We start from the raw sequence: 72,089 nt of genomic DNA, 5'->3' as shown, positions 1-72,089 counted from the left end.
TGACAAATCAATGTTCCTAACTTCCTAACAGATATTATTCGCTACAGTTTAAATAAGAACAGTCCATTCGACAATCATGATATTTTTCAGCACCACCCTAAAGGATTGCAATTTTTCTGTTACATATGACAGAGAAAAATGAATTCTCTATGCATTTTCTTTTTACCAATTCAGTAAACTTCCCACTTTAAAATTATCTCCATTGGGATATTAAGATGAATATTCCTTTAAAAAGTAATAATTCACCAGTGTCAGAGAGCAACCATTCAAATTTGATTCTGTCAATAGAGCAAAACTCGTTCAATGCTTGATATCACTCCATATCACTTCGGAAATGAAGCTTTTGTAGAAATATATACTACTCAAAAGGCTTGATTTGTTCATATGCCTGACTACAGTTAATCTGTCAGGCCACGACAGATTAACTAGTCACATGAAAAACCCGGATGTTCTTTTATCTTTTTGAGAAGTATACATCATTTGCACACAAAAATAAGAATTCTATTTGACAAATTCAGTAAACTTTTGTAATGATAATGTTTTGGAATATCGTGCATCTGCAAACTGCATAGGCACGTACACATTGTGCAGAATATGTTTGATACCATAGATGGACCTTTCTGTACTGACATCGGCCTACGTTCTTTAAAGATAAAGAAAATAAATACATAAAAGTTTAAGATGTTTTACATTATTTTATAACACCAACTATAGAAAACTGGTATAAGCCTACACATTAATTTATAACCGCGCCAGACTCCATTGATCTTTGGTGCAAATTCTATATTCACCGCCAAAGAGAACCCGTTTGGATTCCACCATTGTGAATTAGACCTGCGTCCCTTCTACAAGACGCTGACGTGACGTCATAGAGCGTGAATATTTTTCAAGAGCGTCGTAAACACTTTTGAATCACCCATCCCTCAGTTGAGGTGAACGAGAGAAGTCTATCTCTAATTGACCACGTTGAACAGGGCACTTTGCTCCCAGGTCTCCAGAGCTTTACCAGCCTTGTTGCAGACACTATAATGACTCTGCCATACGTGTGTAAATGATCCTCTGTCTTTCTGTGCTTGTGGTAGATGCTACCGGTGGGGCAGGACATGCTTACCGTTTTTGCGGACTCTTGGTGTCATCATTGATTTTCAGTGAAACATTCATATAATTTTCACGACTATTTGCGTGGTATGCCCAATGGAATCTGTTTCGGTGAAATCGAGACTGGTTATTCTCTGGCGTTGACGTTTTATATTTATGGTTATTATAACTGTTAGTATAGATTCAAACACATCATAACCTTGGGGCCTGCAAATATGAATGTGATGTTTGGGGGCCATGAGTGAGTGAGTGAGTGAGTTGGGTTTAACGCCGCTTTTAACATTATTCCAGTTATATCACGGCGTGTCAGCTTAATGTGGGAGGAAAGCCCGAAGTGATGCAGGTCTCAGACGTTTACCACTTCGGTGAAACCCACGAGCACGGGTATGGTGCTGACAAACCTAGAAACATAATTGGGGCGAACCGGAATTCGAACCCACAATCATAGGTTTCTGGCGTGCCCAAGGGACGCAACTCTGCACAGTGAATCGCGGTGCCTTAGACGACTGGGCCACCCGTGCCCCCTTTGGGGCCATGAACCAAGTTTGCAAGGTCTGTCCAGAACCTAACATGTCATCGCACGCTTCGTCCTTTGCGGACACTGACTGCAGATGTTAAAGTAGATGTAAAATTGACAAGTGGGTTGGTGTGGATGACAGAAGGGAATAATGCCCCAGTTTGTTCAAGGGTTCGATAAGATAATGGTGATGCATCTTTAAATAATGGAATTAGACAATACTCTCAGTGAATATCTTTGAAGAAGGGTCACAGACCATAAACAAAAGTGATCAATCATATATAGAATTAAACACGTACTTCGAAGTAATATGTCAAGCGTGGTATCTGCACTGTTGTTTTATCTACGTTAACTAAACATGGCGTCAAACATCGATTATATGATCAGGTCTATATAATTTATTTTAACATGTATTTGTGTGAAGACCCCAGGGAACGAAGCACCGGCGTTCTCCTCGTGTGGCAGTCGCGCTTTCAACAACATCACAGTCGTTTCCGATTTTGACCTACACCAGGGAGACAGTAGGAAACATAAACTGTACAAGGAGCCACACAATATAATGACATGAAGTCACGCCAAGATTCGTGCGTCAAATATCGACAAAGCATATTGATTTGTACTCCAAATAATTAACATCAGAATCCCATATAGTAACATTGAAGGCTGTAATTAGTGGTTGATGAAGAGGTCATATTTCTTTGAAAGACATCATTTGCCTACAGAGAATAACTCGCAGAAAAGACAGATTGGTCCTCTTAAAAACCTATTGGAGATGTAAATGAAAGCAAATGGCAGTCTCGTTATCAAGCAAACGACCATTACTAATAATAGCGATGGATGTATAGCTTAATGCAAACTGTCAAATAGCAAATCAAACCCCAGTTTATCTAAATACCATTATGGATGTTCGTTTGGAGAGATTGTAGGGATGGTCTTGTATCCTGGAGATCTACTGTCCACGTGGATGCGTCCATCCTCCTGTCCAAGTAGCAGTACCTATAAAGGTAGTTAGCAGTAATGGCTCGAGGAACAGCAATTTGGCTCGTTCCCTCTCAGGTACAAATGTCTCAAAGGAATCAGGCCTTGCCCCGTCTTTTACCCTTTGGTTTTATTACCATTCCAAGTCGCCGTCCTCGGGGGATGTGCAGCACATTGCGACGACCACGACATCAATTAAACGCTATTTGCCTCGGAGTCCCAGGCACCGCGACATCCCCCGTAATTTGTAAGACAGGACAAACTGACGTGCCCTCGGGCCTGAACACCTGCAGCGGTATGGAATCTGAAGTGGGGATTATGGAGGCAGCACGACTAATCCTAAAACAGTCCTGACAGTAAATGTCAAACATGGCTCGAATGAAGTGAATGAATCGGCTTTAATCATATACTGCACGGCAACTATTGTTTGAAATAATGGTTTCTGCACGAGGAAACTGAATTCGCCGAAGCTGACGCTATTTTTGGTTGTTGTTTTGAAATATGATATTTATGCACGTTTTATCCATTTGTACCCATATGATTTGGGATTATGCTGAATACATGGGGGAGATTTGACGTAGTGGTGGTGCTTGGAGCTATCGTTTCTCTGAAAGCACTGGAGGCATGGCCTTAGGCACTGACGGCACCAAACCTACTGGAGACATTCTTGTCGACTTTTAGCACTGGAGTCACTGACATCACGGGAGCATTCGTCACCACTCGCCCCTTTCCGTAACCTGCAAGAGGACTCGTCCCCCTATCGATGAATGTTATGTGCGAAAATACGACAAACCAATCAGAATGCGCGTATGATTTCAATTTCTTCGTCAAAGAATCCCTCAGAAACAATTTTTGGTTTAACATATGTCTTGCATCTAAAAATATACCCAAGACACAGTTAAATGTGGTCAATCATACTGTATAATTCCGCATGTCCCGATGTGCTTTAAATTGCATCTGAAATATATATAATATATGGGGAAATATATGTGAACCATTACTCAACGAGTTGACAATTGTTTTAGGTATGCCCGTTTGCGCTAAGACGGAACCCGGTCGCAAAAATCGCCATGAGAGGGGCACGAGTCGCTATTCGGCTTGTCCCGGAATAACACGAATAGTTGGTCACGAATGATCACGGAAGGCGTTTGGCGTCACTGGAGTCACGGGACGATGGTTACAGTGGAAGGTAGGACATACAGGAGACACCTGGGATACTGGAAGAATTGGTCTTGGAGCTACTTGAGGCACTGAAGGCGCTTTTGGCACTGGACTAAACACATTTGGAGCCACTTAAGCCAGTGGAAGAATTGGACTTTGGAGCCACTTCATTCACTGGACTTACTGGATTTACTGGAGCCACTTGAAGCACTGAAGGCACTTGCAGGACTGGAGTAACGGAATGACATTGTTCTGGAGTATTTTGTTTAATGTCTTTAATATTATTTACTTTAAATAAGCTGTACATACTTTATCATTATGAGGAAAGCAATAATATAGTGAGTGAGTGAGTATGGTTTTACGCCGCTTTTAGCAATATTCCAGCAATTTCACGGCGGGGGACACCAGAAATGGGCTTCACACATTGTACCCATGTCGGGAATCGAACCCGGGTCTTCGGCGTGATGAGCGAACGCTTTAACCACTGGGCTATCAGACCGCACAAATATTATAAGAAGAGGATAGAAGTGATCATGGGTATACGAAATCACATACACAAGAGTACAAAACGGAACTATGGCCCATTATAAGGGGGAAATTGGGTGTAGTTTGTTATATGGGGTAAACACAGCTTTGAAGAGTGTATCAGTTACAGGGAGAATAACCAAAATGACACGGGACGTAGACGTATCTGTGGTGAAACTCACGAGAACAGGGGGGTGGGGATCACAACGGAGACGAATCAGCGGATCCTGAAACACGGCACCAAAATTTGAGGTGACTGAAACTGCCACCCGGCTCTAAGGGGTCACTGCTTCAAAACATAATTTATTTCTGAACAACCATGTTTTTACACATATTCATCAAGTATTGTTTAAGAATAAATCAACGTTTTCACCAAAGTCCTAACACCCACCAGCCCCTAAAATGGTCTGCATAGGGAAACACTACCAGTAGATGTAAAAAACAAAAACAACTTGCAATACAGAATATTGCAGAGTGTTTAAACTTCTCCTCTCTTTTTTTTTTTTATCAAAGAAGGCCTTTATGATATGAAATAGGCTTGGTTGTCGTACTGGGTAAAAAGACATCGTCTTCAACGGGAGTTATTACTCATATTGAAAGGCTGTGGGTAGATGCATTAAACATTTGTTAAGAAAATAAAAATGAAATAATGACGTTTGAAAAGAAAAACTTCAAAGGGCAGAACTTCAGTTGAATGTCATGTTTGTTATGTTTTTTCAGAAGCAAACTTTGGGTAACCTTTCAAACAACGTGACATTCTGTGTGAAGTTGTTTTTGTTACATTGAATATCACGCTAGAGATGATTTATGTGAACCTTTCTAAATGTCGAGGGAAACGAACAAACATTAGCAAACATTATCGTTTTGAAATGGAAATGATACAAATAAATAACCGCTCTCTAAACAACGGAAGTGGGATAATTACCAATAAACATGATCTTTTTATCATTCTGATCAATATTGCATATAGATTCATAAAGGCCCCGAAGAACTGAATTGTTACGCGCTTTTATTTTTCTGATCAGTATTATACATTTAGCTCTTTAGAGGTCTTGGAGGGTTTCTACGCACTTTCTAGATTTCAAGTTAAGTTAACTCCTGATGTGTCGAACTAATCAGTTCGTCATACAAGTACAGGGCGACTAAAAAGCGACAACCTTTACATGTTGAAATAAGTGCCTTGTATGAAACTGATACAGTGTCTGTATGTTACGGGAGCGGTGGGGTAGCCTAGTGGTTAAAGCGTTCGCTCGTCACGCCGAAGACCCGGGTTCGATTCCCGACATGGGTAAAATGTGTAGCCCATTTCTGGTGTCCCCCGCCGTTATATTGCTGGAATATTGCTAAAAGCGGCGTGAAACCATACTCACTAACTGTATGTAACGAAGTATGCCAAGGCTATACTGATCTACATCTTTCAACTTTACTTCCTATGTATCTGTTATTCCCATAATCAAAAGACATTTCTACTGACAGCAGATACAATGGTAGAATTCCGACTATATAATAAGTATGAGCTCGCGAAAAGGTGTGCGTATCCTGCTTCACCGGTGGAACCCGTCACAAACACATGCAAAGGCAAATCAAGTGTTCATCTGAACAAGCGTGCCCTCACTATGTTGGTTGGTTGGTTTGTTGTTTAACGCCGCACTCAGCAATATTCAAGCTATATGACGGCGGTCTGTAAATAATGGAGTCTGGACCAGACAATCCAGTGATTAATACCATGAGCATCGATCTACGCAATTGGGATCGATGACATGCATCAACCAAGTCAGCGAGCCTGACCACCCGATCCCGTTAGTCGCCTTTTACGACAAGCATAGTCACCTTTTACGTCAAGCATGGGTTGCTGAAGACCTTTTCTATCCCGGAATCTTCACGGGTCCCTCACCATGTTTACAATAAAACATTTGCTTTTTACTGTGGTCTTGCATACTGTAACCCCGATCAAACACGTTTTGAGCAAGAGCCGCAAAGGGTTGTTTGAGTGACCTCATTCCCATTTGAGGGACTTGCTTGTACTGGCAATAGGCCACACGACTGTCTTAAAATGCGGTCTTTGTGTGGACAATAGACACTTATATCAATACATACGCCTGCTCGGGAATAGAATTGATTTCATCTTCAGGTTGTGATTCGTTACAATTCCGGCGCCTTTATATTTTAGGGTGACTGTTTCTTCATGTAATGGGGGCACGGGTGGCCCAGTCGTCTAAGGTCGCCGCAATTCGCTGTGCAGAGATGCGTCCCTTGGGCACGCCAGAAACCTATGATTGTGGGTTCGAATCCCGGTTCTCCCCGATAATGTTTCTAGGTTTGTCAGCACCATACCTGTGCTCGTGGGTTTCACCGAAGTGGTAAACGTCTCAGACCTGCATCACTTGGGGCTTTCCTCTCACATTAAGCTGACACGCCGTGATATAACTGGAATACTGTTAAAGCGGCGTTAAACACAACTCACTCTCTCACTCTTCATGTAATATATTACACAGGGAAATCAAAATTTACCCCGTTCTTAAACTTATCTCATTTCTACTTATAAGGGACCTCTTATCATGGGCGTATTCTTTCAATAGGCAACACCACCAGATCCCAGCTATCTTTTCATAGGGATGCAAGTATCACATTTCATGTTTCAAACATGATGTTGTTCATGTTACATGTTCATGATGAATGATACATTATACATGTTAATGATAAATGATACAATATACATGTTCATGAAAAATGTTATTTTTTTATGATACATGTTCATGATACATTATACATGTTCATGATAAATGATACAATATACATGTTCATGATAAATGTTAATTGTTTATGATACGTGTTCATGATGAATGATACATTATACATGTTCATGATAAATGATACGTTATACATGTTCATGATAGATATTCCATGAAACACACTTAACATGCTAGAGAAAAGCGGGAGTAGAAATATATTGGTTGGAACGTTTAATTTATATCATTGTTTACACTTATGCTTACATATAGATGCATGTACGGGCAGGAGACCAGACACCCTTCTATATGTTTGTTTGTTTATTGTTTAACACCGCACTCAGCAGTGTTCGGTAAATAATCGAGTCGGGACAAGACAATCCAATGATTGACATCATTAAGCATCGATCTACGCAATAGGGATACGATGACACGCATCAACCAAGTCAGCGAGCCTGACCACCGGATCCCGTTAGTCGCCTAATACGACAAGCATGGGTTGGTGAAGACCTGTTCTAACCCGGATATTCACGGGTACATAGACTTATTGAGACACACATGCATATATGAATGTGCACAGGCATATGGGGAGATGTACCGGTATATGGGGATATGCACAGATACATGGGAAGATACACATGCATGTGAGAATATGCACAGGCACTTGTAAATTTGCACAGGCATTCGGGGAAACCTATTCCTTTATACTCAATTTATAGGTGTGGTGAGGTGAAGTGAGGTTAAGTGAAATGGGGTTTAACGTCGCGTCCAAGATTATTGCACTTATGACTTGCATGTACGTGTCTGTGTTTGTGTGGCTGCTTGTACTAGTCCGAACTGATGCCGATTTATAGTGCTAGCACACTGAGATACCATGCCGCAGTTTAACATGAATACCCCACTCAGACACAGTATACTGCCTCCGAGCCGACCAGTGCCTGTTTTACCCCTTGAATGCCGGGCGCCAGGCAGGGTAACAACAAGTACCACCCTTTAACGTCATTTGGTATGACGCGGACACGGGATTGAACCACCGACCTATCCACTCGACCACGGAAGTGTTCTACTCCATTTCTGTAGATATTTACGATATTTCCTAATGACAGGAGTCGTTAATGAAACGTCCACCTGTTAATTTAACGCTGCGCCCAGTTGTGTGTGAATCTGTCCATATGCATGTGTGTCTGTTCATATGCATGTGTGTGTTCATATGAATGTATGTCTCTTCATATGCCTGTGTGGCTGTCGGTATGCATGTGTCTGTTCATATCTCCATATGCCTAGTATGTCGGTTCATGTCCATGTGTGTTTGTACATACGTAGATGTCCGTACGCCTCTGTATCACTGCATATGCCTGTATTATTTGCAATGTGTCTGTACAGGTACACATGCATATGGGAAGACAAAGACATATCACAAAAAAAGACCTTGTTTTTACGCCGCACTCAGCAATATTCCACCTTTACGACGGCGGTCTGTAAATAACATCGAGTCTGAACCAGACTATCCAGTGATTGATATCATCAACATCGATCCAAGCAATTAGGGTGCGATGACATGCATCAACCAAGTCAGCGAGCCTGACCACCCGATCCCGTTACTCGCCTTTTACGACAATCATAGTCGCCTTTTACGGCAAGCATGGGTTGCTGAAGACCTATTCTACCCCGGATCTTCAAGGGTCTACTGGTATGTATGTACAGAAATATACATACGGTAAACGGTATAAGAAGAGACATGCAGCCACACACAATGATAGGTATAAAGTACAGACACATGATAAGAAACTCATATCTGGACATATAGACAGGGGTAGAAACTAATTGGTCAGACAGAAGTGAGTGAGTTGGGTTTAACGCCGCTTTGAACAGTATTCCAGTTAAATCACGGCATCTTTGCTATGAAGTGATGCAGGTCTCAGACGTGAACCACTTTGGTGAAACCCCCAAGCACGGGTAAACCAAAAACATAATCAAAGCGAACCGGGATTCGAACCCACAGTCTTAGTTTTCTGACGTACCCAAGGGAAACAACTCTGCGCAACGAATTGTGGCGCCTTAGACGATTGGATCTAAACAAAGCACACATGTGTATACCGATTATGCGGTTTAGCATCGGTAAACACCGGATTCTGACAACACTTTTATCAGTGCCAATCGCCAGCATAAGGTGCGGGTCATCTGATCTTCCTCCACACGTCACAAACAATGTCCTCGCGTCAATTACACATATCTCCGACACATCTTCCAGCTCGCTGTATCACCCCAGCATATCATTACCCACAGATAAGCCCCCGTGACCCTCATATCAGCATTGCCAGTGATACTGGACCTGATTCGAGCTAAATAGTTTCCAATCTAGGAAGGGTTGAGTGTGTTCCTGTCATGTACAGCAGTGCTTCTGCCGTGGGGAACCTCTGCATGCGATAAGGCATTGTCAACAACATGACCCGATTGTATTATGTTCCTAATAGAGCCCTGAAGTTGATGAATGAGAGTTGCAGAAAGAAACTGGCAATGTGAGGATACGTATTAAAATGATTAAATCAAGTTTCACTCAGTTTATTGATACAAATTAACAGTAAATCGTACAAAATAAAGCGACACAACCGTCCATGTTTAATAGAAATATATGCATAAAGCAGAAACGATTGTACGATTCCATCTAGTCTGTCTTACAGACCCTGATACAAATATATATCAAATACAGCCCATGCAAGTCTATCATGTTTGGCAAGTCTAGATCACTGCAGTATCTGAAAATGAAGAGAGTCACTGGGCTCCTTTTTATTATATTTTTATTAAGATAACTGAACAACTGTTTTTTTTAATGTATGATATGTTCATTTCAGAGACTAGATTTTAGTCTAGATTCCATCATGAGCATGTATAGTGATGATGCCAGGTGTTCGCGAAAAGGTGAGCGTATCATGCCCTCCCGGTGGCACCCGTCACAAACACATGCATAGGCAAGTCAATTGTTCATCTGAAAAAAATAGGGGAACATATTGGTATAGGTCAAAATAGGGAATTGCATCGGATATCACTTTTGTGGCTGATGCGTCAAATTTGGAAATGTCCTCTATATGTCATACAACCTTTTAAAGCTTTACTAAGGCTTTGAATGTTGTAAACTTGATCAAACAACTTCTGAGCAAGAGTTGTTTGACGCTCTTTGAAATCTTGGTAGATGCTCAAAAGTTAATAATTATAATTAACTTAATAGAAGGGGAAACGGGTGGTCCAGTCGCTGTGCTTAATTGCTTTCTTCAGGCATGCCAGAAACCTATGATTGCGGGTTCGAATCCCACTTTCACACGTGTCCTTGGGTTTCACCAATGTCGTAATTATAACCACCTATGACCTGCATCACGTCAGGCTTTCCTCCCACATCACGTGTTGTTTCGCGAACACCTGGTGTCATCACAGATTTTCAATGATCCATTCACATAATTTTCACCGCTATTTTGCCTTTTGCGCCCAATGAAATCTGTGTCGGTGGATGATCGAGACTGGTTACTCTTTGGCGTTGATTTTAATGCTGTTCAGAGCAGCGTTAAAAACTCACTAAATAGAAAAAAAATGTTCCTCAGTTAACAATATCGAAGGAATGAACGTGATATGACAACGCTTTTGAAACTAAACTGAATTAAAAACACAAGTGCTTAAAATTGTCAGTTTCCGATAACATGTACATTAAAACATGTACATACACGCAACTGAACGAAGTTTGAAGGAATGACAATGATCCAACTTGTAGTGTTAAACTGCATTGTTTTATTGGTCTTGCAGTAATAAACCAATTTTATTATCAATAAACACAACAACAGTTGAAACAAACATGCTACAATGTGTAAAGACCCGCCGTAATATTGCTTGCATATTGCTTAATGCGGCGTAAAACCATACTCACTCATGTATAAAAACATGCTAATAAAATCAGTAATACACAGGACCTAAATACAACTGACAGCGTACAGTGGAAATTACATACGAGGAGGTTACATATGAATTTATTTACGATGCGTCTACGTTGGGACTTATTTACTATGAGTATACGTTGGGACTAATTTACGATAAGTATTCTTTGGGACTTATTTACGATGCGTCTACGTTGGGACTTGTTTACGATGAATATACGTTGGGACTTATTCACGATGAGTATACGTTGGGACTTATTTACGATGGTTCTACGTTGGGACATATTTACGATGAGTATACGTTGGGCCTTATTTACGATAAGTATTCTTTGGGACTTATTTACGATGCGTCTACGCTGGGACTTATTTACGATGAATAAACGTTGGGACTTGTTTACGATGAATATACGTTGGGACTTATTCACGATGAGTATACGTTGGGACTTATTTACGATGGTTCTACGTTGGGACATATTTACGATGAGTATACGTTGGGCCTTATTTACGATAAGTATACTTTAGGACTTATTTACGATGCGTATACGTTGAGACTTATTTACGATGGTTCTACGCTGGGACTTATTTACGATGGGTATACATTGGGACTTATTTACGATGCGTCTACTTTGGGACTTATTTACGATGCGTATACGTTGAGACTTATTTACGATGGTTCTACGCTGGGACTTATTTACGATGGGTATACATTGGGACTTATTTACGATGGGACTACGTTAAGACTTATTCACGATGAGTATACGTTGGGGCTTATTCACGATGGGTATACGTTGAGATTTATTTGCGATGGGACTACGTTAAGACTTATGTACGATGGATATACGTTGGGACGTATATACGACAGTTATACAGAGGAACTTACTTTTTAACTAACCAACAATGTGTGCTCAGTGGAACATACTTGTACTTGACGATGGTGTGTCTTTAGAGGATTATTAAAAAGTTTTCTACACATGCTTTATATTCGCTATTGATGAATACTTAGGTATATATGCTATACACTCAAGACATTCTGAATCAGTAACACTTCGTTATATAGCTTGAATAAGCAATCTAGAACGGACGACCCACGAAAGCGCTTGTCGATTACGTAAGATAATGAGGTAGCCAGTCACGTGACCGTGTGACGTCATACCGGATAGTGGCATCAAAACATACAAATTAGCAATGGTGCCGCGCCGAATCTTCACCAATAATTCGACCCACAAGGTAAAAAAATGGATTGGGATTTGAATGGAGCAGCAATTGAATTTTTCAAATAATTCAACTACAGAATATTTTGTCAAAGTGTAAAAGTAGGGCCTCTGCTCCATTATTTTTTAAGGAATGGAGAGTTACTCGGACATTCCCCTCTGCATAATATTTTTTTATTCTGAGCAAAATAATAGAGGAATAATTAATGGAATGTTAGAATAAATCACTTACATGACACCTGACACTCGAAATGGTGTTTTCCACTGCCAGTCTTAAAACAAGTTTGAACAGGCTCGAATGTTGATGTGTCCTGCTAATATCTGTACTCCTGGACTGTCTACAATCTTGTTATGCTTTGAAACTATCATAGGCTTCTTTCCCCCACCCCGTCTCGGTGAACCTGACACTTTTGGGGATCTTATTCTTGCTTGTGCCGTCGATAGCCAGGGGAATGTCCGGTGCAGCATCCTTAAAAAGCTTGGGTTTAGCTTTCGTGTGGCCATAATCTGCCACAACCCGGGATCCCTTTCGTAATTCTTCTTCGAGATATACAAATTTGTTGGTTCCTCTTTTCGGGGAAACAATTAGCAAGTGACGTGTTAAAAAAAGGTACACATTCATGATTGATGGTGGATAAATATTAAACAAACAAGAAATGGTCATTCGATGGTGATGTATTTGATACGGGTATCACAATTGTGTTTGGGGCGTTAAGTTTGCAGTGTTTTCATTCTAGTAACGTTTTTTTGGTCAAGTTCAATTTTCAAGTTTGTATCAATCACTGGATTGCCTGGTTCAGACTCGATTATTTAAAGACCGTCGTCATGTCGCTGGAATATTGCTAAGTGCGGCGTGAAACAACAAACCAACAACCAACAACAACATGTACGTGGGTCGATCTACAGGGAGACGGGCCCAGATCATCGACTGAAGTGGACGGATTGCACGGCTTGTCGTGGCCCAAGCGACGACAACGTCGACGGTGAAGAATCGCCGTCGGACTTCCGGCCAATGTGTAAATGACAGGGCGGGTCTACATATTGGCCACTCGGTCCCGGTGTGCGTTCTGTCAAACGAGTGAGTGAGTATGGTTTTACGCCGCTTTTAGCAATATTCCAGCAATATCACGGCGGGGGACACCAGAAATGGGCTTCACACATTGTACCCATGTCGGGAATCGAACCCGGGTCTTCGGCGTGACGACCGAACGCTTTAACCACTAGGCTACCCGACCGCCCCGTCACACGATTGCCAATACTTGTACCATTTCGACTTATTTCAACCCATCAACAATAAACATGGCTGCTGTCGTCTAAAACTTCAACCCTGTGTTTTGTCTTCCGTCATCACCCTGAGCTACCACCCGAGGGCAAAACCTACGATCTTGGACAAAAACAACAAGTGGGGGCCCGAACTTGTAGCAAACATATTGTCTCGCCATACATTGATTCACAACAGGATGTCATCGCACCGTGTGATTGGCAGCGATGATTGCTAGTCACAGGACGGTTTCGCTATGATTTGGCCTAATAAAACATATTAGTGTGTCTTCACGTGATTGCTGTCAACACAACTCAGAAGATTGATCTCTTCAGGAGCACCTGACACGTGCTCGGTCAATATGGCTGACGGTCCCAGAAGAGTATCACGTGGAATTACGTTTGTTTTATGAATAAGACATGTGGGCGCCTCCGCCAACTGGAACGCCTGGGAAGATGGGATTGGTCAAGTGAGGTGGGCACGATTAGCACGTGCATCTGAAACATGACACGCCACGACACCTCGCACACATATTAACCGTCCCTGAGGGAGATGCGGCTTCAGAATGCTTTCGTGGAAATCACGTTTCACAAATATATTTTCGGACTGGCAAGCTAATACGACAAGAGCAGATGACGCTTGTAGAACCTCGTGATTCCTCGAATATAATGACATCGTTCCCTTTTAAGGCAACATTGTTGTTCTGGGACGATGCCTTTATTAATGGAACATGTCGGTGTAACGAATAGAACACGTTCAAAAATATTTGTACTGAGTTATTGCACGGAACTATTGGCAATCGACCGAATAGTTACATTGTAGATTGATTTTAACATACGACGTTGTTACATACACCAATAAAAGTATGAATTATTCAGACAGGTTTATTGGATCAATCTTACAACAGAAGAGATGTACCAAACGCTGCTTGAGTATGACGACAGCTCTAGCAAGAGAACGTGCTTCGATTTAGAATTATCCTTTCTGCACATGGTGAGGACCGCCTCCGTGGTCTAGTGGTGGAGCGTCCGCCCGGAGAGCGGAAGGTTCGGGGTTCGATCCCCGGCCGCGTCATACCAAAATATGTTAAAACATGGTATTTGTTGTTACCCTGTCTGGCACTCGGCATTAAGGGGCTAAAACAAGGACTGGTCGGCTCGAAGTGGGGTATTCATGTTAAACTGCGTCATGGTACCTCAGTGAGCTAGCACTATAAATCGGCATCAGTCCGGCTTAGTACAAGCAGCCACACACACACACACACACACACACACGTGCATGCACGTCGCTATATAAGTGCAATAATCTTGGACCCATTCCACCTCATCTCACCTGTACATGGTGACACAAGTAAATGAGTGAGATATGTTGCAGAACAAGCAGCTCATAGTGGTGCATAGTGTTATTTATCGGAATAGGAACTCATCGTCACACACAGGTTCAAGTGAGTTCGGCGTGAAACAACAAACAAAACAAATTCAAACAATTCATAGTTGTACAGAAATGCATAGAATACAGCTTTGCAAGTCATTTTTGTTGAACCAATTTACACCTGTTTAGGCAAACCCACGTTCCCCACGCAATTCATAGCGATTCAAAACAATTTATAGTGGTGGAAAGGAAAACAGTATGCAAGCAATCGCAGAAAATACTAGTCAATCAATTATACAGAGAAGAAGATGGCGTTTTTCTCCTAAACATATACAGAGCTCTCACTATTCCACAACCATGCATTAACACAGTGTGGCGCGATCGTTTTTCTCCCCACCTCAATCTCTCTGGACCTGACTTGCCAAAACTGTTAGAATATTCCCAACGTCGTAACCATTTAATATATGAATTAGCATTTTCTATTCACTGGTTGCCGATGCTATATATAAATTCTATTCAATCATGTATTCATCAGAAAAGAATTTGCCACCGCAAACTGAAGACTAAAACATAAAGCTTGATTATTTATTCATGGTTATTTACTTTAAGCGGAGTAATACGGACGGTGTGTCGGCGAGATAATGTGATGGAAATATAATGCTCAGTCAGCGCTTCTTTTTTTTAATCGAAATTTGAGTTTATAAAATGTGTTGTTTACTGGGAGTGTCATGACAGACATAGCTATTAAAAGCAGACGATAATCGGTGTTGTTTATAGTCCTGCTGAAGGTTCAGTAAACGCTCACGGAACACAGGGAGGTCGTCTCTCGCCTTGGCGGAAGGTTACCTCAACGCCAGATGGCAAATTAAACCCGCACGGTTTTATCGAGAAACTTATATAAACCATGATTTATGTGCGCGATGGGCTCATTACTTCGTCTCTCTAACAACCCGGAAGGTTGGAATGTTTCTCAAACCTGACACATTTCACACCTGTTTGTCCGTCCGCCCGTCCGTCCGTCTTTGTGTCTGTCTGCGTCCGTTTCTGTCTGTCTGTGTTGTCTCTGTTTGTCTGATTGTCTCTATATGTATGTGTCCGTTTCTGTCTGTCTTTTTCTCTCGCCTTAGTTGTTGTCTGTCTGTCTGTCGGTCTCCGTCTCTATGTGTCTGTGTCCGTCTGTCTGTCTGTCTCTGTCTGTGTCTTTCTCTCTCGCATCTGTTGTCTGTCTGTCGGTCGGTCTCCATCTCTATGTGTCTGTGTCCGTCTGTCTGTCTGTCTGTCTCTGTCTTTCTATCTCTCCTCAGACTTTGTGTCTCTGTCTCTCTAACCCTCCCTCGTTCAACCACCTGCGTTGCTGTTTTAACTCAACTCACTAACTCAGTCACACACACACACACTAACATGATCAACTGGGGCGGTGGGGTAGCCTAGTAGTTAAAGCGTTCGCTCGTCACGCCAAAAACCCGGGTTCGATTCCCAACATGGGTACAATGTGTGAAGCCCATTTCTCGTGTCCCCCGCCGTGATATTGCTGGAATATTGCTAAAAGCGGCGTAAAACCATACCCACTCACTCTAACATGACCACCGATCTCATACAAACACTCTCTCCCACAATGAATTAAGTCGTCTCGAAAACTCTCCCACGCACCTTGAACATAAACAGTCAATCCCTCCTGTTTGTGTATATGTCTGTTTATGGTTCCATTATGGTGCACGAGGAAGTCAGCAGCGTGGCATGCTTCCCACTACATCCACGCTCTCCTTTACTCCGTACAACGATGACAAAAGACACCCGCGTTTCACGTGTCACTTAATGCAACACCTACATACATTTCTATATCACCAAACACGATCTTTTAGTTTCAACACTATATCAATCGACTCCATGGCAACTTCAACCACAAAACACTATTGATTCCAACATACAAAAATCGCTAATTACATTACTCAACATTCTTCATGGTCTGGTGTATGTAAGTATTGGATCAATGCATAATTAAACAGGACTTTCTGGGTACCGCTCGGCAATTCAAGGTGAAGGGTTTATTGCGGAGAATTCAGTTTGAAGGACATGCGAGTACATCAATATTTACATGTAAATAGGCGTCGGGCGTGTTGGGAAAGAAATCAAGGACATGCATTGTCAGCAAGAAAATTGATGTCACGTCATTCTTCTAGAACATGGAGACTGTCAAGCTGGTAAAATGTAGTTTGTATTGATTTTGCGCCTTTATATTGTAGCAATAATAATCAGTTCGAGTGTGTTAACAGCTCTAGAGACGTCATTTATAGCGAGCACGCGTATCTCGTAACTGGAGTGAGTAAGGGTGTCTGTTGAGATTAAGTTGACAGTCTTCGGTTACCAGCTCGTGGGTTTCTCTAAAGTGATAAACCTGTACCCCCTGTAACTACCGGTATAATGCTGCTATCACGACATCCGGTTTGTATAACTACCCTTCCGTCTTGTGCCACTTGGACCGCCTCCGGGGTCTAGTGGTAGAGCGTCCGCCCGGAGAACGGAAGGTCCGGGGTTCGATCCCCGGCCGCGTCATACCAAAAGACGTTAAAAGATGGTACAATGTTGTAACCCTGTCTGGCGCACGGCATTAAGGGACTGAAACAAGGACTGGTCGGCTCGGAGTCAGTATACTGTGTCTGAGTGGGGTATTCATGTTAAACTGCGGCATGGTATCTCAGTGAGCTGGCACTATAAATCGGCATCAGTCCGGACTAGTACAAGCAGCCACACAAACACAGACACGTACATGCAAGTCATAAGTGCAATAATCTTGGACGCGACGTTAAACCCCATTTCACCTCTTGTGCCACTTGGTTTTAAAACAGATAATTCCATGCCTCTTTATACCTTAATGAGAACGAATATATGCACTTCCGGTGTAATGACATGACTTCCTGTTTTCCTCTATCTGAGAAATAACAAAGTTACATGTAGTTCCGCTTTAAAAACCATGTCCTTCATTCATTCATACATTCGTATGATTGATTATTTCTTGCGCCCTTCGCTAAGAATAATATGAATTGTGTCATTCGATTACATTAAATTTCGGCCCGTGAAGATCCGGGGTAGGATAGGTCTTCAGCAACCCATGCTTGCCGTAAAAGGCGACTATGCTTGTCGTAAGAGGCGACTAACGGGATCGGGTGGTCAGGCTCGCTGAATTGGTTGATGCATGTCATCGTATCCCAATTGCGTGGATCGATGTTCATGATATTAATCACTGGATTGTCTGGTTCAGACTCGATTATTTACAGACCGCCGTCATATAGCTGGAATTTTGCTTAGTGCAACTATTATGCTCACTGTAAGTAGGTCACCTTGACCTACTATCGCATAGGATAGTCATCACCTATCGTTCATAACTATTCAAATCAGATAACCACTACATGATAACGCAACATGGGCGGATACAGCTTTTTGGAAAAGGGGGGTGATCTATTGATTGTCTTTGGTGGTAATTTATACAGAAATAAAGATTTTTATCGAAATAAAAAGGGGGGGGGGGGGGGGGGGGGCGGGGTGCGCCCCTCTGTATCCGCCCATGCGCAATACAAATGGCAAGCATAACGCGCGAGTGTCCTACATTGACACATTGACCTTACACGAAGGTCACCACAACGTTCTTTTTGTGATCGAGGCCCGGCTCCAAGGTTGACTTGTACAAGTTACATGGATCTACATCAATTCCCCTTCGAGTTGGTGAACAGCGTTTCTCAGGATATGATCTGGAGGATGGCCTTGACCTTGACATGAATGATCAGTGGTCTAAATTCCCCCAGGGATATAAATGACTTGTATTTATTTGATATCCATGAAATGTTCAGTGCCCGTGTGGTTACTAAAACAAAGTATGGCGGTGGAGATCACATTCTGACATACAGTAGACTACGGTTATAACGAACTTAAAGGGACCACTAAATTTAGTTCGTAATAACCGTAGTTCGTTATAAGCACATACACGGCATATATACATCAAATGGACGGGGCCAAAACAGTTCGTTATATCCGTCAGTTCGTTATAAGCGTGTTCGTTATAAACGTAGTATACTGTTCAATGTGACCGATTTAAAACAACCTCAAAACGTGACAAAAGGCATATGTGCCCAAACAACATTCAACCTATCAACTTCTGGAGCCGAAATATTCTGTGCTTGATAAAACATTATCACATGCCAAACAATATGTTTTGTTGTGAATAATCAATAACTCAACATGTATCCTATTTAATTATTTATGGTAATGAAACACCAATAATTTAAATTGGTCACAATCCCAAATAATTTCACATTATAATTGCAATTGAACATGAGATCCTAGATCAATCCATCTTGTTTTCTAACCGTCGTGTAAATAAGGTTACGTTTTAAAAATCCATTTTAAATACAACCTTAAAATCGACATTTAATCAGTCTTCCATTTCTGCTACGAATTACCTCAGAAAGGTATAGGTGAGGTGAGGTGAGGTGAAATTGGGTTTAACGTCGCGTCCAGGATTATTGCGCTTATATAGCGGCGTGCATCCACGTGTGTGTGTGGCTGCTTGTACTAGTCCGGACTGATGCCGATTTATAGTGCTAGCACACTGAGCACTCTATCATGCCGCAGTTTAACATGGATACCCCACTCATACACAGTATACTGACTCCGAGCCGACCAGTCCTTGTTTTAGCCCCTTAATGCCGAGCGCCAGACGGGGTAACAACAAGTACCATCTTTTAACGTCTTTTGGTATGACGCGGCCGGGGATCGAACTCCGGACCTTCCGCTCTCCGGGCGGACGCTCTCCCACTTAACCACGGAGGCGGTTTTAAGAAAGGTATAAATAACAATTTGTAGTTTAGTGTCAATGTACAAATCTAAAAATGTTAGGCCAGGACACTAGCCGTACACGAAGCATGGTTAAATGATGACTCATTCACGATAAAAACACCAATAGGTTCTTTGCATTAAACCTACACTAATTTAAAAAATAACTCTTTTACGATTTCCTAAAATACATAGCAAGAGAAGCCTTTATCCACAAATAGAATATGACATTTTCCTACTGGCCATTGACAGAGCACTAAGACCATATGACAATGTGACTTGTGACGTTGGTCGTTTTTTGTTCGTCGCTCAGTGTAATCCCAGCGTTGAGTTCTCGACGCAATTCCCTCGCCTGCCTCCTCGACGTCAGCGGTAGAAGGCTAGATGAAATCTAAAGGGGGACGCTGTTATATAAACAGCTAATATATATAATACCAATAAGGTGAGGCGAGGTGAAATGGGATTGAATGTCATGTCAAAGATGAACGACTCATATAGCGACATGCATGCACGTGTGTGTGTGTGTGTGTGTGTGTGTGTGTGTGTGTGTGTGTTGTCAGTGTGGCTGCTTGTACTAGTCCGGACTGATGCCGATTTATAGTGCTAGCACACTGAGATACCATGCCGCAGTTTAACATGAATACCCCACTCAGACACAGTATACTGACTCCGAGCCGACCAGTCCTTGTTTTAGCTCCTTAATGCCGAGCGCCAGACAGGGTCACAACATTGTACCATTTTTTAACATCTTTTGGTATGGCGCGGCCGGGGATCGAACCCCGGACCTTCCGCTCTCCGGACGGACGCTCTACCACTAGACCACGGAGGCGGTCACTACTATATAAACATAGATAAACACACACATATATTAACATCACTGCAACACATGATTCATAAATTGATGTTTTTGTTTGTTCGTTTCAAATCGTTTGTTGTTTAACGCCTCACTCAATAATAGTCCAGCTATATGGCGGCGGTCTGTAAATAATCGGGTTGAATTACGAGATTGGTCTCAAAATATTCCAGATGCACTAACACGCAATTGATACCATGACGCGACTAGTTAAATCTATGTCGTATTCCTCATAACTGCATTTGAATACAGACATGACACAAATCGAATAGAATTTAAATAAAAATTAAATAAACTGGTATTTGTGTGTACGGTCGATATCGTTTGCAGATACAATCACGTAAGAGTGTTTCAGAAAGATGTACTTCATGCCAACCGCACTGAAGAAATTGTAATCTAGGAAAAACTCGTAGTAAAATATTTATGTATATTATTAGTTCCCACGGTGAACATTATATCCCATACACCACTGTAGGCACAGCAGTGGAATTCTGGCAAGCTTTGGCCCAGCAGCCAGACATGGATCTACAGCCTTCCCCACCTACACATCGGAAGGGCCTGCCACCTAAACGATGCGGAGCTGTACGTACGATTAAATCAATGCAGCCAAACAAAAGCCTTCTGTGATGTTGAAGATGCTGATTGGTTGGTGAATTACGTATGCACGCGTTGATCTGTCAGTTACAGGTCCACGTGTGAGTGTTCGCTCCAGACTGTGGGCTTCCCTCTGCAGTAGGAATCCCCGATATCGTCGTCTCCGCTAGCTCTGGTTACATGGTCTAGGTCGTAACTGCCTGGGCTATAGCTCAGGTTGTAAAACTGTACACGTCACTAGGACTAAATATATAGGCAGTGAGACCATAGCTGTATGAATGTTGTGTGCCGATTCATGAAAGGACATTTACTATCCATGCCGATAAGAGGAATCCCTGTTGTGAGCAAGTGTAATACAAGGAGGTAGTATTTGCGGGTACCCCGACTGTTAACATGGGAAACAACACGAGCAGGAAGGACCAACGCCGATCTCGGCCTGGGGGACAGGCTGGTGAGTAGACTACCCACATGAATGCACTTCATACTTGACAGAGATTCAAACAGACAAATCTCAATTACTCAATAAACAAGTCGTTATTTCGTTTGGAATAATTAAGGTGCATATGTCGAAATGTGATGGTAGGACATTATTATATATTTTAATTGTTTCTCGTACACATCAACGCTTTAGCTAATTAAATGTTAAAGAGTTTAAACGTTTTCAATTTAAACATTATTGCATGAGCACGTATTCTGGATTTAACTGTTTCATGTTAACGATATACCGTTTTAGCTAATTAATCTAAATCTAATTAAAACGGTAGGCTAATCGTTTTCAATTTGAACGCGCCGATAAGCTTTAGACACAGAGACCTACTTCTAGCTGTGTTCGTTATCGAACTGGGAGATCGCATAATCTCATTTGAACAGGGGAGAAAAGATAGTGTTGATGTGACAGATGGTCGTGCAAACATATTGACCTATGCGGATGTACCTTGCGTCTGGCAGTAGGTCATCACCCTGTACCATCAGGTGGAACTGTACCAGCTGCAGTAGCCTCCCAATGAGATGTCAGTTCCAGGCACGGAACACATGAAATATACTAGCATTTCCTGTTGCATATATCACTTCCTGGTTCTTCAGCCCTGCTGGAAGCGACACATGATGGATATGGATGAATGGTAGTGTGGCTCATAGACGTGTGGGGTTCTACAAACACTACACCAGCTGGCAGAGTTGGTGGTTGGACATATAGTATCAGGTGGTTGTTTTGTCCACATGATGTAATGGATCTGGGACCTTGTACAGGGAAGGGATGCTGATTTCCCGTTAGAACGATATCTGTTTTTCTACGGATAGCTATTATCAAATTGTTACATTGATATTCTTAGTTTTTGGTGTGCATGTCATGGACATGGATGGTAGCGATTGAAAGGGTTGTTTCCAGATAACAGGTCGTTCCTTCCGGTATTGACATAGATCAGTGTCATAAAGATTCTCACACTTGAAGCTCCCAACCATCATCAAACAGTTCTGTCTGTACTAGTTCCACTGGATCAATGACACATTAAAAAAATATCAGAAGTGGATTACGAAGCCGTATCTGACCCTCTATGGTTTTTTAAATAGCTGTTCAATAACCATTCGATCATAATCAGATTTAAGCATTCTCCAATTCATAGCGAGATTCAGCGATAATTAGAATTAAACATTCGCCGAGGAGAGAATCGGTCATAATCAACAAGAAACAAACGACAATTCATGGAGAGAATCGATCATAATCAACATTAGACGAACGATAATTCATGGAGAGATTCAATAATAATCAACATTAGAAGAACGATAATTCATGGAGAGATTAGATCATGATCAACATTTTAAAAAGCAAACTCTTGGAGCGATTCAACAATAATTGGAATTCAACATAAAACATTTCGAGAAAATCTACCATAATCTACATTAAATACAGAAGGTCAGCGCCAGAGAATACCCAGTCTCGATTATACGACGAAACAAATTCCATTGGGCGTAAGAGACAAAATAGTAGTGAAAAGTATATGAATGGATCACTGAGAATCGGTGATACACCAGGTGTTCGCGAAAATATAGGCATGTCCTTGCCTAACACACGCCAGTTGAGATAGATCATTAAAAAACATTCGCCATCGTGACAGTGAGAGATTCGACCTCGCATGTGCTTTAGAAACAGGACCTGTTCATGTCCCTTTGCCCCACATAGTAAGTACACCAAGGTACGACATTGTCATGTGACAGGGGGATATAGCCTGGAGGATGCTTGTCTTCAACACGGTAGTTAGGATGTCTTTCTCATCATTACACCTCCAGCTGTGAGTGTAGGATAAAGAACTCCGATGTACAATAAGTATCTTTGTACCAAGTCCCGTGAGTTGTAAACTGTGTATTGCCTCACCGTTTGGCCTATTTATACTGAGTTCCTCACACAGGCACACGCTGCCCTTTGCTTACACTCACACAGCTTCAGAAAAACGCGTTTAGAATCGGGAAACAGAAATAGCCTTGATAGTTTCACTCTCAATGTAAAATCAGGCCGCAGCGTAGATACCTAATCTTCGAATTACACTAATTGTGTGTGTTAAGATACATGTATCTGCAAAAACAGATTATTTGAGTACATGAAACTGCTAATTAACCTAGTAATGAGCTATCCTCAAAGTAGTAACAACATCGACCTATCAGTGTTTATTTTCCCAAAGTTCAAGGTTTCCTGAATTATTTACAAAGTAACGTGAATTTCTTATCGTTTTATGTGAGGATCCTGCTAGCCTTGCTCCAAGGCTGTACTGAAGGATAAGTCCATGCGTGTGCAGGGACAATTTGTTCTTATTATTTCTATAATCTAGAAATTATGATTTAAACTAATAATTAATGCCCTAGAGACGTGTGCAAGTCTTGAATCCTACCTACTCCCCCCTTTACATAAAACTGATGATATTACTGCCCTACACGTAGTCAGCCATACAAGTCTTACTGAGCAGATATCATGCTGTATTCATCATGGAGTGTATATGCACGTCCAGTGCTTTCATCGTCACCATTGTTATAAACATATTACCGGCGATGGAGTCTCTGATGGCACGGTCGGGATCTTAAAAGCAGCAGACATGTGTAAATAGTTAATTAAAACGTTTGGAAAATACGTGGATGACAAGCTGATTCCGACAATACAGTTTGTTACAATTGTCTATTATTATTTTTGTGTGTTTAAATGATCGCGTTATTATGATTATTATTATTATTACTTATATCTCAATCATCATCATTATCATCACAACTTCATCACAATTATTATTATTATTACAAGTGGTGGTAGTGGTTTGCGACAGCAGCAGCGGCAATAGTAGTAGTAATAGTAGTAACGTCATTATTATCATCAGTATTGTTAGAAGTGATAGTAGTAGTAGTAGTAGTAGTAGTAGTAGTAGTGGTAGTAGTAGTAGTAGTAGCAACAGCAGCAGCAGCAGCATTTTCATTCCCAAAAGATCCCCAGAGAAAAAGTAATCTCTAACACGGTGCCCCACATTGACAACGACCCAGACAGGTCCTGCAGACAAGAAACCCCATATATGATGTTCGTGAATATACATTTTGATAGTCAACATCTAAATTCCGGCCCGATAGTTCCCGGGGACCAGCTACATAACCGCCCCAAACCAAGAAGGTAATAAACAAATTGAACTCTCATTACCTTAATGACCAAACCGCTTCCAAATGATGAAGTTTCTAATGCTAATATAATCACTTTAATTGATATATGTCTGGCAAACAAACTATTTGATGTATATGTGTCCCCTATTCTCCTGATAATGCTAATGTAATTTGCCGTTGATATCCTGAGGGTATTACATTCCTGCCTTCAGCCAGCGTTTAGCAAACAGCCCGAAATGGCAAAGATACCTCCAAAGTCCACTGTTGACGGTTCCTCGCCTCTGTCCACATCTTCATCCTCCAAAACATACAGCGGAGTCATGTGTTGCTTGTTCAGCTGATTCCAAGTCCCTCTTTCGGGGGGCATGTGCTTTATTTTCCCCCAATCCCCATTTAAAATCAATCGGGGGGGAATCAGGGCTTGATCGAAAGGGGATACGTTGGTGGTTGTTGTTTGAAGGTAGCCGATGGTAGATGAACTATCAAAAGCCCATTTTACTAGAATTGTAATATACGGGTTTCCCAACCAAAATATGACAAGACATTGTGTATCCATCTGATTCTTTCTCATCGAGTGCTGAACTATTGAGTAAGTGGTTAAGTGAGTTGGTATTAACGCAGCTTTGCACAGCAATTCGGTCATATAATGCTGTGGTCAGTAAACATCTATCAAATCAGTTAGACCGTGAGCACTGGTCATAATCCGGGAGAACATGAGGTTCAGACCCATGATCAGCGGATCCCAGCACGGCTTAGGTACGCAACTCTTCACAATGGGCCACCTGTTTCCCCTATAGGTGTGCAAGCGTGAGCGTATCATGTTTTACGTTGTATCTGCAATTTAACAACTTTTTTCTTCACGAGACGTAGACAATTTTCAATATTATACAAAACATTGTCAGCGTGCTGTAAAGTCGTGACTGGTAAAGCCCACTCTCATCGTCACAGACTCTGGAGACTGCCATCCTAAACAATTGGCCTTCATCAGTTTCAGAAGTAATACAGTCTAACTGCAGTGTCCTTATTCATCCTTATGTTTCTGATTGGAAAGAGCATGAGTTCAATTACAGTGGAAAAGGTCCATTATTCTTTGATTCATTGGAAATAATCTATTGCACAACAGCAGAGGGATGTTTGCGTAGAATTATGTTCACTATACACATGTACACACCGGGATAGTTTGGAAACAGGTTTTCTAGAAATGTCAGAGAGGTATCTTACACAAGCATCTTTTTATCAAACCAGACAATAACTTTAAAACATGTTAAAACCATCTGTTGTGACATGATGTCAAGCTAAATGAACTTGAACGCTCGATGTTCATGATACAAGATTTTCCGTTGTATAATTTGCTTGTTGTTTTACGCCGCACTCAGCAATATTCAAGCTATACAACGGCTGCTTGTAAATAATCGAGTCTGAACCAGGCAATCCAGTGAGTGATAATATTAGCAACGATTACGATGACACGGTATGAACCAACCACCTGATTCATTATGTCTCCGTAGGTTACTTGGTGGACTAACATCTAGTCTCTGAAATGAACAAATCTTACAGACAAAGATGAAGCCCATTTCTGGTGTCCCCCGCCGTGATATTGCTGGAATATTGCTAAAAGCGGCGTAAAACCATACTCACTCACTACAGACAAAGAACAGTTGTTAAATTATTATAATAAAAATATAGTGAAAAGGAGCCAAGAGACTCCATATATTGAGAAAATGAAGTAATCTAGACTTGCCCACTAATATAACTTGCATGGGCTTTATTGGATATATTTGTTTCAGGGTCTGCATGACAGACAAGTTACCCGGTATCTCGACATGAATTCCTTTTTGATAGACATCAAAACTAAAATCATCCCGCGTACAGTATGATTATTATAATATTTATCAACCATTTTCCCTTGATGATACAAGTATATATTTCAGATACAATTGATATATTATTTTCAAAAGTACATGCTATTTCAACATCTTCTATCATATTTATATAACTTCTCTTATTTATTTTCATGAACTTCACTTCAGCGTTGATACAGTGAGCCATGAGCACTACACTGTAATGTCAATGGGTTCGTCTCCGTAGTTTAAGACACACAACCTTTGCCCGCACTTGCCTACACCCTCGGGGGAAACAAACACGTGCCATCCCCACGGTTCAGGATACCCATCTCAGGGCATAAACACCTATCGTTTCCCCTCATCTGCTTGGATAGAGTGCACCACCTACGGTTCCCCCTCCCCCTTAGAGGCCTCGCCAGATGTGCCCCTCAAATATCTTCTCCCCCCCCCCCCCCCCCCCCCCCCCTCCGCTCCACACCCTCATCTTTTGGCCTGCCTTCGGCGTTTATTGAATGATGTCTGGTCAGTAGATAGTCGGTACGTTATTCACGTTCACCGTCAGTTTGAAGTGCCCGGATGGGCTCTGTAGCTCACATTACTGTTCAGAGTCGTCGCTTGTATACAGCTAGTCCGTCATACAGACCCTGAAACAAATACATCCAATACAGCCTATGCAAGTGGGCAAGTCTAGATTACTGCATTTTCTTAAAATGAAGAGAATCTCAGGGCTCCTTTTTATTATACAGTATACTACGTTTATAACGAACGCGCTTATAACGATCTGACGGATATAACGAACTGTTTTTTGGCCCCGTCCATTTGATGTATATATGCTGTGTATGTGCTTATAACGAACTACGGTTATAACGAACTACGGTTATTACGAACTAAATTTAGTGGTCCATTTAAGTTCGTTATAACCATAGTTTACATAATTTTATTAAGATAAAGTAACAACTGTTTTTCCAGTAAGATGTTAGTCTATTATACAGCTTATCTTGATAGTTGTTCAGGTTTTTATATTTCGAAATAAAACATATATTATTTACATGAAATTCATTTCTGCTAAATCCTAATGGTACTTGAACAAACATCGCATATAATATTGTATTATAACAACACAAAACGCCAATGCCATTGAACAACCAGTTATATCCTGTCTCAACCGCTTTACACAAGAGAGTACACAAAAGCCAACCAGTCTCCTCAATAACAACATTTAAATCGGATTGATAATGATAGTTTAGACTAACATCTAGTCTCTGAAATGAACCTTTTTTTCGGAAAAAACTGCTCTTAAATTATCTTAATAAATTATATAAAAGGAGCCTGGACACTCTTCATTTTCACTCCTGAAACAACTAATCTAAACTATTTTAAACCAATTATTACAGACTTGCGTGGGATATATTTGATACATTTTTCAGACTAATGATAGTTTATTATGAATATCAGTTTTAAAATCTTTTGAACCTTTTCATTATAAGTTCACACTAAAACAAAATAATTTGATTTAACAAGACAAATACATTACCAAAACAAGATGTCATTCAACAATACAATGGACAAAAGGACTAAATTAAACAACATACTAGATCGATCTAATCACGAGAATTCAAATTGCAAATAGCATTCAACATAATGATGATGATGAAGATGATGATGATGATGATGATGATTAATGATGATAATATCGCACCCAGTATAACGACTTGATTTTATAAAGGTGGCCTTTACCAAAATTACATTTACAATAAAAACATTTTATCATTTAGAAATCCGTTATATTTATATTGTGTGTATTATGACTTATACTGTTTATATTATTATTGAACCTTTGAAGATTAGAATATTGTCTTGTTCTAAAATCACGATATCTAATCCATAATTCTAGTGGTCGTATTTAAATAATAAGTTTTGTATTTTCTCAATATTTTATCTTACAACTATGGCCGGGCGCACCATCTTTTTTAATATCAGATACTAGGAATATTAAGGATATTAAGGGATCAGTGCACTCCGTAACTAATGAATAATTGTAATTATACACCAGGCAATTGATTTACATTAAAGCTTCAATATTAGGTAACTAACACATTCTACAGAAGGCCTGGGTCCTTATATATACCAGTGATAGATACTTCACTCTGCCACGAATAAAGACTTCAAGGGACTCAGCAGCCTTCTCTCTGATTTAAGGTGATAGCCGAGTAATCAGCTCTGCCAAGTTAATTCCCCCACTATCTGGTCATTGTGGCTTAGCAAACGGGACCACGCCCAGACAAGCCATGATGATAAGGGTGATGATGGTTATAATTTTTTTATAGGCACACAGTGTTTGACATCTTCATTCACAGGTGAAAAGGGATATTTTCACGGGGCCATATATGGGCCCCTTGCACCAAGGGGCTGTGAAAGTCGGGGACCATATATGGTCCGTGACATCGAGACGGTTAAGCCTCGTTTTTCCTCGAACTTTATTAATCCCACATTTAAGCCTCGTTTTTCCTCGAACTTTATTAATCCCACATTTAAGCCTCGTTTTTCCTAGAACATTTGGGGCGGTCGGGTAGCCTGGTGGTTAAAGCGTTCGCTCGTCACGCTGAAGACCCGGGTTCGATTCCCGACATGGGCACAATGTGTGAAGCCCATTTCTGGTGTCCCCCGCCGTGATATTGCTGGAATATTGCTAAAAGCGGCGTAAAACCATATTCACTCACTCACTCACTCCTAGAACTTTATTAATCCCACATTTAAGCCTCGTTTTTCCTCGAAGTTTATTAAATCCCACATTCAAGCCTGGTTTTTCCTCGAACTTTATTAAATCCCTCATTTAAGCCTCGTTTTTCCTCGAACTTCCCTCATTTAAATGATAACGTGTTGTGGTTTCAAGGCCCCACCAGACATAACCCATAATATTTCCCCATGGTATTGATATATATATATATGGAATTGAATCTTCTCAATATAACATGGCAACCTTTTGTACATATTACGTTCAGCATGAATATTTGAAATTGTGCGTTACATACTAATTAAGCAGACGCGTGGGTTTAGAATTGGTGTTTCTCCCTCACCGACCATCTATATATATGCCGTATCAAAATATACGCGTTTTAATATTGTGTTATTCATCCCCCTTGAAATGTCAGAAGTCCATAGTAGCCATCTATATCTACTATTTCCATAACACTTGTCACACAGCCTCGCACAAAACGCTTGATAAATGCAGGAAAATGTTTGATTTCTCCAATACAGCAATATCCGGAAGATCATAAAAAAGCCAATGCCACACCAGGGGGAGCACGGTCGATATACGCTGTTACAGACAAGCTATATAATGGTTAGTCTCTCTATCGATCACACTACCAATTTCCTTCCTTCAAAATTATTATTCTCGGCGAATTGCTAACGGCGAACTTGTGTGCGACGGTTGTAATCCAGACCTTATACATATTATTCATTTTTTTGTTGGTAACAACTGTTGGCACTGGGTGTAATCCATGCCTTTCATCGTGATATGTACCGTTACATCTAACGGTTGATTGTATCTAATAATACGTACTACGCGAATGTATTTTAAGCTATTTGGAAGTTTGCTTACGGCAAATTACGGCAAATCGTTAATGAATAGTTGGTGATATTATATTATTTATTTTGTTGATATATGTGAGGGGAGGTGAAATGGGGTTTGACGTCGCGTCCAAGATTATTACACTTATATAGCGACCACATAGTGTGTGTGTGTGTGTGTGTGTGTGTGTGTGTGTGTGTGTGTATGTGTGTGTGTGGCTGCTTGTACTAGTCCGGACTATGTCGAGTTTATAGTTCTTGCCCACTGAGATACCATGCCCAAGTACAACGCGAATACCCCACTCAGACACAGTATACTGACTCCGAGCCGACCAGTCCTTGTTTTAGCCCCTTAATGCCGAGCGTCAGACAGGGTAACAACAAGTACCATCTTTTAACGTCTTTTGGTATGACTCGGCCGGGGATCGAACACTGGACCTTCCGCTCTCCTGGCGGACGCCCTCCCACTAGACCACGGAGGCGGTCTGTAGAGGCTACACTAACGACATGATAAGGATTTCACTTTGTGTCCACAGCATTGACGATATCCCATGCTTCTCTATACGAGTGAATAAGTTAGCGCCGCTTTCACCATTATCCTAGCCGCGGAGAGGGGCAGCAGGACTGGAGTGAGTGAGTGAGTGAGTTGGGTTTAACGCCGCTTTTAACAATATTCCAGTTATATCACGGCGTGTCAGCTTAATGTGGGAGGAAAGCCCGAAGTGATGCAGGTCTCAGACGTTTACCACTTCGGTGAAACCCACGAGCAGGACTGGACTGGAGATATTGTAACATGTATGAAATAAAACCCTGGTCACTGGGACGAACCAGCGCTATGAGCACCAGGCTAGCCGACCTCCAAGCGTTATGACGTATGTTGCTTACGGCGTTAAACAGCACCCTCCATTGTTATATGCAATTTATACCCCGAATCCACCTGTCGTCATTTAAGTCGCCTCTCATAACATTCGCGGAGAACATCGTCCCCTCGCACCCCTCAGCTATCATAACCCGCTGACCGTAGGTTCGAATCCCAGAATCGATCTCGGTGTATCAGAACCATACCCCTGAGTTTTCCCAAAGTAACAAACTTCAACGATCTGAACCATTTCCTTCCCCGGCAAGCTGTGACGCCGGGATAGAACTGGAATACTGTTCAATGAACCCTAACGTACCGACTACACACCACTACACATCCAAATATCTTATTCTAGATTATTAATTATATTCCTACCATTTTTTAAAATTTGCAATATATATAATTTGTTTTCATAATACTTCGAATATTTTGAAATGCAAAACAACCCGTCGTATCCCTGTATCTATTAATTTGAACTCACCTCAATATCCTCATAAACCGAAATAGACTTGCATAATGTCTCCAAACTTGTTTAACTCGCATGTCGGAAATACTTTCTTCCACCCGATACCTGCATCACTTCGGGCTTCCCCCCACACTAAGCTTACATGCCGAGTTAGTACTGGATACTGTTCATAGCGGCGTTAAACCCAACTCACTCACTCACTCATTGAATTCCGATTCACCAAATTCACATGAATCCTAATTTCGCTCATGTTTGGTTACAATATTTCTCTCAAAGAGACTCCCTCACACCACGTGTCTAAGTTTTGATCAAAATTATCTGTTTTCTTTCTCAAATCACAAATCCCTGGATCCAAGATCCCCTCATCCGCCGTTCCACCTCCTCCACCAGAGACCCGTGAAGACCCGGGGTAGAATAGGTCTTCAGCAACCCATGCTTGCCGTAAAAGACGACTATGCTTGTCGTATGAGCCAACAAACGGGATCGGGTGGTCAGGCACGCTGATTTGGTCGAGGCATGTCATCGTATCCCAATTGCGTGGACCCAGACTCGATTATTTAGAGATCGCCGTCTTATAGCTGGAATATTTCTGAGGGGGCGTTAAACAACAAACACACAAACAAACAAATCCTCAACCAGTACCTCTAGTGTAAGTGGACACTCCGCGCATATTTTTTGTGTCTGGCATCCTCCAGTGTCATGACATCATGCCAGCTATTAACTTCTGTTCTGTGACAGAAGACTTGGAAACAGCACAAGCCAGAGTTCTTTTTCTTAAAAAAATGGAACTTTCAAGGATGCTGAGGGAACAACCGTGCTGATTGTTTACTTACCCTTGTGGCTCAGCTTCCAAGCTCCATATGTTTTGGGGGGACATGTGGTGTGATCTAGATATGTCATGTGTGATCTACTTGACACATAGAATTAGGATAAATTCCGTTCACTTTAAAGTTAGATAAGAGTAAATACGCATATCGATGATATAATGATACAATCATAAGGTTTATGGTCAACTTGTTGATAATATCATTGTTATCATCACCAGTATCAGATTGTGCGCTTGACAACGGTATTATGATCTATACCGAAACGTCGCCTTTACAGTAAATACAGAAGTTGTTATCCAGAAATTGGGGCTACTTTATCACAGTATCTTCATGATGTATTCTTCATAATTGGGGGCGACCCGTGAAGATTCCGTGGTAGAATAGGTCTTCAGCAACCCATACTTGCCGTAAAAGGCGACTAACGGGATCGGGTGGTCAGGCTCGCTGACTTGGTTGATACATGTCATCGATCTCAATTGCGTGGATCGATGCTCATGATGTCAATCAGTGGATTGTCTGGTCCAGACTCGATTATTTTACAGACTGCCGTCATATAGCTGGAATATTGCTGAGTGCGGCGTTAAAAAACAAACAAACAAACAAACATAATTGAGGGCACGTGCGGCCCTGTCGTTTAAGGCTCTGCAATTCACGGTGCAGATTTGCGTACCTTTGGTGTGCCAGGATCCGGGTTTTTAGTTTTAATAGCAGTCCCCGATTGATGATTAATGATATGATTAATGGTTTGTCAGCACCATGCTCGAGCCCGTGAGAAGCACGAATGTGGTAAACGTCTGAGGCCTGGATCACATTCCTCCAACATGACACTGACACGCCGTGATAAACAGTACGTACAGACCACGTACAGTAAAATGCGGCGTTAATACACTCAATCATTCATAAGTATGTTATTGCATAGATAACGTTTAGACAGTTAAAGTGAAGAACACACGTTCGTCTACTGTTGGCATCATTTGTATAATGCTTCTATTATTTATAGATGAAGCAATGTGAGGTTTTCCAAACAGACTTATATTGTCAACCTATTCGGGGCTTCGTTCCACAAAGCGATCTTAGCACTCAGACGATCGTAACTTCCTTACTTTATTATAGACTTATAACAGTCGTAGCTAAGATCGATTTGAGGAACCGGTCCTGTAGGCCAACTGAATTGTGACAATGATCTTTAATCTCCATGAGTGGTACTTTACAGTTTAGGCAGAACATCCCAACCCTCTCGTGAGTGAGTGAGTGAGTGAGTTGGGTTTAACGCCGCTTTTAACAGTATTCCAGTTATATCGCGGCGTGTCAGCTTAATGTGGGAGGAAAGCCAGAAGTGATGCAGGTCTTAGACGTTTACGACTTCGGTGAAACCCACGAGCACGGGTATGGTGCTGACAAACCTAGAAACATAATCGGGGCGAACAGGGATTCGAACCCACAATCATAGGTTTCTGACGCAACTCTGCACAGCGAATCGCGGCGCCTTAGACGACTGGGACACTACGGTTATAACGAACACGCTTATAACGAACTGACCGATATAACGAACTTATTTTTTAGTCACGGCCATTTGTTGTATATATGCTGTATATATGCTTATAACGAACTACGGTTATAACGAACTAAAATTAGTGGTCCCTTTGAGTTCGTTATAACCGTAGTTTTCTGTATTCGGAATAAAGTTATAAATTTCTTCAAGATATCGATATAGTGTATTGTTATGGAAATATGTGAAATATGCGCGTACAGACATATGAAATATTCACAAGCAAATAAGTGTGAAGTATATATCCGTTTACACAGAGCATAACGTCAGAAGTGCAACTCGGCCATTTATTTGTTTGTATCCTTACGCGTGACATAACTGAAAAGCATAACTATCTGCAATTGATCATGAGAAGTCACGTGATCCTCAATAGCATACTCAAGCGTCTCATGTATCGACCGTGTTCTTCCTGTGTTGACAAATCTAATACCCCTGAGCCCAAGACGGCTTCGAGAACAATGCACGTGCAGCACGAGCTTGGCATGCAAGAGATAACGGACAATTACTGACAGTAATTAGTCATCCAGTGGTTCTAGTCTGCGGAGGAATCCCCCAAGAGGGGGTGTCAAGCCGATTCACCCCCATGTGGTCTGAATAATCACACTCGAGGCCATCTGTCGAGTGGCTAACCCTTTCACAGCTAACGATCCCGTCACTGCATTTTGTCCAATTGAAATATTTATACAAAAAAACGACCAACAAAAAATCAACAATTTCCCCGTTTCTGTATCTCAAGCTAAACGTTAAATGATTTTGATATGACATAACCTTTCTTTAAGGGGCATTTTCGAAACACAAAGTGTTAATGTGTAACAAAGGGATCCGAATTAGAATTGATTCATATTTCAGAAATCGATAAACGCGCGTGAAATTCTTTTGTTTGAGACCAACCATTTTGTGAGAGGGAAGCGCGACAGTGTCCTCTCCCCGTTGTCCTGCCATCACTGGGCATGCGTAAGTAACGCCATTTAATTTATATCTGGTTTACATACAGTCAGTTAATATTAAATCAACAAGACCTTTGTTAACAGTCAGTTGCGATGATATTAAGAAGGCCTTATATGTAGTCAGTTGAGATTATTACGAAAGGACCTTAATATATATTAAATCAGCAAGGCCTTATATGTAGTCAGTTGAGATTATTACGAAAGGACTTTAATATATAGTCAGTTGAGAAGATAACGAGAAGGCCTTATATAGTGCGATGAGATTAATACGAGAATGCTTTTATATGTAATCTGCAGAAAGTAATAGGGAAAAGGACTTTTTACTTCTACTTGGTGTTACTTGAATCAAAACAGCTTTCTTACAGTTTCCGTATTTTTGCAAGAGCTCTGCTGTTGTAGAATTAACTATGATTTTTTGGTCTCAAAGGAACTCATTTCGAATTCTATCAAGCAGCTTGCATAGTTGATGTGTATAATTTTATAGCGATTAAAATAACTCGGAAAACCTCGCACTTAAACAACTCAAATTGGTGACTACAAGCTATCGTATCGTTGATACGACGATACTCGACAAGACTGCGGACTGTAGTTTTTAATTGAGCAGACTTGTAACATGTTTCTGATCGTTACCATATTACACAGTTTATTATACCAGTCTCAGCACGCCACCCTGTCTGGCACCAAGCCATATTTCGGCCACACGCCATTACGCTGGAATCACTATTGCGTAGCCGTCGGTGTACGAGGAATAGCTCTGTACTGACTCACAGGAACAAACACAGATTATATATTAACCGGTCGAAGACTTCATGTGATTCCATGGGGATAGGCGGCAAGTTAAACCGTAACAAGCGCACCTGCTTTGCCGTCGTCACCTCGGTTAAATTGGCCATGGTGTTTATCTGACTCGAGGAATGTTGTTGGAGTTCTAGTATTTGGAAATCCTTTGTTGGGTGTTGATTCATCAGTGGAAGAAAAACATACTATATATTCTTTATTTGTTCTACTAAACGTTTTAAAATATAACCGCCTCCGTGGTCTAATGGTAGAGCGTCCGCCAGGAGAGCAGAAGGTCTGGGGTTCGATTCCCGGCCGCGTCATACCAAAAGACGTTAAAAGATGGTACTTGTTGTTACCCTGTCTGACGCTCGTCATTAAGGGGCTTAAACAAGGACTGGTCGGCTCGGAGTCAGTATACTGTGTCTGAGTGGGGTGTTCATGTTAAACTGCGGCATGGTATCTCAGTGTGCTAGCACTATAAATCGGCATTAGTCAGGACTAGTACAAGCAGCCACACACACACACACGTGCATGCACGTCGCTATATAAGTGCAATAATCTTGGACGCGACGTAAAACCCCATTTCACCTCACCTCACCTCTTAATTTCATATTGAAACTGGAATTTTGACAAATATCTAGGACTTGAAAATTCAATATATTATTCTATTACTTCAATAGGCCTCATAATGATTCTTCAATGAACAAATAGTGTATCTAATGAAATAAACTATATTTGTTTTCACAAATTTAAACTTTTGGAACTTCTGTAAAAAGGTGTTGACTGCTTTTACATGATACCTTCTGAGTTGGTTTTTAGTTGTATTTTGTCATATATATCTGTAATCGCAATGAGTTTTTATATTTATAAGATCGTGTATATATGTTTTCTTATGTTCAGCCGTTTGTGTTTTTTTAGATATTTATTAGATATTTGTGTACTCTTTGTGTTTTTTTAGATATTTGTGTACACTTAGTGGTTTTTTTCTCGAGAAATCTACTGTTCTCTTCTGTTAAACTATTGCTAAAAGCCTTTTGGTATTAATGGTTGAAATACAATGTTTTCCCTAATTTTAATGTAGGTGGTCGAAAGAATTAATGAATGAAAATTTAACAAGTTTTAAGATTATGCCATCTTTATTAAATCTCACACACATTTAAAGCAAAAGTTGAGGAGAACATCAACCCGGACTTTTGATAGTTTTAAAAGTTACTTTTAAATTATTTTTTTTCTAATTTCACCTGTTTATGTTGGTCCAATAAAATATAAAAGGCCTAACAACATGAAGAATACCAGCTCTGTTTCTCTGCCACCCGGTGTCTTCAATGGCGTATTTTCAGGCATTATTTTTATATTTCCAATTTCATTTCAACGCTTCAAATTGTCATCTTCTTATACACAATATCAGTGTATATTAGTCTATATAATTGTTTAGCCCATTTCGATGTAGTTGCCGTTAAGACACTGTCAGATCTTAGACGACCTCGGCGTTTTAGTTGCCAGCGTGAAATCATAGTTATCATGTCCCTGAATTATTCATATATTTTCTTTTAGGCATCTTGTTCCGTTTAACCAACACGTTTGAACCGTAGGGGCACTGGACACGCTTACATCATTAAGGAATTGACCTCACGGTTATCTAATCGCTGTGCAGATTTGCGTTCCTTACTGCGTCAAGATCCGCTGATAACAGGTTTGAATCCTAGAAACGCCCCAATTATGATCCTTGGTATGTGACCATCATTACCGTACTTGTTGGTTTCCCCACAATGATAACTACGACCTCTGTATCTTGCGTTTGCCCCCCCCCCCCCCCAACCCAACCCCCCCAACCCCCCCCCCCCCCCCCCCCCCCCCCCCCCCCCCCCCACACACACACACACACACACACACACACACAGCGAGTGCCTAGGGGTGTAATATAACTGAAATAACGCTCATTCACTCATATGTTATTCTTTTCTATAGAGACACTGCTGTAGTCATTCAGGAATAACACAAGGTTCGCATGCGCCCGTAGGTTCTGCAGCTGCTCTGATGGTAATGACTTATTATTGTTCAAACCCTACTTTGACTTGCCGCAGGTTTTCATCCTAATTCGGACTTAATTTGGAAATTTAAATTTTAAGAGTTTTTCATTCCGAGCACATCCTTTCTACTCGTACATTTCTTCAGTTTGGTGCAAACATTTCCATTCCACTGCCTCCCTTCACATGAAGTGGAAATGAACAGGAACTTCATTTTAAAGCATGTTTTCGGTCCGTCTCAATCAATGTCCTTTCAAATAAGCCCACGTCGTCACATTAACACACTACCTCGGATCGATGCATATGGAACGACGTGTTTCCGTACACGGCGCATCAATGTCAGATATCTCCAGAATCTTTTGTTCCGATTTCCCTAGGAAATCCCAATTGTGGGTCCAAAGCGCTTGTATCTTCAGTCGGCGTCCTGTGGCCCAGTAAGACACTCTTTTATCGCCGTTCTTCAATGGTAACACCTCTATAACAAAGACATTCCGGTCGACTCTTCGCTGGAGACACCGATGTGTTATTTTATTGAACTGGTGGACCGTCGTTCCTTGGGAACAAGGCGAAAGGGATGTAATTGATTTACCTCAAGATTCCGAGGTTTTCTGAACCGCCGTCTCAGGACACCGGCTCCAAGTATTCCAAACGGAAAGTTTCCTAATTCAATTTGGAAACCGATTTGCTCGTTCCCAGGAGAATTGGCATGATATTGTGACAAAATAGATTTTAAAAATTGAAGAAATACAAAGACTGAGAAAAATAGATAGGGAATTATTCTCGTTGAAATTCCCATCAGAGATTTGATTCAGTCTCGGGTTTCCAAGCACATTTGTATTTTAGGCATTCGCCGTCATTTCATGTTACCGCCAATCATTTCAGCGTAACTGTATAATCATATTACATAATGCTTGAGTGTGCATGGGTGCATTACGTGACAGACAAACGCATTTCCTAATATAATATTTAATATTTCTAAGTTGTTTATAAAAACAAACAAAACATTAATCCAAAACATCCATGACTGGATTATGGGGATAGGTTCACCAAACAATCGTCCCTGCAGGATGTCATCGATCGATTATGTGTCATTGCACGATATGCGTGAATACTCGGTCCAAAATGTGTTGTAAATTGTTGATAAATACGCTTGTGTTCGTTTTTGAAAGTCCCCTATGAATCGTCATACGGATATATGTAGTATTGTCAGTTTTAATGCGTTCTGTTCTTGGCACCTGGCGTTTAAAGAAAACATAGGAGTGAGTGAGTGAGTGCGTTTGGCTTTACGCCGCTTTTAGCAATATTGCTGCAATATCACGGCGGGGGACACCAGAAATGGGCTTCACACATTGTACCCATGTGGGGAATCGAACCCGGGTCTTCGGCGTGACGAGCGAACGCTTTAACCACTAGGCTACCCGGCCGCCCAGAAAACATTAAGGGTGAATCGATACACCGATATTCCGATGCATCGCGATACTTGACCCACGATACGATATACGATAAACGTGGTCCCATTTATCGATACGCCACGATACGGAACGCAAATCTCAAGTACAGCGTTTCCTCGCTATTGTGCCTTTCAATAAACCGCTAACTTGGTTATAGCGCGCGGTAACGCATGGCTCCGAAAAACGTACTTACATTTTTAATAAGCTCAGGTTCTACACTGACAGATGTTTTTCCCCATCTCAAAAAAACATTATCAGCTGATAACCGCTTGCACATAACACCGGAAATACCAGTCAGCAAAACCGAACTAAAGTACGCAATTCAATACCATCATTATACTATCTTGTTAATATTAAAACGTGTTCATTGTATATCTGGACATGTGTTTGTGATATATTTTATTAATTTTATTCAAAATTCCATTTAATATTGTTTTCATTAAGTTAGTTGAAATCGTGTGTGAAGAGATACAGCAACCACGGTCAGATTACCGCTTTTGACGCATTGAAACGAACTTGCTAAAGAATGGATACATATATTAAAAATGCCATACTTTGACTCGTTAAAAATCATATTTGTTGCAATTTGGCTAATATATGTCAACATAACATTTTCGCAATCGAAATACATGTCGCGCGGGAAGTCCCTACGGTGACTGGTCAAATTGTTCCATACGTAAAAATATCCTGCAACAGCAATCACCAGTACCAAAATGCTACGCTTGTGGTTTTTATAATTTTAAATACATATATAGTAAAAGCTGCAACTAAAGTAACACGATATTGGAATATATTATTCCCTTTAAAACAATAATTTCAGATACAATTTCTTCGACCATTGCATAAAAATTCTTTGAAATTGTATCACTGGTGAAGTACATTTATTATTTTCTGGTGTTTGAACTTTAAATTGTTTTGAAGGAAAGTAAGAGAAAGTTCCACTTTGAAGCTTAACAACTTCAGTAGTCTTATTATAAATTAATTTTGACTGTTCCAAAATCATGAAAGGTTCGATCTTAACATGCTGTAAGTCTTGTTTTTGTATCATTGCGTATCGAGATACGGATCGTATCGTGACCAGAATATCAAGATGCGTATCGTATCATGACCTTCCTGTATCGTTGCAGCCCTAGAAAACATAAGAAACAATATGATGAACCATAGTTCGTATCATTTAAAAGTCGTCACTGACTCGAGAGTATTCTTGATCATATTAATGTAAAATGTAAGTGGGTATTTGTGTATTCTCTGACTAATATTACTGTAAAATGTAAGTGGGTATTTGTGTATTCTCTGACTAATATTACTGTCAAATGTAAGTGGATATTTGTGTATTCTCTGTCGATTATTACTGTCAAATGTAAGTGGGTATTTGTCTATTCTCTGACTAATATTACTGTTAAATGTAAGTGGGTATTTGTGTATTCTCTGACTAATATTCCTCTCGGTAGAGCAATGAACGCCTACTGATTCTCAAATAATACCGACAAACAATTTCCCTAATCATATGAAATCACCATATGTGTCCACTGTGCGATTCCGACTATATCATAAGCATGAGTTTATCAGCCACTATCAAATAGTGATGCTACCAGGTGTTTGCGCAATGTGAGCGTGTCCTGAGCAATGTGCACCTAATGATTTTCTTCCCTTAAGAGCAATGTATACCGACAAAAAATTACCCTCTCGTAAGAGTACTGTTCACGAATTTTATCCTGTCGTCGGAGCAATGTGCACCTAATGATTTTCTTCCCTTAAGAGCAATTTATACCGACAAAAAATTACCCTCTCGTAAGAGTACTGTTCACGAATTTTATCCTGTCGTCGGAGCAATGTGCACCTAATGATTTTCTTCCCTTAAGAGCAATGTATACCGACAAAAAATTACCCTCTCGTAAAAGTACTGTTCACGAATTTTATCCTGTCGTCGGAGCAATGTGCACCTAATGATTTTCTTCCCTTAAGAGCAATGTATACCGACAAAAAATTACCCTCTCGTAAGAGTACTGTTCACGAATTTTATCCTGTCGTCGGAGCAATGTGCACCTAATGATTTTCTTCCCTTAAGAGCAATTTATACCGACAAAAAATTACCCTCTCGTAAGAGTACTGTTCACGAATTTTATCCTGTCGTCGGAGCAATGTGCACCTAATGATTTTCTTCCCTTAAGAGCAATGTATACCGACAAAAAATTACCCTCTCGTAAGAGTACTGTTCACGAATTTTATCCTGTCGTCGGAGCAATGTGCACCTAATGATTTTCTTCCCTTAAGAGCAATGTATACCGACAAAAAATTACCCTCTCGTAAGAGTACTGTTCACGAATTTTATCCTGTCGTCGGAGCAATGTTCACCTAATGATTTTCTTCCCTTAAGAGCAATGTATACCGACAAAAAATTACCCTCTCGTAAAAGTACTGTTCACGAATTTTATCCTGTCGTCGGAGCAATGTGCACCTAATGATTTTCTTCCCTTAAAAGCAATGTATACCGCCAAATAATTATCCTCTCATAAGAGCACTGTTCACGAATTTTATCCTCTCGTCGGAGCAATGTGCACCTAATGATTTTCTTCCCTTAAGAGCAATGTATACCGCCAAATAATTATCCTCTCATAAGAGCACTGTTCACGATTTTTGTCCTCTTAGTCAAGGACCAACCTGTTGGTCCCGTGACCAAATCATGGAAACAAAGTACAAGTCGGATGTATAACAAACTATATATTTCTAGGTTCCTTATGACTTGACGAGTAATTTGATATGCATATCGACACAATTTTGAATTTTGACACCTGTTTGACCTGTTGACCCTTCCCCAAAATGCCCGGGATTTTCAACCGGGCAGCCCAAGTCAAAATTGTTCAGTATACATCAGGAAACTCAAAAACACTTTCAAACCTTCGTTTCCATGATTTGGTCACGGGACCTACAGGTTGGTCTTCTAGTATCTGGTAGGAACAATGTGTACCTGATGATTTCCCTCTCTCAAGAGCAATGTATACCGCCAAATAATTATCCTCTCATAAGAGCACTGTTCACGATTTTTATCCTCTGGTAGGAGCAACCAGGAAGTTCGGTGGCGAGGGAGAAGGTTTTCTTAAGAACAACTAAAAAATCCCTTAATCAAAAAACCGAAACAAACTCCGTAAACAGATCCACGTGGAGCATGTGACAACTCGGCCAACGTCAATGAAAACGTTGCAATCTATGAGGTTACCGAACACGTTGATGATGACTCATCAGTTGAAGTCGCTGGGTAGGAATTCTGTCATCAGTGGATGTGATCAAGGAGACACCCCCAAGTTGAATAGAACATCGTCAATCTCAGAAGTTCATGCATAGGTTTGATCAAAGACGTGCCTAGCAGCCGGCGGTTACTAATACGTTTGACGATCCCTTGGAGGATGAATTAATGTCACTGCGTATCTATGTGCCTATATGGTGTGTCTGTGATTCTCATGTAGGCCACACCATACTTGACTCTGATTCTGAAATAGAAAAGAGAAAAGCTGCACCGAGGTGTTATATTTTTATACTCGGGGTTCTATTCTGAGACACTTTATATTCAATGCCATGTCTCTAATTTGCAGTTGTGGCATCGTATTAGCCGCGAGAGATCCCCTGCTCTTATCAAACTAGATATATCAGCCTCATAGAAACATAAGAGGGACATTAATAGCACTAACGCCAAGCTTGATGTCTGTGACGTCACATCGTCGCTCGTGATCACGCGTCACATGCCTGTCCGGTGACGTGGATGACTAAGGTCGTGATGTCGACCCCGTCAGTAGGTTGACTGGTAAGATTGCCCATGGCCATTATTGGAACCCGTACAAGACATTACCGCCCATACTGAAGCGGTCTTTATTAGATTGGTCTCTGTCTGGCGAGTCATTTGGCGCCGTTGGGCGTTGCACATACTTCCCTTCAACAACAGATCCCGCAAAGTGTATCGAACCCATTCTCCGATCCCTGATGAATTATTAAGTCCTCCCTTTACGATCATTGTAATTTTATCACACATACCATTCAGGATGTCAATTATGCTGATTATTCATCAATTCTAGTGCCACAAAAAAGAATCAAATATCACTTGTTTGTAAACTGTCCATCCTGAATTGAAGCTTACAAGGTAAACTAAAAACAGGTTCATTGAAAAACACCGCTGTTAAAAGAGGCAGGTGCTACCGGTTTAGCAGGACACGCCTACACAATTCGCTGCAGCTTAGCAGACATTAATACAATTTATTTTTGAAACATATCAAAATGTGAAATAACAAAATTACCAATTAATTTGGCTGTTCGTAATCGTGTGAAACCACGAAATACTTTTCAAAATTAAAATGAGTAAAAAGGTTTGAAACTTAAGCTAGTTGTTTTTCGCGAATACCTGGTGTTAGGATCGATTCACGTCATTTTCACCACGACTTTGCCTTTTACGCCCAATGGAATCTGTTTCGACAGATAATCGAGACTGATTATTATTATAACGTTGACATTATATTATACCATGACGTATTTCAAGATATGAAGGGGCGCTGTCTGACATTAAAGTTATAAGCCTAGTATCAGTCAAGCTACATGCTGACATTTTTCGGTTTGAAAAGTCACTTGAAGGCTGAGTTAATCTCTGATCCTCGATCCTCATCACTGACGGTAGCATATGTCGCATATAGAGGATGTTTTTGATGCCACGTTTTGTAGTTTATTTCCATGACGTCAGATTTGCTGTATCCATTATAGAATAGTTTTGGTAATGTTTTTATAAATGAAATAGTGCTAAAAACCCTCGAGAACAGAAATGCGCTTCATATTTCGGCAAAATATTACAGGGTTGTATTCCACCTAAATATATTTCACAAACTAAACCAGGCATCTTCACATTATCCACTCACTCACTAACCCCCGTACCCACTCACTCACTCACCCACGTACCCACTCACTCACTCACCCAGGTACCCACTCACTCACTCACCCACGTACCCACTCACTCACTCACCCACGCACCCTCTCACCCACCCACTCACTCACTCTTCTCTAGACAAACCACCACTTAATATATACTCCATTTTGCCAATCTACTACTTCTACTCCTCATTTCCCGTTTTCCCCTCTAATCCCTCTTCCTTCTTCTCTCTCATCACTTATTCTTTTGCCTCTAATCCATCAATATGGTGTTCCTCCGAACCACGTGTACAGTATTCTGCAAATGCTAATACATGTAAAGTTGGTCTATACGGTGGTTTTCAGATTACAAGCAACGGTCTCTTCCAACTCCTCGCAACAAATGACACATATAGAGTTCGAAGAATGTTTTTCTGTCACCACTGATATAATACAACTCCTGGTGAAATTTCGTTCAGGTTGATGTTTTATTCAAAAGGGCATTACATCAATCACCGACCTTTAGACTGTTCCTGCGTCGCTTTCTTGAGAACCCACATATCATCTCATGAATTTTAACCATCTGAAGTTGACCTTTTTAACATGCAACTTTGCAATTACTACCAGTGGATGATGAGAGGCCTCGCGACCTGCATCCGTGATGAATACATACGCTATGAGGGGTGACTGGATGAGGGGACACGTCAGGGACAATTGTATACTCCGGGGGCCACCGCTTATTTTCTCTGAAATGAATATCCAAACAGTTGTTTTTGCCATCAATCATGTCCAATGAACAATTACATTTTTTGAATTTGCTGTCCAATTATGTTTTACAGCATTTTCTGGAACAATTGTTTTTAAAACACTCCCTAAATATATCACTTGGTTAGCCTGTTACAAGTCTGGTAGATCAATTTCTTCTCCTTGGTTTAACCATTGCTGTAATTTGTCAGAGTGATTGTGTTAGTATCACATGCATAGTGATGGTATGAGATTAGCTGCATGTACAAGATACAATATGTTAAGGCAATATTGTCCTGATACAAGGGGCCATGTTATTGGTGTATGTGTAGGCCAATGCACTTTACTATGACCAAGAGCAGAATGAAAGGTCATTATTATTTTGTTTGTGTGTTTGTTGGTTGTTTAACGCCTCATTAATTAATATTCAAGCTACATGACGTTCTGTAAATAATCGAGTCTGGACAAAACAGTTCAGTGATTGACATTATGAGCATCAATCCACGCAATTGGGATACGATGACATGCATCAACCAAGTCAGCAAGCCTGACAACCCGAACCCGTTAGTCGCCTCTTACGACAAGCATGGGTTGCTGAAGACCTACTCTGACCCGGATCTTCAGGGTGAGGTCTTTATTAAAATCACTGAGATTGTGTGTTCGTATCACGGTTCGCCATGATCATGTTTCTAGGTTTGTCAACAAAATAGTAAACGTCTGATACCTGCACCTAGCTGACACCCCGTGAAATAACTGAAATACTACTCAAAGCGACATTAAATATAAAGCATCAACGCCAGAGAATAACCAGTCTCGATTATCGGACGAGATAACAGTGAACATTATATGAATGGATCACTGAAAATCAGTGATGACACCAGGCGTTCACGAAAAGGGTTAGCACGTCCTGCCCTACCAGTAACCCAACTCACTAAAGGTTGATCAAACATTAGACAGCCCTCTCCTAAAGATACCTGATGACTGCTAAACACGGACTTTTTAAATGAGTTAGTGCCCTTAGACGTAACGTGTGTCCAGGTCTTGGCGTAATGGATGACCAGACTGCCGTTTCTACAGCTGCCGGGTTAAAAAGATGAAAACGGATATCACGTTGTAAACATTCTTAAATGAGATCTATGGCTAATCCACAGCTGCGTCCTTGGCAAAATTTTCTTTTACTTTTTTGTTTGTAAACTCCGTTAGCCACGACGGAGATGTTGCCACTGCAGAAGGACCACGCTAATATGTTCATCTTTATCAGCTCACCTGATGCAAGCTGCCATGCAAAAGTAAGTTTATAGCTGAAAGTTGGATTTGACCCAAACATTACAAAAGTTATCAAAACGGCACTTGGCTGAAAACATTCGCCAAAACACTGGAAACTTAACGTCCAAACCACAGCAATAATACCCATATCAAATACATTGAATAACCATTTCTTGTTTGCCATGTTAGCCACCATCAGTTATGGGTGTATACTTTATTTTGCTCGGCAGTTTTTAAGTATAACATTGATACCTGCCTATCTTATGACAAATCAGAAAAAAAACAAAGCTTTCAACAGAAATATGATTATAACACAATCTCATGAAGAGATAATCTATCTTTTGATACAACCATTAAATAATATAAAAGGTAGTTAAAAGGCGTTTGTGTAATAATAATCCTACCGGATACCCATTCCCTGCTAGGTGGACAGAGGCATATTTCGAACAAAGTCTATTGCCCAAGGAGACGCCACATGTGTTACATGTGCTTCAGTGTGGGACAGAGGCCCTAGAAACTCTCAGGAGCCAAGCTACTGAACGTGGTCCCCCATCCAAGGACCGACGTTGTTTAACGTCACCTGATTTGTGACCTGTGCGCTGTGCACAGGACCACGTGCCACCACGTGCTTTATCTAAAACTAGTATATGTGTCAGAATTGCCCTGGAGGATCTGCACAATCCCAGTCTGTCTTCGGGCCATGCCATGTCATGTCATGTCTTCTGGAGCACACGCATACGTAAGGTGATGATGGGGCCCCAATGTGCCGGAGAGACTGCCACAGGTCATGTTGGAACATGCTTGTTCGGGTTCGCTCTTTCATCCCAGAGTTGAACACAGGGACAATTAAGGGATTGAGATAAATGCAAGATGAAGATGCTTATTTTCTCTTTATGGGTTTAAACATACCATCCCATGGCCTCGTTTCGTGTGATGTAGATAAGTATCTAGATTTTCATAAAGATACTATCACGCTTACCTGAATTATTGTATTTATGGAAGTGCGGGAACACGTAAGAGTTAAAACTGGACACATTGTTGAACAATTGGAACCACAACGTCAAACGTCCATGGGTGTTCATGCTGCTATCCCTGTCACGTGAATAGACACATGGTTCAACAAGGTGGGAGGGATGAAACCTAGAGACCGACAATCACGAACCATTCTGTACTTATAATGATGACTAGAAGTGTTCGCGAAATGAGTAAAAGTTTCTTTCGCAAGCGGTAGAATTGTGAAATGGGTTGTGAGCGAAGGTCGAAGACACTGTACTGTGGGCCCTAGAAGGAATCTAGATGGCCCTGGAAAGATTCTAATTGGCCCAAGAATAATACTTGGTGGCCCTGGAAATATGCTAGTTGGTCCCAGAAATATACTAATTGGGCCTAGAAAGATCTTAGTTTGTCCTAGAAAGATCTCAGTTGGTCCTAAAATGATGCAGGTTTGTCCTAGAAACTATTCGAGGTATAAAAGATGTAGGGTACTTTCAGTCATTCTAATCTTGTGGAATAATGGTTATAACTCTCTTTAATTGTTTTATTTATTCGCCATCGATTCTGTGGGGCTAATCCTTAGTGAGACCTCGTCTGTACGGCACTAGGGTAACACACTGGCAGAACACTGACATCAGCATGACGACATTCCCGAGACCTTCTGTCCTGATGTTCTGGCAGGAAGGGATGGACAGAGAGATATAGATTGATGGAGAACACTTTTAGAGATCATCCCCTTTATTCTCAGATCCCATCTTTGCCTGCCTCTAAGCATCCCGAGGCTAAGTAAAGCCCCCGTACTGCGGAACACCTTGACTTGATGTAATGAGGGCTATTTGGAGCTAACCGCCGGGCGTGGTGTATTTAGCGGAGTATTTATCATTACAGGATTATGGTAAGACAAGTAGAGTAAGGTTGGTGTGGTTAGGTTATTGATACTATTAAGTATTTCTTTGAGATTATGTTAGGAATAAGATTTATCCGGGGAATTACGTCGTGAAATCACAGGGGTACTGAACATGTAATTGAATATCTGTCACATTAAAAAACAGCCCAAACTATTAAAAGGGCAAGACTCCAGCAAATCTGCACTCACGAATAGTTTTATTAACATAAATATACGCGACAAAATCCCCAAAGCGCTCAAAAGCTTAGTACGTTGCCACCGGGCACTCGCGTAGTTGTAACTGCTGTGAGTGAATTCTGAAATCTCTGTTTCATTAGCTGGTCCTAGAGAAATAGTACGACCGTCTGACTCCAGAAAATGGTTTTGCGTCAGGTATCTTGAGGCCAAGGATGGCGAGTATGGCAAGTCTTTAGGTTAGAATTGACAGCTGTATCCTTTGGCCGTCTTAGCTATCACGTTGTCCTGAAGACCAGGTTGGGGTTGGAAATGCTCTTCGTAGGCAGCCATGGTGGCAACAGGTGATGCCCCTGGCAGGCGCCGGTCACGGAAGATGCGGAAAATGGCCGGAAGATGCTCATCTAACAAAGGAAATGGAGAGTGCACCGACTGAACTTACGAGCACTGGTATAATGACCACTGGCGATCAATGCGAATCTTGGATTCGTACCCACAGTGACCAGCGGATCCTTGCACAGCTAAGGGACGCTATTCTGCACTCCGCGCTCGGAACGTCTTTGTAATCTATTTATTTATCCGTGTTTTAATCAGGTATAAAATGTAGGCGTGGAATACAGAGGCGTACATGAGTGACAGTATTCAAATGTGTCAAACCTGCACATCAGCGTGAAGTGGGACAGCATGTCAATTCGCAATACGTGTTGGTAAAGAGCTGTCATCTCAAGCATCATACGTGGGGCTAGAGAGCTGTCATCTCAAGCATCATACGTGGGGCTAGAGAGCTGTCATCTCAAGCATCATACGTGGGGCTAGAGAGCTATCATCTCAAGCATCATACGTGGGGCTAGAGAGCTATCATCTCAAGCATCATACGTGGGGCTAGAGAGCTATCATCTCAAGCATCATACGGGGCTAGAGAGCTATCATCTCAAGCATCATACGGGGCTAGAGAGCTATCATCTCAAGCATCATACGGGGCTAGAGAGCTATCATCTCAAGCATCATACGGGGCTAGAGAGCTATCATCTCAAGCATCATACGGGGCTAGAGAGCTATCATCTCAAGCCTGCAAACATGGATTAAATATAAATTGTCAATACAAGAGAAAAACCAGCCTAGATTTTCTGCGAAACAGAAGAACTATCATTTTAAGCACGCATGATAAATAATAATAGAACTTGCATCCTCATCCTTTGCATTGATACCAATTGCTACAGTTTTGACCGATTCTGTTTCACGGGATATAAGCATTAATTCTAGATAATCGTGTTGGTAGTCCTGTTATGTGATCAACTGAAGCTCTGTTATGTATAGGGGGGCACGGGTGGCCCAGTCGTCTAAGGCGCCGCGATTCGCTGTGCAGAGTTGCGTCCCTTGGGCACGCCAGAAACCTATGATTGTGGTTTTCGAATCCCGGTTCGCCCCGATCATGTTTCTAGGTTTGTCATCACCATACCAGTTTCTTCGTTTGACCGAAGTGGTAAACATCTGAGACCTGCATCACTTCGGGCTTTCACCCACATTAAGCTGACACGCCGCGATATAACTGGAATACTGTTAAAAGCGGCGTAAAACCCAACTCACTCACTCACTCACTCACTCACTCACTCACTCACTCACTCACTCACTGTTATGTATAGAGTACAAACAAGCGCCTCTTCTCTCCCAAACCGAGCTGGCGCCATTTGTAACTTTCGAGGTATAAATTGTACATTGATGAATAGAACAAATTACTTCTTTACATGATTCCATTTGTTAGATTCATATACATATGCAAATTTAATCACCAAGACAGGTTTATACCCGTATTAACTTTTACCGTTTTACATATCCATGGCCTGTATTTCCATATAAATAACACAATATTTAACTAATTGACTTAACTGAATTCTAAATCCCCAAGACATAAAATAGGATATTTTTCTAAGTCATATGAAACCGAGCTTAACTGAGAAATAATGACACAACAAAACAATACTGTCAATTATTGGCTGAAATGTGTGCATTACGTTTTAAACTGATATGCCAGGCATAATGGTTCGAATACGCTTGGTTCTTTGTGAATATGCAAACACCAAGAATATCGGTCGTAAATTGATTTATTTTTGCAAAATCATTACCCCATGTAGCCGGAGAATTGCTTCTCATCATGTAAACGTGTCATGTCCCTTCGAATCAATCCAGAAAGCGCCAAACTGGCTGAATTAAAAAAAAGGCAAAACACGCCCTCTCCTTGCCAAATATGCATTGGCAGACTCCCTGAATCAACGGTCGTCTTCCATTATCACTCGACAATCACAAGACAATTTCCGAACCATAACATTTGTTTATGACTGTGTTATATCTTAACCCATTGGGACGAGTATTTTTAGAATGATTAGGATCTATATTTTTTCTTGAAATTAAAAGATAATTAGTTTATGATTGACGCATTAGTGTTTTAAACACACATGAGTGGCGAAACCCAACTGCACATGTTGAGCAAAGATCGATCCGTTTCTCAACTCCCCTGGGAACATGAAATACCAAATTACCTCTAAGCAGGATTACGGTCTAATTCTTTGCACACGCCTTCACACGTCGCTAATGGGAGTTTGTTGAAGGTACACAGTGTGATTTCGAGCAGTGTTTCTAGAGTTTGGTCTGAAGTGGCAGTATAAAGTACCTGAATTACCCGTCCGTACTATCTTCTCCATTGAGGTTATGCGATAACCCGACGGTGGTCTCGCACAGGTCTCTCTGAAAGCATTCGTCAAACAGCCATGACAGCCACTTAACTAAAGATTTACACCCGCACACTTTTGTAAGATAAATGTGTGGTTCTTGTTTCATCTTAGTTCGATGGGGCTCGACTATTTCAGAGCACGTTGTACGGTAAAACATTTTCGTTGTTAGTTTAAAAGACAATGTTTTTGGTATTTTGAGGCAACAATTACCCTATCGTACCGTTTTAAAAAAGAAAATGTGAATTTAAACCTTTAATATGCACTTTTATTTATGGTATTCTGTTGTCTATCAGAGGTATTGCACGACCCACCTGAAATAAATATTCTAATTTTTCGAAAATAAGCATAATAACATGCATGTAGTAGATCACCATCATTATTGTTTAACGTAATAAGTCAATTTGTCGGTTTCCGTTTTCTTGAAGCTTCTTGAACGAGAGTATATGCATTCTCAAGGAAACCTCTTCGTAAAACTGATGGAACTCTCTTGAGTAATGTTGATTTAATTACTACATAGCATATTCTGACGAAGTTTAGTTGTGATAATTATAACCAATACATGTCGAAAAATCACTTGTGACTTTAATGCAGGGTGCTTAAGCAAACATAATAAAAAACCTTATACGATAATTACCAGGTGTGATTTTGATACACGGAGGTTTTTTAGTTCTTTTAAATGCTTTGTTGGCTAATTGGGTTATTAAATAACTTCTTTCATCTTACCCAGGGGTCATAAACATGCCAAAGGTACATTAACAGGCAATTACCGTAGCCTTTCCCACAGGTGACTCAGAGAGGAAGAAGATGGATCGATGCAAGATCTAACATAATCTAGTATCCTATACGACAACGTTTTTTTATTACGTAAACAAGGCAATAGTTAGCGTTGTGGTTAAAATATGTTATGTAACGTCGGAGATCCGGGTTCGAATCCCGGACATTCATGACGTTAACTCACATTTAGCGCTCTCCTTTGTTATGACGTTTTGACGTATTTATCTCGGTGCTGGAAATGGAAACAGAATTTAAAATTGACAATTTATTTTTATGTTAAAAAAAAGAATTTAAAGTATGAAACATGCAGGTTTGAGTAATCCTTCCCATATCGATCTAGTTTTGAGAATTGTTTTTAGAAAAATAGTCAAATCAATAACAGACTCGGACGAAGCAAGATCTTAAAACCAAGGACAAACAACTGGTGAATATATAGAGCTACTTTCCATGTTGTTTAATATACTGTTTTGCTTGAACAGAAATTATTAACAGCATTAATAACTTGTTGATACTCAGTTCTGCAAATAAATATCCATATCGTGATGTTTGTTATAATGCCATACTGTCGAACAAACTCCAAGCACAAGAAAACATTACTGTACGAAAACCTTAACGAGATAGTGGCTCTTAAGACACCGGTGGGTATAATTTGGATGTATCAGTTGAGTGACTCTACTCAACTAGCCTCGGAATTGATCTCATATTTTAAAATAACAAAAAGAATTGAGTCTCAATTGATTTCCAATGTAACGTTTGTTGTCCGAAAACTCGATACCTGAAAATTATACATCTTAAGCTGAAGGCCCCAGGCTAGATCGACCAATTTTCGATTTGCAGACCCATGTTATGCTCGTTAGTTCGTACAAGGCGGAACTAATCGACTGTAATTCAGCGGATCAATAGTGATTAGCCTTTGTTCTTTTATCTAGGTTTACTAAAGGTATCAGTATACAGAGTTATCGACTATTAATCAATTATAAAGAGGCTACTTCTTTTGTAGGGCGTAACGGTCAACATCACATTGTCTGCTGAGATGATAGTTTTGTAACTTATATTAAGCATGTTTTAGCACTAACCTGAACTGCCTGCATAGTATCTTTTATGTGCGTTATAGCAACAAACTACTGATTTGGGCTAATGTGGGTTTTTATCGCAACAAACTACTGACTTGAGCTAATTCCTCTGTGTTTTGACATACTGTTGTTTTCTTACTATTTTTTATTCATTCTTCACATAACATTTATAAGAAGTATATATAATGATATCGATTTTATTATTTTTTAACCTAGCAAATGTACTGAGAGATTGAAATGTTGATGTGGGCAATCTTTCGTGCTTATAATGCGATCCCTTGGTTGTTGTCTCTCCAGCTTGATAACGGTGTAAGAATGTACATAGAATCGTCGCTATATGCAATAAACCAGAAGTTGTTATCCTAAAGATGTACGTTTTTCGTACTTATTTTGCCAACTTCTAGAATGCCAAACAAACAGTTATAATGCAATACATTTTGGGCTATAGTGGGACACAGATCGGGTAGGTATGGCGTGTAGATACATATGAATGCGATGAAACACCGATAAGCCGAACTGCATTATCTCGATCAATCGAGACTTCATTGAACTTTATAGCGCCGGCAGAATCTCGAGCTAGGGATACTCGACATATACTCTCCATCACTTCGAGGTATGTGAACTTCGATGTTTAAACTGCCAGAAGCCTTTAGTATAGACCCAGAAGTAGATGTTTGTTTACCCGTCGGATCAGAAGAATAGCATGCATTATTTGTAACGTGGATGTACCAAAAGAGGGGCGGTCGGATAGCCTAGTGGTTAAAGCGTTCGCTCGTCACGCCGAAGACCCGGGTTCGAATCCCGCCATGGGTACAATGTGTGAAGCCCATTTCTGGTGTCCCATGCCGTGATATTGCTGGAATATTGCTAAAAGCGGCGTTAAACCAAACTCGCTATGTACCAGAAGAACGAAGGTACTGGCGTCCCCCAGGCCAGCGAGTTAATGAGAATCTTCCAAGGCAAGTATAGAGGTAGTCACAGCCATACAGCGACAAAGTCAAGATAAACGGACAATACACAATCAGAAAAAAACATACTTAACTTTCCCGATTCAATAATAAACTAAGTTTGTTAATTTATCAGCTTTGTTTTGTCTGCGGTGCAGGTAAACGGGTCATTCGGTGGAACAGCATTAAGTCTCATTCAAGCCGCAATCTGGCACTAGCGTGTTGATCTTTATCCTACAGATAGCGGATGTTTAGAACCACAAATACAGTGATCACCGTGCACGGAATACAAATCGATTTTTATCACCATACAAGTCTAGTTAAACTGTTAAAAAAGACAGCCTTTCCTGCCCCTATGGTGTGGCCGGCAGCCCTCGTACTCAGCTCAGGTGCTTGGCTGGGATTTCTTTTCGCCGTTCATTAAACAATTATTACACCGGCTAAACAAAGAAGATGGGATTCCTGCGACGCCGAAACCACCTAATCGAAAAGTTGATGGTAGATTGCAAACAACCAGCGTATACAACGTATACAACGATACCGAGTACAACCTTCCTCTCAGTTTCATGTTGTACACGGGTAAGCAAAGGTTGGTTGGTTGGTTTGTTGTTTAACGCCGCACTCAGCAATATTCCAGCTATATGACGGCGGTCTGTAAATAATCGAGTCTGGACCAGACATTCCAGTGATTGATATCATGAGCATCGATCCACGCAATTGGGATCGATGACATGTATGAACCAAGTCAGCGAGGCTGACCACCCGATCCCGTTAGTCGCCTTTTACGACAAGCATAGTCGCCTTTTACGGCAAGCATGGGTTGCTGAAGACCTATTCTACCCCGGAATCTTCACGGGTTCGAGGGAGTTGGGTTTCTCAGGCTTGAAACAATGTTCGTAGTTGATGCTTGTCATCGTATCCCGATTGCGTAGATCGATGTTCATGCTGTCAATTACTTGATGGCCTCGATTATTTACAAACGACTGTTACATAGCTGTAATATTGCGGTGCTGCGTTAAACAACAAACAAACAAAAGGCGTGTCAGCATAAAGTCAATGGAAAGCTTGAAGTGATGAAGGCCATTGATGTTTACCACTTTAGTGAAACGGACAAACACGTGTACGATGCTGACTTCCAAAGGATCATAATCATGGCGAACCTACAAGCGGATCCTTGCACGTGTAAGGGACATAACTCCGCATAGTTATCAAATGTACCCCCGCAGGAAGCAAGGACACAATCAGATGTTCACTCTTGATCAATATGTATTTCGACACAGATTATTCCCACTCTGTGCCTTTTAAAGGACTTCTCAACTCTCGTTGGCGGCAGATCCGGCCAAGTGTTAGTACAGCTATGCAGTCATCAATCCCAAAGTACTAGATGTAATCAAGTAGAATACGGAAATAAGTATGGATATATTTCTATGGGAAAAGATTGGATTTTTTTCTGCTTTGAGAATAAAGGATCAGTCAGTGTATGCATGAGAAGGCCGATACGACCAGAGTGTGTTGACAGCGAACTCGTGTAAAATTCGAACTCCCAAGCCAATACACGAAAAACGGACTTGTGTAATCAATGTCGCATGCCCTAAATGTTTTTTATATTATTCAACATGATGTGTGTATATGTTTTCAACAAAACACCGTCTAAAGAACACAACCCCAGGCTTGTCTGTTTGAAGAGGGAAGTGCAGATAACGTCAATCTCTCTCGCCTTCATGTAGTTCTTCGTGGCGTGAGAACATTGTAACACTAGTTTGTTCCTTTTCATTCTGTGTTCAACAATTGTCCTGGTTTGGTGCTTCAGATATCAAAGAAGTCGGGGTTTTTTTATTGAAAATTCATATTTTGCTTTTGTGATATACTCGCGGCAGCTCCGCCAATGCAATGCATTTCATTGGGTTTAAACACAGGCAAGTGGATATCGCTATTGACAAGGACAAGTTATTTACAATAGAAGCTGCAAATCAACAGACTCTTAATAATGACGTTGTTTGTTTAAATCTCCACATTCTAAGTAATGTTTCGATCCTAGCGTATTTCTGAAGTAAAACTAACAAGAAAGTCAATATTACAACCCAACCCCAACCCTCCCCCTCTCAATTTCCCTCCCTTAATCTGAGTATATATCAATTATGGATACATATGACTATAAAGAGATAAAAATATAAGATGGAAGTACGTCGTACTTAGCAGAGATTTCTTATGGTCATGGAAAAGGTTTTATTGCTTTTATCTAAAACCGGATTCTCATAACGGATTTGCTTGACATTTTGCAGTCTCAGAATAAGAATCAAGATCCATTCTGTCAAACCATTTGAATTTTCAACTTTGTACACCACTATCCCACATGACAAACGTAAGGAAAAACTTAATTCCTTGATCCATGGGACATTTGTTCCAAGACGTTGTTACCACCGTATCTATATTCAGGGATTCAGGACAAGTTGTCAAAAATGAAGGCAAATGTCTTCTGAAATTTAGTGAGAAAACAATACAGTAAACTACGGTTATAACGAACTCAAAGGGACTACAAATTTTAGTTCGTTATAACCGTAATTCGTTATAAGCATATGTACAGCTTAACTACAGCATATAGTCGGGACTAAAAAGTTAGTTCGTTATATCCATTAGTTCGTTATAAGCGTGTTCGTTATAACCGTAGTTTACTGTATGTGAAGTACTGGACCTCCTCATTGATAACATCTATGTAAAATTTGGGGTTAAGACATTTAAGCCAGAATAGGCATCCACATGGCCACCAATTGTGCTCCCCTTCTTGTGGATCTGTTTCTTAATGCATATGAATCGGAATTTCTGCTCGGATTGGCAAAGTGAAAACAAGGTGATTTGGCCAAGAAGTTTAACCCAAGCTTCAGGATTATCGATTATCTGATATCATTCAGTAACCATCAAATAGCCTATTCCCCTTTCCCTGATTCAACCACCTGAACTACAAATAAAGGGGACCAGTGAGACCGCCTTGTGTTAAGATATATGCATAAGGACAAAACACTATCCACGAGACTATAATATAATGACTAGACGGATGACTTCAACTTTCCAGTAGTCAACTTAAGCTTTCTCTTCATGTCGAGCAATATTCCAGCAGCTCCAGCCTTTGGTGTTTACATTCACAACCTTTGAGATACAATCGAGCATGCTCTTTATACCAAGATTTCAATGATCGTTAAAAGTTGTTTGATCAAGGTTACAACATTGGAGGCGGTAGTAAAGCTTTTAAATTTTTTTTTATGGTAGACATGTGGGTGACGTTTGAAACACGGGTGAAACACGCTTCTATGACCAGCATAGGTTGCTAGGGGCCAATTCTAACACGGAAACCCCACGGGGATTTTATCACTGTAAAGTCATGACATTGAAATACAAGTAAACTAACAGGTTCGGGTGGTCAGGCAGGCTGCTTTGGGTGAGTTATGTCATCGTATCCCAATTGCGTAGATTGATGCTCATGATGCCAATCACTGGATTGTCCGATCCAGACTCGAGTATTTGCAGACCGCCGTCATATAGCTGGAATATTGCTGAGTGCAGCGTTAAACAACACTAAACATACAAACAAAATATATTATGGAATAAAAAAGGGGCATACCAGTGTCTTCCCGGTGTACTTCCGTAATATGTGAAGTTGTTTATAAGAAGCGTCGTATCTTACTTGGCTCACAAAACTATAAGATTTTTTATATGGAAATTAGAAGATTGCACAAATTGGTCTACCGCTGTGCATTTTGTCATGAATGACGTCATTCAGATGTGGAAATTGCCAGTCAAATCTCTAGCTCCGGAATGTGCAGACGTCTCATGTAGTCCGCATCATATTATCAATGCAGGATGTATCCCTGCGCGCGGAACAAAATGTGCAGAGGAAAAATTAAATCCGTTTCATGTTCTTACATTTTATATTCTGTTGATGGAAGGAAAGTATATATTCGTGGTCTGTTTACTTTTCACTGCAAAATAAAATTTTCTGATGATCCCAGCGACATATTGAAGGCGTCATTGCAGACGTTAGCAGTTGCCAGACTAGATATTGACGGATGAGTGTCGATGGAGTTGGGAGGGTTGACTGATGTGGTGTCCGACATCACTTACGGTGCAGAGTGCCCTATGTCTGGTGACGTCATCCACTTTAACAAAATTGTCTTCCTAACTTTGCTTCCGACCAAGTGTGTTTACTCTTGTTTACAATTTGTTTTACATCAAAAGGACGGTTATTACCAATTTGCCACCATGTTAGATCTCCTCTTGATCTGTGTATAACACGTGTGAGGAGAAGAGGGAGATACTATAGAAGAGAAGTAACCCTTTATTCTCAGCATTATCATCTCGATATAAGTAGTTGGGTTTAAGGTTTAGCGGGCGTGCGTGTGTGTGTGTGTGTGTGTGTGTGTGTGTGTGTGTGTGTGTGTGTGTGTGTGTGCACGCGCGCTTGCGCTAGTCCGTACACATGCCGGTTTTATAGTGCTAGCCAACTGAGATACCATGTCGCAGTTTAACATGAATACGATTCAGATTCGACCAGTCCTGGTTTGATCCCCTCAAAGCCGAGCTTCAGGCACAGTAACAACAAGTACCATCTTCTAACGTTTCTCGGTATGAAGCGACCGGAGATCGAACCCCCGACCTTCCGCTTTCCGGGCAGACGCTCCGTCCACTAGACCACGGAGGCGGTCTCGATATAAGTAAAGGTGTGCGCAAAATTTGACAGCCATCCACATTCTACCACAAGTTATTACCTACGCTGTCCTTGGCAACAGTCATTGGCATAATCCATTTACCACTTCATCTGCGCAGTAATGGTTGCTCACTGGCGTAAGGCGTAGCATTTCGCCCTGCAGAGTTGCGCCCCTTTGTCTCGCCAGGATTCCTGCTGGGTACAAACCTCAGACCCGTGCAAATGGTAATCGTCTGTGTGGGCGTTCTCTGAAAGTGTTGCAAGAGACGCTAAGCTGACGTCACTTACTAATTCAACTTCTAGCTGATGTTGACAACTGCAGCTATCATTTTTATTTTGTGTACATAATGATAAACTTTGAAAATGTATGACTCACTCCATCGGCGTGCTTTAGAATTGACAGTATCGCCAGGTTGAGTTGATTGGAATGAACGAGAAGAAATGGTTGAAGTCTTGTCTTGTATGTCTTCTAGACATGTTAGATACAAAGCCAGATTGAAGACGCTATATTTAACTCGTGTGGGATTGTACAGCTAAATGGTTCCGTCGAACAAACGCGTTAAGGTCGATTGCAGTTATACAACGGCAGAAGACGGCATTTAATCAAGTTCGTCTGCTACAGGTTTCTACAAATGGTGTCATATGCCTCTGTCGTGGTTCCAGTAGCATGAAACTAACAATGAGACTATTGATCCCAATTAACTAAGGCTGTGAGAAGCTTTCACTAAAATGGCCACACTGCCTACTTGGTTAATCGTTGGAAATATTAATTTGTTGCCAGACTCATCTCTGTTTCTCAACCACAGAGATCAAGAATAATGTTCCCTTTGTCTAACAGTTTAACAGTTGGTCAATACTGCATTAGAGACGTATGAGGTGTCATGGTCACGTGACAATTACCATACGTGTCCTATATTTTAGGAGTTGTAAGGAATATATTACCGAACTAGTTTCACGCCGATTTTAGCAATATTCCAGTAATATCACGGTAGGGGGCACCAGAAATGGACTCCACACATTGTACCCATGTGGGGAATCGAACCGGGTCTTTGACGTGACGAGCTGACCAAGGTGTGTGTCAAATGAACGCTACCAACTGGCGAACTGACCGCTATGTGAATGAAATTATCACTATATTTACTATTGCGTTTTATTATTGGCTGTCCATAGATTATAGGTAGACTTCAACCTATTCCCCTATTGTATAGGGGATTATCACGTCTGAGTGATTTCTACATACAGTAAACTACGGTTATAACGAACTCAAAGGGGCCACTAATTTTAGTTCGTTTTAACCGTAGTTCGTTATAAGCATATATACAGGATATACACCGCAAATGCCCGGGGGATAACAGTACGTTATACCCATCAGTTCGTTATAAGCGTGTTCGTTATAAACGTAGTTTAGTGTTTGAACAAAACGACTGGCAAAGTGGGAAGACCCACCCCACCCCACCCCACCCAACGCCACCCTCCACACACCCTCCAAACCAAGGCGAAAAAACTCCCTGTAGTAACACGCCCACCACTGCTGTCATAACTAATACGGTTGTTCCACACATTTTGAACATATTAGAAACATATTTAGTCCATATTTATTTGTTATGTTATGTGGCCATTTCTTCTCATTTACCTGACGTACCCAAAAAGGCACAGGGTAATTATTTCGTATAACCTCTGATTTTCCCAAATGTAACGCAGAATTGAGTCGTTTCATCTAAATGAACCTGACATTCCGCCCAGCACCGTGCTATTTGCTTACTAATGATTCTAGAAGGCCAACATCGAAGGGCTTACAAGCTATTTTCCCCCACGTCTTATTACATGTGATTTTCCCATCAACTAGTTGTATCACTGTGTTTGCACAATGAAGACTTCAGACTGGCTAACTATTATCGGCTAATGCTTCTCTTGTGCGCGGAACAAATGGACGAATCAGTCATTATTGAAAAGGTTAGGGGAACAGTATCACATGGCTACTGAATATCAGACTAAATATCCTTTTGATTCTCTTTTCTTGTGAACTATAAAACTAAAAGGCACATTTTGTTGGTTTTGATTTTATATCATTTGTAATTTAACACAAAACATTAATAATATTGATAATGTAAAAACAATATCATTTTGTCATCAATCAGAGTTTATAGCCATGGTGGCGCATGTTATAAGGCCTTTGGGACACATCACGTGTGTTGTTTGTTGGTTTGTTTAACGCCGCACTCAGCAATTGTCTAGCTATATGGCAGCGGTCTGTAAATAACCGAGTCTTGGCCCGACAATCTAGTGATTGATATCATGAGCATCGATCTATGCAATTTGGATACAATGACATGTTTCAACCATGTCAGCAATCGATCTCGTTAGTCGCCTCTTACGACAAGCACAGTCGCATCGTATGACCAGCATGGGTTGCTGGAGACCTGTTCTACCAACGGGTCAGATTACCACTTACCAAAGCTGTTTCATGAAAGTCTTGACTCAATACCCCGCCCACTCCATGATCAATGTTTAGTAAAATGAGAGTCTAACTGTACACAAGGCTTGGGTTTCAACTTCAATAAATCGAATTCCCTACCCTCAAGGATCAAATCATTGTGACATACTAGAAAATGTACGTAGATACCCTTAAAGCGATGACGTTTAAATATCGAGTGTCTCTTAAAACAGTATCCTTATTTCGTTATGTTATACGGCTTGGGGCCTCCGTCGACAAGTTACTTCTATGAACCACATGTCATGGAGCTATTGGTATTTGACGAGACGGCACTCCATTAAGGTCAGTAACGTAGACCAGCGATGTTGTATCGATGAGTGAAGTACGGAAGGAATCAAACTAAAACGTGCATATTGTTCGATATCATACCCGTTTTTAGATATGGCAAACTGCATACCACACATAGAGACCTACACGTGCACTCTAACCGTGACCCTTCATTCAGAATATTGGTCATAACCTCCTTGAGGTATCATACATTGATTTACAGAAAGAAGTTCCATGAACCAATCATAGAAAGTATACACATTCCAACCAAAACCTATCATGTATTATTCTGGTTAGAATTTAGAATTAAGCCCCAGAAAGCCTGTGTCAAGTGGTAGAGGGTCCGCGTCGATCCCCGGCCGCGTCATACCAAAAGACGTTAAAAGATGGTACTTGTTGTTACCCTGCCTGGTGCCCGGCATTAAGTGGCTAAACAGGACTGGTTGGCTCGGAGTCAGTATACTGTGTCTGAGTGGGGTATTCATGTTAAACTGCGGCATGGTATCTCAGTGAGCTGGCACTATAAATCGGCATCAGTCCGGACTAGTACAAGCAGCCACACACACACACACACCCGTGCATGCACGTCGCTATATAAGTGCAATAATCTTGGACGCGAAGTTAAACCCCATTTCACCTCACCTACAATGTTGTCGACTAACATTGGAGTCGACTAATTGGATCTGGTGGTCGGGCTCTCTGTTCTGGCTGATTGTGTGTCATCGTGCCCCAACGGCGTGGATCGTTAGCTTTGAGTCACTGGTTTGATTCTTTACAGGCTAACGTCATATAGCCGAGAGATGCTGACTGCTGTTGTCTCACTAGTGGTGCCGCATCCTTGGGCGACTTTTGATCATCACCAGTGTAATTATCAGAGGTTGACATCCCGTACTGACCACAGTCACATTTTGAAGGGCAACAGTGCTTGTGGACAGCGTAGTCTTAATTTTGGCGAACACGTTCCATGATTGAATTGTTCTACGAAATAAGCAGCCCTCTGGCTTTAAAGTCCATATTACACTGTTACCTCTTGGTGGAGGGACATAAGACACAAGTCACTGATTTACACTTCATCCGCATTACGATGAGGGTTAACGCCATCCTTTCATCACCATATCTGACTGAAGGTGGGGCATGATCTTGTATTTACGACCTTCGACGTCCGTGCTTTCCGTACAACTGTCACCTCCATCTTCTCCTGATCCTTTAATCTGACAAACCACATCAAAGTAACTAATTTCATTCATTAGCATGTTGTGCGCGAATCTTCCCACAAGCGAATTATGGCTGTGGGGATATTCATCCAATGCCTTATTTCAAACAGGTTCCCAAAGAAGATACCTCGACCTCACGTAATTCTGTCTCCAGCTAACTATTACGTCATTGGGGTAAAATTTATAACTCAATTATTTCTACGAGAGCCATGAAGATGGTTCATACCTGGCTCTAACGCTGTGGTAATTAAACAGACTGCATTCTGGTATTTCTACGATGTTAAGACGCTCAGGAACGCGGCCACCAGCCGCGCGGTTTCTTTAATCCTATATAAAAGTTTGTTAACCTTTAAATGTCGTCAAACCGCTGTTTGCATGCACGCCATCAACAGTGAACGTGGACGTCTGTTACTGCTAAGTAGGTTATCAATACAGTGGTTACATCCTGTTGTATTTATGTAAACACAGACATCAAAACAACGTTGTCAAGCATTTATTTAAAAAACATATTACCTTAATTCACTCTTATACCATGAATTAAAATATATTTCTTTTCAGGATTCTTATTTGTTAACACTAAACATAAACACAACCGCATAATTAATAATAAATTGACAAAATTAGTTATATTAATTGTTCATTTATTTTATGCTCGTTTTATCTTCTTTTATGATGAATTGATCTCATATTTGTGCACTCCTTAAGCATATTCCTGTGGCACGGGATACTGTTTCACCGACCCCTTCCTTTAATACAAGGCTTGTTCCGTGCACATCATCTCCACCAACACTGCACTAGGTGGCACATGCCTAGTTCACAATTAAATAAGCAACATTTTCAAAGCACTCATTTTGCGTGAGATAATAAACGAGGGATTTGAAAGTGATTCCTTTCAGGTACTGAAATTTCCATCAATAATACGATTGATGAAGTGACAACCATGGAATTGCTGTCTAAATATGAAATATATATACAAATAAAAGAGCCAAAATCCATGTTTAGTGTAAAGTGCTACCATGTTAGTGATAAAACATCAACGCTAGAGAATAACCTCTAAACAGATTCCACTGAACGAAAAGTGCAAAATATCGGTGAACATTGCGAATATAATCAACTGAAATTGCAAATAAAATCTCCTTTAAACATAAATGTTTAGACAGAAAATCTAACCATAAATTATACCAGTCTATAAAGTCGACGGTCCAATACTGTGTTACCGGGTATAACTATGTAACGACGGTGATGACATTTGGCCCGGTTGATCAATACGACGAGAGACAGATGGATCATAAGAGCGGGCAATCAGTGCTACTATATGACGAACTGCAAGGGGAAATAAATGTGCTGAGGCATAATTGGTAACCTGACACTGATTGTTATGGGTTTTCTCTGTGGTGACTAAAGTTTGTCATACTGGATTGTTCCTTGGCTTAACCCGGACCGTTCAGTTTTCGTTGCTCGTCATTGGATACGGAAGGGTCTGAATCTTTCTAGGCTGTGTTTGTCATTTCTCCTTAGTACATTGCAGCGATGGTGTGTAACTCGTGGATTCCCATTTAATTAGAATGAAGTAATTTACCATGTGGATATAACACGCCAAGGCCAGAGAATAACCAGTCTCGATTATCCGACGAAACAGATTCCATTCGGCGTTAAAGGCAAAATAGCGGTGCAAATTATATGAATGGATAGCTGTTAATCGGTGAAGACACAATTGTTCGCACGAACCAACTAGCTTCCGTAACATTTTTAATCATTATGTGTTATGTTTATTTTTTAACAAATGTCGTTGTTTCACCCAAAAATAATGAACAGCCGAATTAACGCTCGTACTGTTATCGCATATTTTGTTATGTTTCAAAGCTACATTTTAATGTCTGCTTAGCTGTAGTATTGTGAGTAGAGGTAACAAGAACAATGTTACAGTTTTACTGATTTTTAATTATTCTCATTCTATTTCAGTGCATGCCCTGAACAAGATAGAAGAGCTCCGAGGCCCCTCCGTAGATTCCTATGACAAGCTAATTGCCTGGCTTGCAGAGATGGCAGAGAATGATAATGTGGAGCTCGACACATCAGTGTTTGTCAAACATTTGAGTCGAGTGTGTGATGGGTCCAAACCAAATAAGAAAGGTCAACCATTCCGTCAGAACTCAGCGTCATGCGAATCCCACACAAGCCACGCAAGTTCGGGATCCCAACGTTACAATAGGTCCACGCGGTCTGTGGATGACAATCTGGACCCAAGGTACATTCTTAGGCAGGCACTGAACAGTCGGCAAGGAACGTTTGCGAGTAGTGACGATTATGAGGAGTCTGAAGATGTGAGGAATGCATCAATGGAGAGTCTGTACAGTGGTTCAGACAGGGACAGTGAGCTAGAGAGTATAGCCACATGTGATTCTAGTATAAGGAGTGGAAAGCATCCCAAATATTACGACTTCAAGAAATTTGTGGGACCAAGTGGGCGATATGCCTACAGCTCCAGTTTAGGAGATCTGGACAGACTGGACAAACAGCCACCGAGTTTGAACCTTGTGCTCAATGCCCGACGGAAAAGCGTCAGCCTCCTCGACTTATCTCCCCCTGATCGAGATTGCTTTGACTTTGAAGAACGCCAGGCACCTTCTCCTCCACCCGTTACTCACAAAGATGACAGCTTCCTGGACGACAAACTGCTCGATGGCAACATCGCAGACATCTTGTTTTCAGTGGAGGCTCTATGGGGCAAGTGAGGATCTACCGGCTCCATTTGTTGGTTTCAGCTTTTGTTGAGCGGTTTCTGCTTCACTGGTCACGTGCCACGGTTTCTGTCCTGCAATGGAGTGATTGGTGGTTTGCACTTGATACTGTGGGAATTTGTTCCTGCACACACCACGCTTTGCACGTGCAATTTCTACACAAGATGCACTTCCGGTACAAGGTGAAGGACACACTTCAACGTTTCTCTAAATGTAAGACCTTTGTCAAATAATTTCATGGACATAGTGCATTGTCGAGATCTGTTATTGGTGCTGCACAATGCAATTTGAGCTAGGTGAACAATCTCGACAAAACGCACAGATTAGCGTTGAACCGGAAACGAGGTGAGCAATATAGAGTCGGGTGGCAAGAAAAGAGTCCGCCATGTTGAAAAAGTGTCTAGTCGTTTGTGGATACAACACTACAGTCCCCAAGTGGGAAACGTTGTATGGGATAGCCAGAGATGCTTGAGTGCTCTGGCCCCCTAAAAGATACAAAACACATCGATATATCACATGTCATACTCAATCTTTGATATATTACAGTATATCTATCTTTATTGTGTTGTTTTGTTTCCTTGTTTCATAATCAAGTTGAAACCATTGGCATAGGCATATAATCATAATATTTTTTGTCTTTGAATTGAAATTGAAATAACACTTCTGTAGTTTTTTTCATAACGGTGAATATACGGCAAAACTCCTCCAGAACCATAAATATAGACTCCTTTGCGTTTATCTTTTCATAAAAATTAATATAAATCCTAGTTTAACTACATAAAATTTGTTAAACAATTACGATTTCTCATAATCGTCGAAAGCGTTTTGTCGTTGATATTTACCCGGACAGTTACCCGCACTTTACAGAACATAGCATACACTACAAAAATGTGTACTATATATTGAATATGAGCAAAAATCGACTTTATGCAAATATTTTTATGTTCTATATAGACATATGTTTCTTCTAGCTAGTACTGTGAAGATGTTAAATGTCTGTGAGTAGGTATCATTACGTGTTTCTATAAAAGACAAGGGTTTTACCTGAACTTCATGGCGTCCTTTTTACCACTGCACACAACTTGAATTGTCTAAAGACAGTTATAGATGTATTGTTAACATGCAGTGTCCTCACGTAGACAGTTGGGTACATGAACACATATCTACATGTAGGTTTTTTTCTCAGTTGACAACTGATAGTTTTGGTAGTATTTCTATGTAGTATGGACAGCATAGAATTGTTACGGTGCGATACAATCAATGTTTTTGAAGTATTTTAAGGAATAGTCGAGTCAGTGCAGAGACTTTGTTCCAGAAAGGTACACCAGGTGAGGTGTTGGTGATTAGTATTTCTAAAGTGAATATTTCTCATTCTTTCTAAATAACTGTATTTCAGAATTAACCCTTTATGTTTCTCCTTGTTGTCGATTTCTAAACAGTGAAGTAATTTACATGCTGCAGTGTCAAAGCGTCTGAAGTTCATCTGTTTTTGAAGAAAACTCTATCAAAAATTGTTTGAGTTCATACATAATCATACTGGCTGTATTATTAACACTTGTATATCCATTAGGATATATTTGTTTCCAATAATTTATGTCAAAGTGACTTCTTGATGTTTCACTGTTATTAAAACAAAATGCTATTGATATCGAGAAAGAAACATTCTAAAATAATCTGAAGAGGAAACATCAATATTAAAAACATCTTCCTGGGCCAAGGGATTGGACTGATTGTAAAAGTCCAGTTTCCACCCTTGCCGAACTAGGCTGTAATTTCTGGGCTCGATCGTAGCGCCACCAGTGGCTATTACGAATTATGTCCCTTCTATGTCGCTCCTATTGGCCAATCAGATTTCACCTCCCATACCACTTGCATTTGATTCAAACAAATTGGCTGCGCCCTGTCAAGACGATCTGAACGATAATCAAGATCTGTACTATAATAAAACGTGTCTTACTAGTGCATCAGATCACCAAATATTTGGAAAATATCTGTTGACGTTAAGTTGACGGTACACATGCTATGCAAATCCTGCAATCGACCGAAATCCGCTCGACAGTTTACAAATGTTGATTTCGCTACGTGATTTAGATTGGACTATGCATGGGCTCGTTAGTCCAGCCAAAATATAACTCCATAATTACAGCCTAGTTCGGCAAGGGTTGAAACTGGACTTTTATAGTCTGTTACCTCCTTGCCTCGGGAAGATGTATTTTAAAAAATTGGATCGGAATGTCCAAACTACATTTTGTATCTTATCAAAATATTTCAGTCAAACAAATGTGTCTGAATATTTGAAGACTTCGGGGTGATCAGGGTATCAAACTTGGGATTATCCTGTTCAATGTTAAGGAACTTTTATGGTCTACCGTAATTCTTCAGGATCCGAACTTTCCTTTTAAGTGTGAAGGCCTGTTCACAACAGAATTGTGAAATATGAAATTTTATCTTTTATAAGAAATACTTCTTTTCTCATCTTCACTAGAATACATGTTGTAGCATTGTACTTGTTTAATAAACCATCAGAGATATTCACAACATAATACTGACTTTGGTTCTGTTTTATTTACAAGACGATTTCCCCTGTTTGTTATTTTGTACTGTGGATAAAACTCACAGATTCATCCGAGCCTTTCATCAGTGTTTGGGGAAACAGGATAAAATGGGTATGTATTGGAACAGCTAAAATAGTAGCTTCAAACCTCAATCATGATTACCATCAGATTACAGCGGAGAGTTCCGCGGCATTAACATTGTGCATTCGTCACCACTCGCCCCTTTCCGTAACCTGCAAGAAGACTCCTCCCCCTTTCGATGAATGTTATATGCGAAAATACGACAAACCAATCAGAATTCGCGTATGATTTCAAGTTCTCCGTCAAAGAATCCCTCAGAAATAATTTTTGATTTTACATATGTCTTGCATCTAAAAATATACCCAAGACACAGTTAAATGTGTTCAATCATACTGTATACTTCCGCATGTCCAGCTGTGCGTTAAATTGCATCTGAAATATATATAATATATGGGGAAACATATGTGAACCATTACGCAACGAGTTGACAATTGTTTCAGGTCTGCCCGTTTGCGCTAGGACGGAACCCGGTCGCAAAAATGGCCATGAGAGGGGCAAGAGTAGCTATTCGGCTTGTCCCGGAATAACACGAGTTGGTCACGAATGTTCGGAATGCGGAATCATACAGTATGATTGAACATATTTAACTGTGTCTTGGGTATATTGTTAGATGCAAGACATATGTAAAATCAAAAAGTATTTCTGAGGGATTCTTTGACGAAGAACCTGAAATCATACGCGCATTCTGATTGATTTGTCGTACTTTCGCACATAACATTCATCGAAAGGGGGACGAGTCTTCTTGCAGGTTACGGAAAGGGGCGAGTGGTGACGAATGGGTCACGAATGGAACATTGCGAAGCGGATCGTTAGATTTATGTAATAATGCATTTGACTGAGTGTAAAAGGCAAATTAGCTTTGAAAACTATGTGAAGGGATCACTGAAAATCACTGACGACACCAGGTGTTCGCGAAAAGGCAAATGCCTGTCAGGAGCACAGTATTGCATGCTGAAGCTGTTGAATGTCTTGCGTGGCTACCTTAACCCTAGACTGGTTCCCGGATCCTCCGCTTGGTGTCGCTGCACTTGTTCCGCTTTTCAATCTGTCGCAGGAACGAACGGGAACCAGTCTACCTTAACCCTCACAGACGGGTGCTAGCGGAAGGGAAGGAATGCTCGTCTGTCTATTAAACAACTGTCACTGTCAATAACGACCCGTGTGCGTACCCTGCTATGAACGCCCCTTCGATTCTGTTGGGACAATTTGACGTTTCGATTTTCGCATGACGTCCTCATCAAAACATTCTGACGTTTGCAACTATATTAAATCTTCAGTCCTTCGTGATTATGATAGCTTCTGTAGGTAGAAATACATTTGAGTCCAATGACGTTTTTCTTGCTTCCAGTCTCGAGAATCATTTACGCCTGGGTAAAACGATGGCAGTCTTTACGTCATTGTGGAGTCAATTTAAAAGTCCTCTTGGTCACACCGTAGACACCTTATATTACACCTTCCGCCTGAATGTACCGTTACTCGAGTTATGTGCAGCTCCACAATATATCTGGTGTAAATCTAACACAGAAGCGTATCCCTTTTCGATCGAATGTATTCTGGCTTGCGTAGATGTATCTGGAGAAAATTACATTAAGAAAAAGCATGGGTCCGTGTTTTTTCACTCACATTCAAATCATAACTTTTTACCCTCTGGTTGTTTTTTTTATAATCAGCTAATCAATATCCAAATTATGAAATTTTCTGTATGTTGTAACTGTCATGTCATATATAAAAATATCGAAATTAATTAATTTTGTCAAAGGATTACATAATTATTTATGTATCAATCATAAAAATCACTTATGGTTCTTTTAAAATCTGGTCATAAATATGACGGCACAGACTGTTATATGTTGACGACAAAGTCCTTGTTTTGCCCTTCTGCAAGTCTATGATAAAGAGATGCAATGTCAGTCTTTATCACCATCATGAGGCTGAAGAAAAACCACGCACACATACACACGCACAACCAGCTGAATGCTATATCCCCATCAAGTATCGCTCGTGTCAAGATAAACACTTCTCCATATCACAATAGCTCTCGCCCAAACCAAACTACCTTCATTAATATACGTTTTCCGATACCACTCGGGTATAAATACGTGGCGTCCGGAAGCTTTTGTCCCCATCTAATACAAAGCACAGTAAGTAACTTACACGTGCGTTGCGTTATCACAACAACCTACACACACTAACACAAGTGCCGGTGTACTCTTATGACATCTTGTTCCTGCAAATGCGTTCTTATAATGTCACTTCTCAAGTAGGATTGGCGCGCATCGCAGTGCTGAGAACCTGCGTTTATCTCGCTGATATATGGTCTTTGATAACAACGGACACTTTCATAAACCATTGGTTATCTAACGTAGGTCCTTATCTTCTAAAAGTGGTCTATCTCATGAGCCAAAAGACCTTTGAACCTCTTCTGTGATTTCTGACGTCAGTCTCTCTAAGGAAAGCGTCTCGTCCCATTGGCCCAACAGACCAGAAAATCGGTGGATGGCAGGATAGCCTAGTGGTTTAAGCGTTCGCTTGTCGCGCCGAAGGCTCGAGTTCGATTTCTCCACATGGGTACAATATATGAAGTCTGTTTATTGGTCCCCCGCCGTGATTTATCTGGTATATTGCTAAAAGCAGCATAAACATCACTCATTCACGATAATATGTATTAACGTCTACGATAGGCTCGTCTACTCTGAAAGTGTGGTTCTCATGAGCCAAACCCCAAATCTGTGAAACGTGGTGATATATCTTCACATTGTCTATACAGACATTCGTGTTGGGACTCGGGGCTTTGTTGCAAAGCCGATTTCATGACGGTCGTTAATATCAATACCACCGTGTCTAGCCAGGGTCCTAGAAATACCCCACCACGACCAAAGAGCTTGGCCAGATGTAGCGTGCAAGTGGTCCATCAATATTAGTGTTTAGAAGCTTTAGACATAATTGATTACTTAGTGACATAGTGGCGATTCTTCATTACCTATTAAAATCGACGAAAAAGCAAATGTAAACGTAATATTCTACAATAGTAAACATCAGCTAAAGGAATGTAAATAATATGTTATTTAACCTATAGCTATCACTGACGTAAAGAAAACATAGGAAAAAGTATCCGTTGATGTTAACGACGCTTCTGAACAGTATTCTAGTTATATCACGGCGTGTCAGCTCGATGTGGGAGGAAAGCCCGAAGTAATGCAGGTCTTTGACGTTTAACACTTTGGTGGAACCCACAGGTATGGTGCTGACAAAACTAGGATTATAACCCACCAAGCGACCCCACGATGATAGATTTCTGGCACACCTAACGGACGCAACTCTGCGCAGCACATTGCGGCGCTTTAGACAACTTTTGTTTGTTGTTTTACGCCGCACTCAGCAATATTCCAGCTATATGACGGTCTGGAAATAATCGAGTCGGGACCAGATCATCCAGTGATTGGCATCATGCGCATCGATCCATGCAGTCGGGATACCATAACATGGATCAACCTAGTCAGCGAGCCTGACCATCCGATCCCGTTAGTCGCCTACTTTAGACAACCATCTTCCCGAGGCAAGAGAGTGAACTGACTTTAAAAGTACAGTTTCCACCCTTGCTGAACTAGGCTGGAATTCCTAGGCTCGATCGTAGAGCTACCCCTTCAAACAAAACGGTGGCGCCCAGTCAAGAAGATCTGATCGATAATCAAGATCTATATTGTGATAAAACGAGTCTTACATCGCGAAGTGCATCAAATCACGTGAGCACCTTGATTAAAAACAGGAGAAGATTTAGAAAATATCTGTTGACAACGAGTTAGCGGTGCACATGCTTTGCAAATCCTGCAGTCGACCGAAATCTGCATGACACTTTACGAACCGGATTTCGATTTCAGTGCGCGATTTTGATTGGATTATGCATAGACCCGTTAGTCCAGCCAAAGTGTAACTCCATAATACCAGCCTAGCTCGGCAAGGGTGGAAACTGGACTTCTATAGTCAGTTAACTCCCTTGCCTCGGGAAGATGTAGACAACTGGCCACACGGAACTCCCCATACTTGTGTATTCCATCTGTATTTCAATACAACATACCAGTTTTTTATGTGTGTCATTAAGAGAAAGAAACAATCAATATACAACTGATATTGGCGTTGGTAGTTTGTACAATGGCTTCTTTCCGAGTCGAATCAAACATATCTACAGTATTATTTCAGGCATCCGATATTCATATGAGCAACATAAAAATGAGAAAAAGAAACAAAATGTTATTCTTGGTGCAAACCCAAGTTTTGATCAATAGAAACGTTCACATAAACAGCCCAAACAAGATATTCAAAAAAGACCCACCTCGTATCAAATATGAAACAGTTATGAAAATTTCCTTTAATCTCTTCATCAAAGGAGACTTATTTATTGGACTTCTATCAAATGCTTCTTCTCACAAGCATGATTTGTTGATAGTATTTCAATCTTCCCTAGAGAATATGCCAATCTTGAACCAAAATATACAATTCGATATAGTGTGTTTACACAGATTTTGCAACTCCGATGTGTGTACTTCTGAAGCTC

The 72,089-nt window shown here is 40.8% G+C and overlaps 1 protein-coding gene across 1 annotated transcript; it reads left to right on the top strand.

Moving 5' to 3' along the window:
* Positions 1–21,137: 21,137 nt before the first annotated feature.
* Positions 21,138–66,757, top strand: LOC124134861. The gene is made up of 2 exons (XM_046499935.2): positions 21,138–21,496; positions 64,123–66,757. Exons 1-2 carry the CDS (start codon positions 21,439–21,441, stop codon positions 64,893–64,895), a joined length of 831 nt encoding a protein of 276 aa, XP_046355891.1. The 5' UTR covers positions 21,138–21,438; the 3' UTR covers positions 64,896–66,757.
* Positions 66,758–72,089: the final 5,332 nt, after the last annotated feature.

Source organism: Haliotis rufescens, unplaced genomic scaffold (assembly GCF_023055435.1).
Source record: "Haliotis rufescens isolate VD_foot unplaced genomic scaffold, xgHalRufe1.0.p SCAF_3, whole genome shotgun sequence".
In the NCBI taxonomy this organism is placed as follows: domain Eukaryota; kingdom Metazoa; phylum Mollusca; class Gastropoda; order Lepetellida; family Haliotidae; genus Haliotis; species Haliotis rufescens.
Note: the sequence above shows the minus strand (reverse complement) of the source record. Positions and strands in the feature narration are given on the sequence as shown.

Coding starts and splice junctions, on each gene's coding strand:
- LOC124134861 (XM_046499935.2), top strand. CDS start 21,439: ATGGGAAACAACACGAGCAGGAAGGACCAACGCCGATCTCGGCCTGGG. Junction 21,497..64,122: donor TCGGCCTGGGGGACAGGCTG/GTGAGTAGACTA, acceptor ATTCTATTTCAG/TGCATGCCCTGAACAAGATA.